At 49.6% G+C, this 69415-nt stretch overlaps 4 protein-coding genes across 4 annotated transcripts in view; 1 reads left to right on the forward strand and 3 right to left on the reverse strand.

Moving 5' to 3' along the window:
- Nucleotides 1–5311: 5311 nt before the first annotated feature.
- Ddrgk1 (DDRGK domain containing 1) lies at nt 5312–17030 on the reverse strand. The gene is made up of 9 exons (XM_051144638.1): nt 16875–17030; nt 15759–15968; nt 14479–14595; nt 14127–14224; nt 11183–11305; nt 10689–10727; nt 6618–6674; nt 6056–6104; nt 5312–5704 (listed from the first exon to the last, which is right to left on the reverse strand). Exons 1-9 carry the CDS (start codon nt 16963–16965, stop codon nt 5538–5540), a joined length of 951 nt encoding a protein of 316 aa, XP_051000595.1. The 5' UTR covers nt 16966–17030; the 3' UTR covers nt 5312–5537.
- A 3684-nt stretch (nt 17031–20714) lies between these two features.
- Itpa (inosine triphosphatase) lies at nt 20715–36717 on the forward strand. Its single transcript, XM_051144639.1, has 8 exons — nt 20715–20877; nt 25767–25824; nt 25922–25986; nt 26417–26490; nt 28897–28928; nt 30321–30436; nt 34198–34274; nt 36439–36717. Exons 1-8 carry the CDS (start codon nt 20812–20814, stop codon nt 36542–36544), a joined length of 594 nt encoding a protein of 197 aa, XP_051000596.1. The 5' UTR covers nt 20715–20811; the 3' UTR covers nt 36545–36717.
- Nucleotides 36718–39519: 2802 nt separating this feature from the next.
- Nucleotides 39520–52670, reverse strand: Slc4a11 (solute carrier family 4 member 11). Its single transcript, XM_051144641.1, has 20 exons — nt 52340–52670; nt 51195–51255; nt 47562–47726; nt 47427–47476; nt 46985–47216; nt 46807–46888; nt 46264–46387; nt 43592–43795; nt 43421–43514; nt 43200–43325; nt 42994–43107; nt 42774–42906; nt 42483–42556; nt 41546–41813; nt 41098–41204; nt 40653–40821; nt 40393–40566; nt 39998–40193; nt 39755–39924; nt 39520–39621 (listed from the first exon to the last, which is right to left on the reverse strand). Exons 2-20 carry the CDS (start codon nt 51238–51240, stop codon nt 39552–39554), a joined length of 2598 nt encoding a protein of 865 aa, XP_051000598.1. The 5' UTR covers nt 51241–51255; nt 52340–52670; the 3' UTR covers nt 39520–39551.
- A 7119-nt stretch (nt 52671–59789) lies between these two features.
- The window catches only part of Dnaaf9 (dynein axonemal assembly factor 9), a 116440-nt gene continuing 106814 nt past the window's right edge, over nt 59790–69415 (reverse strand). The window contains exons 31-37 of the mRNA XM_051144642.1: nt 68713–68799; nt 67330–67436; nt 65823–65897; nt 64477–64679; nt 62642–62707; nt 61633–61726; nt 59790–60879 (exon numbers count right to left, since the gene is read on the reverse strand). Coding sequence (XP_051000599.1) covers nt 60767–60879; nt 61633–61726; nt 62642–62707; nt 64477–64679; nt 65823–65897; nt 67330–67436; nt 68713–68799 — 745 coding nt within the window. The 3' untranslated portion in view covers nt 59790–60766. The remainder of the gene's footprint in view (nt 60880–61632; nt 61727–62641; nt 62708–64476; nt 64680–65822; nt 65898–67329; nt 67437–68712; nt 68800–69415) is intronic.

Consider the following 69415-nt stretch of genomic DNA (forward strand, 5'->3'; position numbering starts at 1 on the left):
CTCAAGCAGCTCTCATTTTCGTAATAGCAAGAATAAATTAACCCAGCTCAGAGTTTTCTCTGTAAACTTATTTTACATAATTACTGTAGACAGGCTTGGTGCTGACCTAATGAAACGTTTATTCTCTGCCTTTGTGTGTTTCACTTTGATATGCCAGTGTCTCTTTTCCTGAGCTGTTGTCACTCAGTAGGGACAGTAACTGAGATGTGGAAACAATTTCCTGAGGCTTATGGGAATATGCTCAATAATATCTTATTTATGGATTTGTATTTGTACTCCAGACTACTTGACATGAGACAATATGCACAAAATAACAAGACATTAAGGCAGCCAGGCATTTGAGAGGCACAAGCAGAAACATCAAATGTTCATGGCTGGTGTGGTGTTTTAAGGGAAAGTGAGCCCCACAGGCTCAGATACTTGCATGCTTAGTCCCCAGCTGATCATGATGAGAGAAGGATTAGATGTGGCCTTGTTGGAGGAGTGTCACTATGGTTGTTAGAGTAGACGTGACTATGCTGAAGAAGGCCCAGTGTCTATCTGTCTCTCGCTGCTGAGCGCCCATAAGGACGTAGAGCTCTCACCCACTGCTCCAGTGCCTTCTGCCTACTGCCATGCTCCCACCATGTTAATGGAACCCAATTAAATGCTTTCTCTTATACAACTTGTTTTAGTCATGGTGTCTTTTCAGACAGCAACATAAAAGTGACTAAGACAGCCAGTATGGTCTTTTTTTTTTTTTTTTTTTAATGTATATGAGTACTCTATTTGAATGTACACCTGCAGGCCAGAAGAGGGCATCAGATCATATTACAGATGGTCGTGAGCTACCATGTGGTTGCTGGGAATTGAACTCAGGACCTCTGGAAGAGAAGTCAGTATTCTTAACCACTGAGCCATTTCTCCAGCCCCCTGCCAGTATGGTCTTTATAGTGAGTTTCAGGAAAGCCTAAAGTAGATAGACAAAATGAAAACAAACACAAAGGGCTGAGGCTGTAACTCAGTACAGTGCTTGCCTGCATGCATGCAGCTTTGGGTTCGATCCCCAGCACCACAAAAATAGCCGTGGTAGGACACGCCTAGAATCCCAACACTTTTCACGGAAGCAGCAGATCAAGGCTGTCGTTAGTTATATAGCAAGTTCAGAGCCAGCCTAGGCCATAAGAGGCCTGTCTCAAAACACAAACAGGGCTGAAGAAATGGCTCAGTGGTTAACAGCATTTCCTGCTCTTCTGGAGGACCTAGGCTTAGTTCCCAGCACTCACAGTGGGTGGCACGAAATCACTTATAATGCTAGCTCTACGATCTGATACCCTTCGTAGAGACCTGCAACCACAACTCTCTCTCTCTCTCAACCTTTAACCAAACAAATAAAGGGCTGGAGGGATGATGGCTCAGTAGTTAGGAGCACTGATATTATCAAAGATGTCATGAGTTTAGTTCCTAGCACCTTTATCTGGCAGTTCACAACTGTCTGAAACTCCAGCTCCAGAGAATATGGTTGGCCTCCTTAAGTACCCCAGGCACACACACACACACACACATGCACCAGTTATGTACAATACATGACACTGACCTCGACAGTCATTCTTAGCCCTGTACTTAATGCAAAAGGAGCAAGGCTCTTTAGGACACCCTTTTCTTTCTCTCTCTCTTAGTGTTAGGTGTTGAGGATAAACTGCAGGGCCTCACATTCATGTTCTGTAACACTGAACTACAATTCCACATCTGTGGGTCACTGTTCATAAAGCCAGGTATAATAGTATAAAACAAAATTCCAGCGTTTGGAAAGCAGGCAGGAACATTGAGAGTTCAAGGGCAGCTTAGTCTGGATCTTAGACCCTGTTTAAAACAGACAACAATCTGATTTGTTGATGGATTGTAAGATCGAATCACCATCAGGGTGCTGAAAATGTAGCCACTGTTGGCAATGAACTACAACAGGTGAAAAGCACCGTGCACCAGGAGACAGTGCACAACAGCCTTGAAGCATTTACTTCAGCTGCTTACAACACTGGCTTGATTTACGTGAGACCCTATCTAGAAACAGAAACAAGTATTTAAAGTATTTATACATTAACTTCTTGTGTGCGTGGTGCTAGAGATCAAACACACTCTATATGAGCTGTATCAACAGCCCTGAGAATTTTTAATTAAATACTTAGAAATCTTAAACACTTGATGTTTAAAATTAGTTAAGTTGCTTATCCTGGCTGTTATGGAACTCACTATATAGACAAAGCTGACCTCGAACTCAGAGATCCACTTGTCCCCAGGGTGTGGGACTCTAGGTATGTGCCACCAGCCCAGCTTATCCTTCAAGGTTTTTTTCTTTTCAAGATTTATTTATATAGTATTCTGTCTGCATATGAGCCTGCACACCAGAAGAGGGCACCATATCTTATTATGGATGGTTGTGAGCCACCATGTGGTTGCTGGGAATTGAACTCAGGACCTTTGGAAAATCAGGCTGTGATCTTAACCTCTGAGCCATCTCTGCAGCCCTCAAGTTTTAACTGACTAGTTGTGAAAGCAATTTGTACATATTTAGCAAAACATTAGCTACTTACTATTTAGTGAACTGTTGATTTTTCTTAAAAGATGTATTTATTATCTATACAATATTCTGTTTGTTTGTGTGGCTGCTGGCCAGAAGAGGGCACCAAATCTCATTATAGATGGTTGTGAGCTACCATGTGGTTGCTGGGAACTGAACTGAGGACCTCTGGAAGAACAGACAGTGCTCTTAACCTCTGAGCCATCTCTCTAGCCCCGGGAACTGTTCATTTAATAACAGACTAAATATTAAATAATGAACAAATAATGCACAAAAGATTATATGCCTTTAGAGGGGCTGGAGAGATGGCTCAGTGGTTAAGAGCACTGGCTGCTCTTCCAGACATCTTGGTTTTTTGTTTTTGTTTTTTCGAGACAGGGTTTCTCTGTGTGTATCCATGCCTGTCCTGGACTCACTTTGTAGACCAGGCTGAACTCACACTCACCGTAATCCACCTGCCTCTGCCTCCCAAGTGCTGGGATTAAAGGTGTGCACCACCACACCTGGCTGACAGCCTGGGTTTTATTCCTAACATCCAAATGGCAGCTCTTAACTGTTTGTAACTCCAGTTCCAGGGGGATTTAATGCTCTTTTCCGGTTTCCATGGGCACTCCATGTATGTGGTACACAGGAAAACATGCAGATACATACACACACACACACACACACACACAGAGAGAGAGAGAGAGAGAGAGAGAGAGAGAGAGAGAGAGAGAGAGAGAGAGAGAGAGAGAGAGAGAGAGAGAGAGAGAGAGAGAGGAGCAGGTTATAAGCCTTTTCTTTTACATCAAGCCCTTGTGGCATCACAAATCATTAAAGGTTCGGGGCAGGAGTATGGCAGTACACGCCTATAATCTCAGCACTTGGAAGGCGTAGTCCAAAGTACCTTGAATTTGAGGGCAGCCTGGGCTACATGAGTCTGTCCCCACTCCCCAGTGTGCCTTCATCCTACTTCAGGCCTTGGGGTGTGGTCCTGAGGATGGCTCAGAGAGCCACAGCTACCTAGAGATAGATGCTGAGGGACATGAGTTGGGTGGAGGCAGGGTTCTGGCGCTACTGTCTTGGTCTGAGAAGCCTCTTGCAGGAGATTCGATTTTGTTATTTGTATGTGTGTAAGTAAATGTGGTCATGAACCCGTGTGGTGGTCGGAGGACAACTTTCTGGAGCAGCTTTCCATTTCTGAGGCAGGGTCTCTCTTGTTTCTGCTGCTAGGCTGCATGTTCCAGACTTGCTAGCCCACAAGTTTCTGGGCTTTGCTACCACCTCACTGCAGGAGTCCTGGGATTACATAGTATAGTAACATGTCTAACTCTGTATGTGGTGTCAGGGATTGAACCTAGGTCAACAGCCTGGCAGGGACAGTGCTGCCTCCACTGTGTAAATGTACTCTGATGGTATCTGCCGCAACTGGCCTTGGGTGTAGTCTATCTCGGAAGTACTAAGAGCCCCACAGGCTGATCTAACGTATAACTGTGAACAGTAACCACTGAGAAGCTGACTCTACTGTCAACTATGCCTCTCCTACCATCCCCTACTTTGGTCATCTTAGCTCTTCCTCTCTTACAAAGACTAGGCTATAGATGACCTTACCAACAATGGACAGCCGTTTACTCACTGACTAAAGTGCATACCGTCCCCAAAACAAGCAAAGGAGATGGTACACAGTGGAGCATGACTTTAATTCTAGCACTTGGGAAACAGAATCAGATCTCTGAGTTCAAGGCCAGCTTGGTCCATACAGCGAACTTCAAGCCAGCTAGTGAGATCTTGTCTCAAAACACACACACACACACACACACACACACACACACACACACACACACACACAGTACAAACATGGGCTAGAGAGGCAGCTCAGGTTAAGAGCACTGGCTGCTCCTCCAGAGGACTCAGCACCCACATGGCGGCTCACAACCCTCTGTAACTCCAGGACCAGGTCACCTGATGCCTTCTTCTGGACTCTACAGGCATGCGCGTGGTGTACACAAATCCACACAGGCAAAACCCCATACATGTAAAATAACGTAAAAATATATCTCATCCTCAGCAAAGTATGATGCCTACCTCATGCACTGCCCACAGGAACCAGAGCAAGTGACCCTCCAGAAGACACATCTTCCGTCCCACACCCACTTCTGAGCATATGTTCCTCATATCCTCCAGTGGGTGGAATCACCCACACCACTTAGAACGCTTTTTGTCAAGGACTCAGGGCTGAGTTCACGTGATGTGCTGTCAAACAATTAAATGCAGCGCAAATCGTTCTCTCTCCGCTCCCTGCTTCACAAGCAGCCAGGCAGTCTTTCTCCCAGAGACCTGCCTTCCTGAGACACACAGAGAGACCTGTGTCCCAGGTCTCTATGCTCGGCAGTTCTCATTAACTCTTCTCCCCAGGGCTCTTGGCTCTACTCAGACCTCCTGGATCTGTAAATAAGATCTCCTTCACCAATTGGAGGAGATACGGCCTGAGACTCCCCTCTACGTACTTTTCTCTGCCCAAGAGGAGGGACTCAGCTAAGGAGCTGGGCTGCAGGGCACAGACGAATACAATAAATGTGTAATAGATGAAAATGTGGCTAAAACTCCTGCCACCTCTAACATATAGCCTGAGGTCTAGATTTTTTTTTTTTTTTTTTTTTTTGGTTTTTCGAGATAGGGTTTCTCTGTGTAGCCTTGGCTATCCTAGAGTTGCTTTGTAGACCAGGCTGGCCTGGAACTCACAGTGATCCGCTTGCCTCTGCCTCCCAAGTACTGGGATTAAAGGCGTGTGCCACCACCACCTGGCATCTGAGGTCTAGATTTTATCTGCTTACCTGAAACCCCAGACCAGGCCTTCTATACCAAGCCACAGGAAGCCCAGCAGCGCTCATAGGCCTTTAATCCACAACATTCTGGTCATGTCCCATGCCTGCCCCAACATGGCAGGAAGGACAAAGATGCATGTTGGCCACATGATACATTCAGGAGGGAAGGGCTGGAGTCAGGCTGAAGCCTGGGCAGGAAGGTCCTGGCCCCAGGAGATGAGGGAGTTGCTGGCTTGGGCAAGCTCAGTGATGGACACCCGGCCCCGCTGTCGGATGAAATTGGCCACGGCAGCCAGCTCCTCTGGGGTTATGTAAATGAACTTGCCCCGGTCGTCAATCACACCTGTGGGGACATGCACATTGTAGGACTGAGTCCTCCCTGGCTTTCCCTGTGTAGATGAAAAAATGCCCTTCTATTCCTTTACTGATTTAGAGTCTTTTGGTCCTCCTGTCAGCTTGGCCCTTCCTGGGTATATTAAATGCCATGTAGGCGAGTCTTACCAATCCTTTCCTCACATTCCTCACTCCTTAGCTAGGGCGAGGCTTCTATGTCTTCCTCATGACCAAGTCTAACTCCTCAGTGTCCCTTACTGGAAAGGCCAAGCTGCCTTCAGAACAAGTCCCTGCAGCCTTTTGTGGTCCCTCACTCCCACTGGCCAGGACCTGTTTACAGGATTGATTGTCACTCTCTCACCTGTTAGAGTCCCCTCCGTCAGCAAGTCCTGGATGCGGTTTATGGCGTCCTGCGAAGAAAACAAGTCTCAGCACTTGTTTTATGGTTCCCATGACCACAGACCCATCCCATCACCTCTCTACTAGAGTCAAGCTTCCTATCCCCCTAGCATGCCTGTCCCTGCTGTGACTGTGCTTCTCCTAGGAGGGACTCTTGAGTGAAGGGGCTCTGATTTGAGATCAGCCAAACGCTTGATGGAAGCTCTACTCCAGCTGGAAAGGAATAGTGGCAAAATCTGGGTGCAAAACAGCCTGTCTGCAAGAAGTGGCTGGATTTGGGCTGCTTTGGTCACAGGGCAGGCTAAGTAAGGCATTGGAATTTTCCTTTTCTTTCCCATTTTTTTCATCTCTGTAGAAATGCAGGGTTCCTGGAGTGCCAAGAATTTCCTACACTCTGTTCACTCTTGTTGGGGACAGCCTGGAAGGGAGTCACAACTTGCCATCCTCACGCCAGCCTCTACTCTCGCTGGGCATACAGTCCCTGTAACTAGATTCCACATTCTAACCCACTTTCCAGGGCTTACCTGGGTCCTCAGGCCCATGTGGAAAGCCAGATCCTCCAAAAGGACAACCTTGGACTGCTACAGATAAAAGGAAGAAGAGGGAGAGAGGCTGAGACCACTTGGTCAGCTTGATGTCACTGACACGTCGAGCCTTTAAAAACAAGGTGGGAGGCACCTCAGAAATGACACCCAAAGCTGTCTTCTACCTCCTATATATTCATGCATATACACACCATTTCTTCAAACTAACATTTTCTTTCTTTTTGTTTGTTTGTTTATTGTGTGCATTGACAACTTTCAGAAGGCTGTGAAATCACCCTATGAATCCCAGGGATTGAATTCAGATCTTAAGGTTTGACGGCCAGCACCTGTACCTGCTGAATCATCTTGCCAGCCCAAAATAAGTAAAAAAAATGGTTACATAAGCCAGATGTTGTGGTACATACCTGTAATCCCAGTATCTGGCATGAGAGCAGGAAGGTAATGAGTTCAAGACCATCTTTGGCCTTGTACTGAGTTTAAGGCCTGTCTATGTTATAAGACTCCATCTCAGAACACCAGCAAAACAAGCCCGGCGTGGTGGCACACGCTTTTAATCCCAGCACACAGGGAGGCAGAGGCAGGCAGATCTCTGTGAGTTCAAGGCCAGCCTGGTCTACAAAGAGAGTTCCAGGACAGCCAGGGCTATTACAGAGAGAAACCCTGTCTCGAAGAAACAAACAAACAAACAAACAAACAAAACAAAACAAAAGAAAAAGAAAGAAAACCGGCAAAACAGAACTTCTTGTCTAGACTTTGCTGAGGACCGGCCAGGTGCAGACATGGGGGAGAGACGGCTCAGAGGTTTAGCGCACTTGCCTCTTGCAGAGGAGCCAGGCTTGATTCCTGGCACCCACACGAACCACCCATTAACTCTAGTTCCAGGGAATGTGACACCTTCAGACTTCCTGGAGCACAGGCATGGATGTGGTGCACCTATTTTCATGCAGGTAAATACATTCTCACACATGTAAGGGGGCGGGGGGCAGGGGAAAGGGTTTAAGGAATAGTAAATAAGAGACAGTTCCTAACCCTGAGCTAAAAAGCCTATCTGATGAAACAGAAGTCCATAGGAAAGGAAGAAAAGGTAGCAGGCCTGGGTCTTCCATAAGGCTCACAGAGACTCATCCCTCTTTTGTGTTTGCTTCCCACCTTTCAGCCCAGATCTCCACAGCCCTGCCTTGTGTGTTCCTTTTCACTCAACCTCTTCACACTGGGGCATACCCATCTCCCACCTGAAATGGCCAAATAACTATCACTAGGAATAGCAAGATGGCTGTCAGTCAAGTGCTTGTATACTTCCAAGGACTTGAGTCCAAACCCCAGAACTCACATCAACTGGCTGAGTGTGAGCTGGGTGGCAGTTGTGCACACCTATAATGCCAGAACTGGAGGGGCAGAGGCAAGCTAATCTTGGTGAGTTCGAGGCCTGGTCTGCAGAGTTCCAGGACAGACAAGGCTACACAGAGAAATCTTGTCTAGAAAAAAGAAAGAAAGAAAGAAAGGAAGGAAGGAAGGAAGGAAGGAGGGAGGAGAAGCAGTAGCAGGAGGAGGTGTGGCTGGAAGTGGTAGTGCACGTGCTCAGGAGGTAGAAGCAGATGGCTGTGAGAGCTCACAACTAGCCTGTTCTATATAGTAAGATGCTGTCTCAAAACCAGGCAAGCAAACAGCCGGGGGTGGTATCATAGTCCACATGAAACCTCATGACTGGAAAGGCAGTAATAATTTAGCCAGCTAGATTATTGGGGTTCACTGGCCAGACAGGGTACCCTACTTGGTGAGTTCCAGGCCAGTGAAAGAAAGTACATCACCTTATGTAGGCCTTGATTTGTTTTATTTTATTTTTTCAAGACAGGGTTTCTCTGTGTAGCCTCAGCTGCCCAGGAACTCACTTTGTAGACTAGGCTGGCCCCAAACTCAGAGACCCACCTGCCTCTGCCCCCCAAGTGCTGGAATTAAAGGCATGTACCTCTGCCCAGCTTAAGCCTTGATATTTTTAAAACCTACTTTATTTAGGGTTTCTTAATGCCTCTACCTCCCTTCCAACCCATAACCCTACTCCTTGTAAAAAAAAAAAAAAAAAAAAAAAAAAAAAAAAAAAAAAAAAACCAACAAAAATAAATAAATAAATAACAAAACAACAACAAAGGTACACAGTACCTGAGGAACAAACAATACCCCCACATATATAAACACAACACAAAGTGACCATATTAATAGTAAAGTGTTCTCTCTACGCAGTCCTGGGCCATGTGTCACATGCTGCTCTCACACCCTCAGTAGAAACTAATTCCCAGCAGCTCGATGGAGCACTCACAGCTGGGTCCACGCAAGCATCTGCCCCCACCTTTGCCACATATAGCATATGACTTGAGAGAAGGCGGTCCTTTGCATTTCCATGAATCTTCCACAGCAAATGAGCTGGGGGAGTAATGACATGGTGACACCTCCTTAGCTACATATGGCATGTGACTTGTTGGAATGCCAAACCGTTTGTGTAAGCAGGGTGGGGGTGGGAGGGCTGGGGAGGATATAATCAAGAGGCAGTTGGCAGGGGATGGGTAAGCACTGGATGATCGGCCAGCAGCTTCTCCCTATAAAACAGACAAGGCACTTGGCTCTCAGTGGTCCCCCTTAGAGCAGGACCAGAGTCACTTCCTGTGTTGCTGGTTCCTGAGAGTCTAGCCTGAGGTACTGCTAGGGTCAAAAGTGTATTTGAGCAAACATGGACCTAACCATAGTAGAACAGACATCCTTACCGTTCACATGAAGTACACTGTTGTGCAGAAACCTTCCTCCAGTTGTGAAATTCTATCTAAAGGGTCAGATCTCTTGGAGTGAGAAAGGTGGATGGAGTGAATTTCAGAAGTCCGCTCTCTTCCTCCAAGACAGCAGCTCCAAGAGATTAAGCCAGTAAAGGCTGGACAAATTCTTCCGCTCCAGGGGTTTGGAGAACATCAAGAATGAAACTTTCAGGGAGTCACCAAAAGCTAGAGCCAGATCTACCTGGGAACTTCCTTCTGGTCTCTGCAGAATAGGGGGCAACACTGAAGCTGACCTCTAAATCCACTGGGAGGCCTGGTGAAGGAAGCGCTGAAGGCCCACGCTGCTTCCCACCGTGTAGGGAGGGACAGAGAGTTCTCAGCAACAGCAGGGCACTGAAAAACGCTGCCCAGGGCAGCACTCCAGAGTGGAGTGCAGACTCCGTCAAAGAGGAACACTTACACTCTAAGGGAAAGGCACCCTCTGGAAGGTGCTATGGCTTCTCCCTCTTAGGGATTCTGGGCCCCACACATGAGCCCAGCCCCTCACTGCTGCTGGGAGCTGTCTAAGCCCTGCTCTCTTTTAGGAGAGGTGGGGGAGGATTATGCAAGCCCCAGCTTCTTGGCAGCCCCTGATGCCACCCCCACCGTCGCCCCCGCTCCCTCTGCACTCCTTCCCTCAGCTGCCTCTACACCTCTGAGCTGCACTTGAAAACCTCTCCCCTTCTCGCATCCTTTGTGGGAGAGAAGTTGCTTAGCAGCAAAGCGTTCAGGACATGCTTATGCAACCTGGAGCAGCATCAGGGCAGCCTGAGAAGTGGCTATGGATGGAGGGACACTGCAGACTGCTCAGGATCACAGTGCTAACACCATCCTATTTCTTCTCGGATTTCCAAGCTCCCCGTCAGGGGCACAGAGCATAGGACATTTGTTCCAATTCAGTGGAACCTCAGTGTGACAACTGACAGAAAACACATGTGAATTGACTTCAAAACATGATGACTCATTGAGCGTGGGGTCTGAAGAGCAGAGGTACTGTCAAACCAAGTATTAGGAAGCCACTGAGTCTCCCACACAGACCTCTGTCCTTCTCCACCTTCTGGGTCTGAAGGGAAGGGACTTTCCTGACCAAGTACCAGCAAGTAGACACCCCTTCTGAACCCCATGCCCATTCCAGTCCAAGACTGAATGAGACTCCCCTGCTTGGTCGTGAGAACATACACAGAATACACAGACACATATGTACGCTCACTTAGCAGGAGAAGATAATAGCGCTCTCTGAGCCTCTTACCTTAACGTAATTGATGAATTCTGTCAGGAAGCTGTGAGACTAAAGAGCAGAGAAATCAGTGAGCACCACCCCTAGCTGGAGGCAGAGAGCTCTAACTACCTATACTCCCTGCTTACTTGCATGCTGTCTGCCTGCAGCCTGCCTTACCTGCATGCTGTCTGCCTTATCTGCATGCTGCTTGCCTGCAGCCTGCCTTACCTGCATGCTGCCTGTCTTACCTGCATGCCGCCTGCAGCCTGCCTTACCCGCCTGCAGCCTGTCTTGTGTTCCCACCCCATCACCTGCTCTCCTGATGGGTAGAGTCTCCCAGACTAAGGGGTAACAGGACAAGGTTCTCTACTGAGACCAAGGCTATAGTCACAAGGGCCTGCATGTACTGGCACTCAACATGCTCCTCGGTACACAGACAGAAGTGCCTGAGGTCACATGGGTAGCCGTGGACCTAACACACACACTGCCCTTGTGGTATAGGCTCCCCAGCGGGATAGGCCCACCTGCTCCTCAGTCATGGTTTCGCCAACACCTTCCTCTTCTACCACGAATGCCTCCTTCAGTTTCAGGTACTCCTCATGCTCTCGCCGGGCCTGCTCCTCCCGAGCCTTTCTCTCTTCCTCCTCCTGTGGACACAGAGACAGAAAGGGCAGGTATTTGAAGCAGCTGCCCACTCACATCTATTCTCAGCTCTGCAGGACACAATAACAGACAATCCAGAAGCAGTGTTTCTTCAAGACTTCCGCCCTTTGGTCTCAAGATAAACAACAGATGGAGGCTCTCCTCACTGCCCAGACCCTTGCCCTGTCCCCTTGCTCAGGAGATTAACTTAGGAAAAAAATTCTTGGAAACCTTGCCACTTCTCCCTGGTCATGTCCAGATACGAACAAACAGCAGCTGCTGCTTCCTGCCACCTATGCGCACAGCCAGCCCACTGCAGTCTGGCTTACCAACCAGCTGACCACCTCTGCACTTCCTAACTGTGGCAGGACAGTGACTTTATTTCTAAACAAGTATGAGAAGATGGGGAAAAAAAGAATGAAAGCATACAGTAATAGCTCAATAGTGGAGCACTTCCCTAGAATGCACTGGGGAAAAACAAAACAAAAGCAACCTACTGCAGTCTAACCCTGAGTCACTCCAGGATTTCAAATGAGGAGGAAAGCAGAGTACAAGGCTGCGGCCAGCCTGTGCCACAGGGAGTTTTAGGCATATTTTTACAGAGTAAGACCCTGTCTCAAAAAAAAAACAAGTTCATTAATTAATTAAAAATAAAAACCAGAGCCAAGTATGGTAGCACACACCTTTAGTCCCAACACTTGGGAGACAGAAGCAAGCAGGTTTCTTGAGTTTGAGGCCAGCGTGGTCTCGAGTTCTAGGACAACCAGGGCTACACAGAGAAACTCTTTCTCATCGAAACAAAAACAAAATAAAAATAAAAATCAGAGCTGGAGAGATGGCTCAGCAGTTAAGAGCACTGGCTGCTCTTTCAGAGGACCTAATTTGGTTGTCAGCACCCACATGGTAGCCCTTATTTTTTTTAATCTAAAAGACAACTAAAAATAAAAACCTGCCAATCCAAATCAAGTTACCATCTACAAACTACTTTTCCAATACCCTTCAAAGCTAGTAAGACGATAAACAAGGAAAACTGACAATGAAACCCTATAGAGGCCCAAGAAGACATCGCAAGTAAATAAAACACAGTACGTTAGATACGACCCTGCAAAAGAAAAGTACTTGGGTAGAGAGAGATGGCTCAGTGGTTAAGAGTACTTGCTGCTATTCCAGAGGGCCTGGGTTCAATTCCCAGCACCACGCGGTGGCTCATTAACAGTTAGTAACTACAGTTCCAGGACATCTGATGCCTTCCTTTGGCCTCTGGGCATATATGGGGCTGGTGGGGATCTATGTGGCTCAGTTAGTAGGGTGTTTGCCCTGCAAGCATGAAGCCCTGGATTCAACTCCCATCTCTACCAGGTATAGTGACGCATGCCTCTACTGTCAGGGCTCGGGAAGCAGAACTGGGAGGGAAGGACATCACTGGCTACACAGCAAGTTCAAGGCCAACCTGCTGCTTCAAAAAACGATAAGGAAGGTGGGAAGGGAGGGAGGGAGGGAGGAAGGAAGGGAGAGAAGAAGAGAGGGAGACAGGGAAAGAAGGAGGTAAGAATCTGAATAGAGTGTGACACTTACTTTAAGGATGTGCTATTATTGTTGTGAAAAATGTACCAGTATCTTACAATGAGGGGAGCTGCTGAGAAACTTAAAACAGGGAGAAAAAGCAGAAGACGAAGGCATAGGAATGCTCACTACTCACAGTAAAGACCTTCCCTTGGTTCATGCCTCCCACCGCCACTCCTACAGTGCCCCTGGCCAGGCTTCCTCTCGACATACAGAGTACTGGACAAGGCCAACCAGAGGCCCTCTTGTTTTATCCACCCTACATGTTTACACTTTTCCTTTTCTTGGAAACCTGGTTCTAGGATAATCTGGCAAGCGGGGATTCGTTAACCTCCTCTCTGTCGTGACGCCAGTTCTCCAAGCGCTGGTCCTATGTCAGGCCCTAAATGGACTCACCATATCTTACGACTGTTGATAACCTCAAGGTCCCTGGAACAACCCTAACTGCCTTACTTCCCTGCCTCCTTCCTCCTCAGTACTTTCTCGGCTCCAGATGCTCTGACCATGTTCAACAGCCCTCAAATGTCTGTGTCTCCTTCATGGCTCACACTCACAAGAATCCCCAGCTATGGGCTGGAGGGAGACCAGCAGTTAAGAGCATCGGCTGCTCTTCCAGGGGACCTGGGTTCCAATCCCAGAACCTATAAGGTGGCTCACAGCCATCTGTAACTGCAGTTCTAGTTCCCTCTTCTTGCCTCCATGGGCACCAAGGCACACACATAGTGACAGGGTGTACAGATGTACGTGCAGGCAAAACACCCATACACATAAAGTTTTGTTTTGTCTGGTTTTTTGGAAACAGGGTCTCTTTACACAACCCTGGCTGTTTTGGAACTCAGAGATCTGCCTGTCTCTGACTCCCAAAGTGCTAGGGTTAAAGGCACGTGCCGCTGCACCCAGCTTCTTTTTCTTTTCTTTTCTTTTTTTTTAAACCCCAATACACATAAAATTTTTAAAAAGAAAAAAAGAAATCCTCATTTCAAAGCCATGCTGCTTCTGAAGGTGATGCTTTAAGGCCAGGGAAAGGAATAAACCAGGGGCACGCCCTTGTGTTGGGCCCATGCCCATCCTCTGTTTTGGATACAGGAGTTAGCTAATTAGTCCAGGCTGTCCTCCTGCCTCAGCCTCTCAGGTGCTGGGATTACAGCTATGAGCCTCTAGCACAGCTAGTACCATGGCCTACCTTGTAGGACGGAGCCATTCAAGTATCTGGGAGCAAGGCTAGGTAATGGGCTAGGCATCAGAGTGTAGAGCCAATCTCACCTTCTGCTCTTCCTTCAGGCGAAGCCGCTCCTCTTCTTTCTTCCATTCGGCCTCACGTTGGGACTCTAGGCGTTTCCGTTCCTCACGTTCAGCCTCCTCTGCCTGAAGAGAGGGTTCTAAGGCACATCACCCCCACCTCTGGCTAGTCTGTCCACCCCCTATAGAGGCCAAAGAAGGCAATGCCTGGGCCAGGACATAGGCTGAGACTACAGGAGACAAAGCCATGTAGACAGCAAATTCCAGCCCTGCATATGAGGAACCCAAGGGCCAGTCTGGTCTGTCAAGGGAACTAAAGATTGGGTCCACCCCACCCCCCTCCGCCCCCGCCCGGAGCTATGCCCCGTCCTCTCACTTGCCTCTCGCTGGGCTTTCCGAGCCTGTTTTTCCTCTAGTTTCCGTAGTTTCTTGGCTCCAATCTTCCCTGTTGGGTGAGCTTCTGCTGGCTTCTCAACAGCTTCTTCCTCTTGGGCTGGGTATGGTCAGAGAAAGACAATTTAAGTCCTAGACAGAGAAGACTCACCCTAGCCCCTGTGACCTTCCTCAAGGGGTAGGGATGGTTTCTACCTACCTCTGCCTTCTAGCAGCATCTACCATAAACGTGCATGCACATACAAATGTAAGTAGGAGAATACACACATATGTACTTGGGGGGTTGGGAGGTCACCAAGACAAATGAGACTTTAGACACTGCACAGCTGTAAGAAGATGTCAACACCTGAATGCTGGGGATCATAGGTGTCAACACCTGCAGCAGTCCCTGACTTCCACCTCTGTGCCAAACCTCCAGGGAACGGTGGCCTTGTGAGTAAATTTATTCCTACCATAAATCCAACCTCCTGTATGTTCTAGTCAGGAACTGATGAGTGTCCTGGGCTCCTTCAACCAGGAGTCTGCCTTTATCTTAACAGACCCAGACTGAAAAAAAATAACTCTAACCTTAGGGCTACCCAGGGCCAGCTGAAATTAATGATATGCTAATGCCTAAGCCCCCCCCCCCAAGTATATGACCCAAATCTGAGCCAGGATGGATAGCGAAGAGAGGGCCTCTTTGTTGTTTCTGTGTGCTACTTTTTGAAACCACTATATAAGCCAAGCTGGCCTGAAACTGGCCATGCTCCTGCCTCCGTCTTCTGAGTACAGGAGTTATCAGCACACACACACACACACACACATTCACTAAAGGTCTCTTTTGAAGGCGAAGGAGCTAATAATGCCAAGGGCTCAAGGCAGAAGCCCCAACTCCCCCTAAATTCTGAGTAAGGGTTAGCTATCTCTTCACACTGAAGCCTTCCAGAACTAGCGAAGAGCCATTCTTTCCCACAATCCTAAGGACTTTACAAGACTCCCCAGAACCCTGCGTGTGGAGGTACATGTCACCACACATGTCTCTATTTCTAAGCCCTTATTCTTAATCCCAGTAACCGAAGATGAAGGAAGAGAGGGCTTGCCCAACAGCGAAGGGCTTGAGCTAAGAAATGCTGGCTTTGAGGACCAAAGTCCAGGCCTAAAACTCCAGCCTCACCACCTAATGTCCCTCCTAAGCTTTGGCCTCATGCTCATTACATCTGTCCACTCTTGGGGACTCATTAACCCCTTCAGTGCAGCCCCTCCCAGCAGGCTGGGCCCTCTCACCTGGGATAACAGCTTCCTCTTCCTCCTCCTCACCCACTTCGGCCCATGCCACTCGCTGGGCTCGACGCTGGGCCTGCAGACGGCTGCCCAAGTCCCTCCGACGGCGGGGCCTGCTTCCAGTTCTCTGCTCCTCAGACTCCTGGGGTGAGGACCGAATTACCTGGCCTGCTCCTGCCCGCTCTTCCTCATTGGGCACTGGTTCTCCGCCAGCTTCGGGGAAGGAGGAACCATAATGCTGTCAAGCAGTCCATCCTCCTGAGAGTGGAGGATCAGCATCTCGGGAGTCATCCTCCCCTGCCCAGCCTTCTCCAGACTGACTACTGCTGCCCACACCACAAAGTTCCAACCTCAGTCTGTCAAGGCCTCGATTACTCACACCTTGGTCTGATGCTAAGACCTCATTTTGTACTTGCTTGAATGCCTTTATCTCCTTTCCAGTCAGCCCCTTTGCAGGGGGCCTATTTAGGATACTCTTACCCTGAGGCTTACAGATCTCACTGGATGCCCAGCGCGAGATCACATTGCTTAACACTATGCTATGATTTTGTAGGGTACTCCAACCAGAGAGTACATTTCACAGTCAGGGGCTGAATCTCCCTTCCCTGGAAGATTTGTTGGCTATGCTTCACCTCAGCGTCTCTTCTTTCTGCGCATACATGAAGTGTTAGTAAGGGGGGGGGGGGCTGACAGGTTATATGTTTGTGCCAGACCAATGGCATGGCCTTCTAATGCTGGTGGAAGGGAGGCAAAGCAGCATGGGTGCCCTCTTTGGCAGGAAGATGTCTTCAGAGTTTCCTGAGGCTACCTGGCCCTCCAACTCCTGGTAAGCCGAATACACTGGGCAGGATTAGTAAACCTGCAGCCTCTCCTATTGGTGCAGAGCAGGAAGGCAGGCTTGGTTCCCAAGTTGCCTTCCCCAGCCCTGGGTTCCGCACTAGTTCCGAAAAATCGTCCACATGCGCATGCGCAAAGCTGTCGCCGGCTATCGCACTAGCTCCTCGTCAGCAGAGCGAGGCGAGTCCGTGCATGCGCACGAGTTCCGACGCGACGGCCTACCAAAGCCCAGGAACCCCGAGAAACGGACTCCTCTGGCCCTGGGACGGCGGCACCTCCTACCTGCTGCCGCCCGACCCCGGCTGCGAGTCAGGAAGAGGATAAGACCGATGAGCAAAACCGCCGCCGCCAGATACACCCAGGGCCCCACCATGATGATAGCCAGCCTCGCAGCCAGCGAGCCCGCGGGACCCGAATCGCCAGGCTCCGCCCACTACCGTAAGCCCTGCCCAGCCGCACGTTGAGCTCCGCCCCCGCCCAGGGGTTTTAGTTAACCCGGAAGCCCCGGGCTGCCACACAAGCCTGTCACCTCAGCGTCGGGGAACTGGAGAGCTGGAGACCAGCATTTCAAGGTCGCCTTTGGCTATATAGCGACACGGAGGGTCTGCAGTTAAGGATGCTGGCAGCTCTTCCAGAGGGTCTGGGTTTGGTTCGCAGCATCCACAACCTTCTCCGACTTCACAGGGGACCCAACGCCCTCATCTGACCTCCTGGAGCACCAGGTGTGCACGTTATACACACAAAACATCCATACACATAAAATAAATCTTAAAAAAAAAAAGAAAGAAAGAAAGAAAAGAAAAGAGTGAATGTGTACGTGAGGATCAATTAATCTGGGGTTGTACTTTGATGGTAGAGCACTCCCAAATGGCAACATGTGGGTTCGTATTTTACTAATCCTGCAGCCTAGGCATCTATTGCGTTATTTTCTGTAAAATTTAAATATTCTGTAACTTAATTTTCAATACTGATAAACCCGACGCCTTCCACGTGTCAAGCAAGTGCTGATATAGTAAGCTATAGTAAGCTGTATCTCTCTCTTTCTCTCTCTCTCTCCTTCTCTCTCTCTCTCTCTTTTTTTTTTTTTTTTTTTTTTTTTTTTTTTGAGACAGGGTTTCTCTTTGTAGCCCAGGCTGGCCTCTGCCTCCCTGAGTGCTGTAATTACGCAATTACAGGCCTGCGCCATTGTGGCAGCTTCGGTAAACTGCATCTCTAGCACCTATCCTCTTTGTATTTGGAGATTTAACCCATGTTCTCATGCAGGCTAAGGCTCGTCTCAGCCTTTACCTCAGCTCATGCCCCTACTTTAGTTGTTTTGTTATGAGACAGGGTCTCTGGTAGCCTAGGTTGGCCTCAAACTTGCTGTGTATCAGAGGAGAGTTTTAATCTCATCTCTCGACTTCTACCTCCCAAGTGCAAAGAGTAGCTGGGAGTACAGGTCTGCACCCTGATGCCCAGATGTGTCTTGGGTTTTGTTTGTTTAAGGGTGGATTGTTTTGTTTTTGTTTCTTTGAGATGGTCTCATTACACAGCTCTGTATATAGACAAGGCTGGCCACAAACATAGAGGAATCTGCCTTGGTTATAATTAAAGGTGTGAGCCACCACAGACCTGCCTGGCTCCTGCATTTTTAAACAAATAACATTTTATGTTGTATGTATGTGATTGTAGTATATGTGTGAACCAGGTACTAGAAGAGGTCAGAAGAGGAACCAATTTGGGTCCTCTGCAAGAGCAGTAAGCACTTCTAAGCACTCAACCATCTCTCCACTCAAAATTTAAATTTAAATAAAAAAAAAAAAAGCAAAAATGGAAGGATGAATATAATAAAAATAGATGTTGATAATTATTGAAGTTGGTTTGTGGGTACTAAGGGTTCATAATATTTCCTAGGTTTTTGTTTTGTTTTGTTTTGGTTTCTTGTAAGTTTGAAAAAAAAAAAAAAAGCTGGGTAGTGATGGCACACTCCTTTACAGGCAGATCTTTGAGCTGGGGGCCCACTTTGTCTACAGATGGAGTTCCAGGACTACACAGAGAAATCCTGTCTCAAAAAACCAAAAAAAGAAAACAAGAATTTTGGCACATATTTTTATATTTCTGTCTATGACCACTGGGGAAACAAACCGGTATTTTCTGAATACTGATTCAAACCTGGCATGGTGGTACACACCTTTAATCTCAGTACTTGGGAGGCAGAGGCAGGAGGATCGCTGTGAGTTCGAGGCCAGCCTGGTCTACAAAGTGAGTCTAGGACAGCCAAGGCTACACAGAGAAACCCCGTCTCAAAAAACAAAAAACAAAAAAAAAGGGTATAGAATACTGATTCAAAGTAATAACATGACCTGGTATGCCCGGCCAAGGATCTGCTCCTTACTGATACAAAGTTACTATTTGCAGATCAGACAATGCAGATCAAAAAACCCCACCTATGTGTCTGTGGTTTCTTCAGTCCTGCTACACCCTAGCCTGGGTTCTAGGACCCAAACCGCTTGGAATGTTGTATGTGGGGATCACTGAACTAATTGACCATACCACATGGTATCTGTCAGGGCATATATCCAAATCGACAAGCTCCTCCTAGCCAGAGGCTGGAGCTGAGCCACTTAACATCCAAGAAGTCACCTTTGCTTTAAAAACCTCCTTTACTTCTCTACCTTCCTAAGGATTCCCTTTAAATTCATAGAGGAGGAAGACAAGTGCCACGCAGGAAGGGCCTTTCCCAGTCAACTCTAAGGACCCACAACTCCTCAAAAAAATAACACTACTGGTAGGTGCAGTGAAAGGGGTACTTTATGGCCCGTCTCCAAAGACATACTATACAGCAAAGCCTCTGAACTGTGCAAGACACAATATTGAGGCTTCTGAGCAAAGATTTGTAGTGAACATAGCTTTGGCTACTCTGTGAGGACAGTTCTAGAGTTTAAAAAAAAAAATCACTAGAGGGCTGGGCATGTGGCTCAGTGGTCCAGTGCTTGCCTAAATTCCATAAGCCCCTAAATTGCATCTATAGCATACACCACTACCCAAGCCTATTAGAGGTCAATAATATTAAGTTAAACAGGCCCAATTAGGATTCCACTGTGTGTGAGTGTGTGTGTTGAGTGTGTGTGTGTGTGTGTGTGTGTGTGTGTGTTCTACCTTCGAGATACATCCCCAACACAGTATATAGGCCAGGCTAGCTTTAAACTCAGGATCTTCCTGCTTCAGTCCCAGAGTGCTGGGATTGCAAGTGTGAACCACTCTGACTAGCTAGTACTTCATTTTGTAAAAGATTTATTTTTGTGAGTGTTCCCCTGCACGTGTATGCACAATACGTGTGCCGTGTGCCTGGTGCCTTGCGAGAGGACAAGAGGGCAATGTCTCCCCAGGAACTGGCGTCACAGACAGCTGTGATCCATCTTGTGGGTGCTGGGAACAGAACTCTGCAAGGGCAATTAGTGCTCTTGACTGCTGAGCCATCTCTCCAGCCTGAGCTTACAGCTTTCAGAGAAACCTAGGGTTGGTTCTCCACATCCACACGATGGGCAGCTCAAAAGCAACTGTTAACTCCAGTGGCCGGGCATGTGACGCCCTCTTCTGGCTTCATGCGCGTGGTAGGGCGGCTAATAGGAGCGTTCTAATCTTTCTTGCTGTGTTCCAAGTGCAGAGACAGGGCTGAAGGAAGGTCCATGGAGAAGGGATGGGGTTGGATAAGCCGGACAAGAGAAAAGGAGCCAAAAGATCAGCTTCCAAGCCTATCGGGTAAAAGATGGCTTGGCTTCGCTGTTTTAAATTCGCAGTTAAGTAGATGGAGCTGGCCCTCGAGTTTTGGGGCTGAAGGCGAGGTTAGAACAGATCCCCTGGCTTACAGCTCTTGTCTAGAGACAGTCTTTCATGAGAGAGTTGGCGGTGTGTGGGGTCCGCACGCCGCCCTGGAGACAGGGCTGCAGTTGGTCTTGGAGCGGCTTCTTGGCTCTTCCTCCTCACCCAATCCCTGAGGGATGCTTATCCGAGGATCCCTGCGCTGAGCGACCTCTCCTTTCCTCAGCACGTCCCTAGCAACGCAGGCAGCAGTCGGCCGGGTGCTCATCGGCCGCGGCTGCCACCTCCCGGCTGCTGGCAGCTTTAGGTTTTAGGTAGGACCGGAAGCCGAGCTACCTACTTCCGTTTCCTGCCGGAAGTGTCTTACGGTTCCCGGCAAAAGGCTTTCGGGCATTCTGGGCTGAACTCAGCGCTTGCAATGGCTGCGTCTTTGGCGGGGAAGAAGATCGTGTTTGTGACCGGAAACGCAAAGAAGCTGGAGGAGGTATTGTGGGGTGTTGGGACCCTCTAGGAGCGTGTGGTATGGGGCTTACAGGGCTTTTTACCAGGGGAGCAAACGAGAGGAGGCGGGAAACACCGGGAGTTGGACCCTCGGGGGAAGGTGGATTAGCCTCTGCAAGTGTGGAAGGGCTGAGCTTGGGGAAAGACCACCGTGGAGTGTGGCACCTTGAGAGTCGAGAGGATTTAACGGTTTTTTCCCCTTCTCATTTTGGAGACAAGGGCTCGTGAAGTGCTAGGTAGCCTGAACCTGCTGTGTAGGCAGAATTGACCTTACTCTCTTGACCCCTCCTGGCTCTCAAATCTTGGTTCTACGTGCATGCCCCACTACATAACGTTTTGGGATGAATTGATAAAGTCAGCAGACTATGGGAGCTGGAGTGGTGGCATCTGTGACAAAGATCACCCCTTAAGCCCTAGACTTCATACCTGAGTTCCGACCTTCCCTCCTCAAAAGTGATGGCAGACACGAAGTGTGTGGGGTTGATCCAGACTGACTAGTTCACACCCGATATGGTCCATCTGCCCTCGGGCACTTTCCATATCCGAACTGTGTAATCCTTCACAGGGATCGTGGCCTACCGCAGTATAACAAAAGGCAGGTTAACAAAAGGCAAACCGTAACAAATTTGTCAAAGCTTTACCGCTACAGCTTTTAGAATGAAGACCCAAAGATTTTAGTTTCCTTTTGACTGTAGGTGCTTTGGATCTAAACCAGGCCTTACAGAATTGCCATCACTGCCCTACCTCTGAACTACCTCCCTGCCGGAGAAAGCTGTTTTTCAACCTAGATTTAACAGCACATGTATTATAGAATGTGATCAGACTCGGGAAACTCAGTTCAGTTGTACATTTCCCTATTCAGTGTTTCTTCCTTCCTTGTATGTGGTAGGACCATTTTGGAAGTGAGGGCACCTCAGATAATTTTTTTCTTCTTTCTTTCGAGAGATGGTCTTGATATGAACATATGTAGCTCTGGCTGTCCTGGAACTCACTATGTAGACAAGGCTGGTCTTGAACTCTCATACATCCACTTGCCTCTGCCTCCAACATTCTGGGATTAAAAGCATGTGCCACCACACCTGGCTTGGCATTGCTTTTTTTTTTTTGTAGACAGTATTTCATTGGATAGTTAAGGCTTGTCTGCAACTTAGAATGTTCTGTCTTTCCCGGGCCAGGGGACCCTACATCAACTGAAAACAGAGACTAATAGCATTTCTGTCTAGGACAAGGGTGGATCTTTTAAAGGGTCAGATACACCCCGATTAAAAGTTTGGGCTCTTAAGGCCACATCAGTTAGAGAGGCAGTATCACATGAATGGTGCCCCTGCAGAGTGGTGGATGCTAGACCCCAGACTAGGCTGGCCTGGAACTCACAAAGATCCCCCTGCCTCTGCCTCCCAAGTGTGGGATTAAAGGTATGCGTTGTCACCATCCCCAGCCCCTGGCTCTTAATTGCTGAGCCATCTCTGCAACCCTATCCACCTTGTTTTTTGAGGCATTTTCTCTTATTGAGCCTGGAACTCACTATTTTGAGTAGATTGGCTGGAAGCTCCTGGGATTTGCCTATTGCTGCCTCTGAGAGCGGGCACTACACTAGCACAGCTGGCTTGTTACCTGGGTGCTGTGGCTGCCTCTGAGAGCGGACACTACACTAGCACAGCTGGCTTGTTACCTGGGTGCTGTGGCTGCCTCTGAGAGCGGGCACTACATTAGCACAGCTGGCTTGTTACCTGGGTGCTGTGGCTGCCTCTGAGAGCGGACACTACACTAGCACAGCTGGCTTGTTACCTGGGTGCTGTGGCTGCCTCTGAGAGCGGACACTACACTAGCACAGCTGGCTTGTTACCTGGGTGCTGTGGCTGCTTCTGAGAGCGGGCACTACACTAGCACAGCTGGCTTGTTACCTGGGTGCTGTGGCTCTGAACTCGGGTCCTTATACTTCTGCAGGAACCATCTTATTTACTGAACCATTTCCCCAACCCCTCTCTCCATCTTTTTAGTCGTCTGTTGGCTTGATTATGAAGCCTGTGTACTCTTGGTGTGTGTGTGTGTGTGTGTGTGTGTGTGTGTGTGTGTGTGTGTGTGTGTACACACTCACGGTGTGCAGATGAAGACCAGAGGAAGCCAATGATTGTCTTCCTCCTTACTCCCTTGAGATAGAGGAGGGTGGGTGCTATTTGTTTGGTGGGGTAGCAAGCTCAAGCAATCTTTCTGTCTGCCTCCTCCAGCACTGAGGTTACAAGTAGCATGGCTGTCCCAGAGTTTTGTGTGGTGTAGGGACCGGAACTCCGGTCATCTGGCTTAGGCTGCAGTGTTCTTACCACAGCACACCATTCCCACTTGTGTTTATGCTTCTGAGTTTGTATGTATGTATGCCTGTGCACACCACATGCATGCACTGCCTATGGAGACCGGAGAGGTCATTGGATCCCCTGAGACTGGAGTTACAGATGGTAGTGAGCCACCCTATGGGGTGGCATCCTCTGCAAGAATTAAGGTGATCTTATCCACTGAGCCATCTCTCTAGCCCCAGGTCTTCCCCGGCCCCCCCCTTTTTTTTTTGTAATAGGGACTCTTTAAGCAGTACTACAAGCAAAACACTGTCTCAAAAAACTTTTTTAAAAAAACATTGTCTTAATATTTATTTATTTATATGTATGAGTGCTCTATCTGCATGTACACCTGCAGGCTAGAAGAGGGCATCAGACCACATTATAGAAGGGTGTGAGCCACCATGTGGTTGCTGGGAGTTGAACTCAGGACCTCAGAAGAGCAGACAGTGCTCTTAACCTCTGAGCCATCTCTCCAGCCCCCTCAAAACTCTTTAAAAAGGGGTGGGGCCAGAGACTCTGTAGTTTGCCTTGAACTTGTGATCTTCCTCCTTTAACCTTTTCAGGGACAGGATTGGGAATTAAAATTGTGACCTGCCATCTCCTTGACTTGATCCTCAGAAAAAGTGTCATTGCCCCTTCCTGCCCTTAATTTTTTTTAAAAAAATTATGTGTATGTGTTGGGGGAGGGGGACATGAGGTCAGAGAATAACTTTCAGTAGTTTGTTCTCTCTTTGTACCATGGGCTTGGCTGACAAGCTCAGGCTCTCGGCCTTGTGGAAGTAATAAATACTTTCCCTCCCTCCTTCCTTTCTTCTCAGTGTAAGTTTTTGCTGTACAGCCTTGGCTGGCCTTGAACACACAATCTTTCTATGGCAATATAAATAGTAGTCTAATGGACAAAGAGTGGGACACGGTGGTCCATGCTTCTAATCTCCGCAGTCTGGAAGCTGAGCTGGGAGGACCATGAGTTATATAGTGAAAGCCTGTCTCATAAAAATGTGTGTGTCTTAAGCCAGGCATGGTGGTGTATGCCTTTAATCCCAGCACTCGGGAGGCAGAGGCAGGCGGATCGCTGTGAGTTTGAGGCCAGCCTGGTCTACAAAGTGAGTCTAGGACAGCCAAGGCTAACATAGAGAGACTCTGTCTCGAAAAACAAAACAACAACAATAATAATAATAATAATGATAATGATAATAATAATAATAATTATTATTATTATTATTTTAAAAAATGTGTGTGTTGGGATGAGGATAGCTCAGTTATAAAGTGTATGCCTAGTACCACACAAGCACAAAGAAAATAAACTATATTGAGGCATAATTTTCAAAGCAATAGCTCACCCCACTCTACCCCTTGATTTTAATAGGATTAAAAGTCACTGGGAAGTCAGGCATGGTGGCTCACGCCTTTAATCTCAGCACTCTGGAGGCAGAGGCAGGTGGATTGCTGTGAGTTCAAGGCCAGCCTGGTCCACAAAAGGAGTCCAGGACAGTCAAGACTACACAGAGAAACCCTGTCTCAGGGAGAAAGAAGAAAAAAGTCACTGGGAAGCTAGGCAGGATGGCACATGTCTGTAATACTAGTACTGAGTTGGGGGGCGAATAGTAAAGGCAGGAAATTGCCCAGGCCAGCCAGGGCTACCCAGTAAAAGGAAGACGAAAAGTTGGACTCAGAAACCGTTGGTACATCTTTGTTTGCTGTTCTAATTTCTGAAGGTGGTGAATGTCAATTAGGGGTTAGTGAAAGTACGTAGCAGTTTTCTTCACTCGGCCCTTGACAGAGAATCCCTGGATTAGAAGGACCAGTGCCTTTTTAGAGCACTGAAGGGACAAGAGAGTGTTCTAGAGTCAAGAGTGGGCAAGGTAAAATAACAACAGAAGTTGTAAGGGATGGAGATGTAAAGGAGGGGTGCTAATTTAGTGGGTCTCTGAAATTTGGGCTGAGGCTCATGGGCGTACTTTGATAAGCTTTAGTGAACTAATGGGAATGTTGCCTAATGAGAAATGTGGGTGACACCTCACACAGTAATGGCATGAACAGGGATTGTTAGCTAATGGTGTTGTTGGAGGATGGTCTGATGCGTTTTGATGCTAATTAATAAAAAGCCGTCACACCTGGGCAGGGCAAATGAGATAGGTGTGGCTGAGGTTCCCAGGCTTAGAGAGATAGAGAGACTCTTAGGAAGAAGAAGAGAAACAGGAAGAGAGAGGAAGAAGGCCATGTGGATGGAGATTTGGCCCAGATGAAGAAAATTAGCAAGTATTTGGGATTATGGATGGGAGGTAGCTTGATAAAAAATATTAGAAGCAAATGGCATGGGATTGGGGCAGGTATCACTATGGGAAATAGTTAGGGGATTAATGTCTGCCCTGCCCCAGGTTAATTAAGGCTATTTTAACAGGTATCTCTGTCTTGATTGATTGCTAGCGGGTTATACTGACATAATAATAAGTATAGGCTGGATAATAAACAATTATTAGGCCATACTGGTAAATCAACAACAACACGGTGTGACAAATGTTCTTTCATTTTGGAACAGGTCATTCAGATTCTAGGAGATAAGTTACCATGCACTTTGGTGGCACAGAAAATTGACCGTATGTTTCTCTTTTGTTTCATATTTAAAAGTGGTTTGATTTATCTGACTTCCTGTGTTCTGACTCTGTACATTTGTCTGTCTGTTTTTCTGAGAAGTGCCTGAGTACCAGGGAGAGCCAGATGAAATTTCCATACAGAAGTGTCAAGAGGCAGCTCGACAGGTACTTAACCTTTGTAACCCCCATTCAGCCTTTTTGTGGGGTCTGTGCCTCCTGGGGACAGGTGACTCAATGGTTGTTGTCCAGGCGGACTGCTATCAGTGGTAGCATGGAACGCCGCCTCTTCTCTTCCAGCTCTCACCTCCGGATCTTACAGCCATACATCTCCCTTACACAGATGCACCCCACACCCCTGCACGGGCACAGTTTACAGAACTAGGAAGGAGCACGTTATATCCTTAGCTGATCTCCAGCACTTCATTGCTCTGTGTTGAGTAAGACTTGTCTTGCCAGTGCTCTGATGATGTAAATTGAAGACGAAGAGAGCTGAGTTCTGTGGCTCTTGCTGGACCTCTAACTGCAGAGCTCACCCTTACCCAGCTGAGGGCTGCGCCCCAGCCTGCACAGGCTCAGGATTGTCCTTGTGTTACAGGTGCAGGGTCCTGTACTCGTGGAGGACACCTGCCTATGCTTCAATGCCCTCGGGGGACTCCCTGGCCCCTACATGTGAGTACGCCTGTGACCACTCTGCCCCTGCAGGGCCCCATCCACAAAAAACTACCAAAAGAGTAAGATGATTAGTTACCTGGTATTGTGGGCCATTCACTAGCCTGCCATCAACACAAGGAAGGATTAAGGCTACCAGAGATGGAGCTAGAAGAGAACTGCTCAGCACTTAAGAGCTCTTGCTGCTCTTCCACTGGACCCAGGTTTGATTCTCATCCCTAAATCAGGCAGCTTACAATTGCCTGTAACTTCAGCTTCATGGAGTCTGATGCCTCTGGCCTTCTGGGGCACCTGCGCGCGCGCACACACACACACACACACACACACACACACACACACACACACACACCCCTTAAAAACAGAAAAAGAAAAGAAAAGAGCAGGGTATAATGGCACACACCTTTAATTCCAGCATCTAGGAGGCAGGGACAGCCTAGTCTACATAGTGAGTTCCATACCAGCTAGAGCTACACAGTGAGACCTCAAAGAATATCAGAGAAAGGGTTGGAGAGACGACTCAGCCCTTAGGAGTGCTCGTGCTCAGTCAGGAGGAGTGGAGTTCACAGTTCAGGGTTCACATCCAGCTTGCACACTCTGTGACTCCAGCTCCAAGCGATCCAAGACACTCTCTTGGCCTCCACAGTTACCTGTACATATGTGTGCACATACATCCACATAGGCGCATGCACACACACATAATTTTAAAAAAGAGGGCCTGGAGAGATGGCTCAGCTGTTAAGAGCACTGGCAGCTCTTGCTCAGGACCTGGTTTAATTCCCATCACCCACATGGCAGCTCACAACCATCTGTAGCTCCCTTTCCAAGTAGTCTAACATCCTCTTCTGCCCTCTGCGTGCACTAGGCACACATGTGGTGCATACACATATATGTAGGCAAAACACTGATAATACAGAAAGTGGTGATAATAAAAGAAGACCAGAGGTGGGTGAGGCTGTAGCTCAGTTGGCAGAGTGCTGGCCTTTATTGTGTAACACGTAGACTTGTATTACATGCCTGGTGAGAGGCATGCTAGTGCATGCCCAAAGTTCTAGCACTTGCAAGATGAGGGACAAGTGGATCAAAAGCTCTGGGTCATCCTTGGCTACATAGGGAGTTCTAGGCCAGCCTAGGCTACATGAGATCCTGTTATAAACAAACCAAGTAGTCAGAAAGACATAATTATGAGAATGTGGTTATGTAAGTGACACTGAAATGTGTCTGTTCATTTCAGAGATGATATGACACCTCTCAAAAAAAAAAAAAAAAAAGTAAAACATAAGATAAAATTGATGACTGCATGCTTTGCCAAAGCAGCAGCACACACTTAACTCACAGCCTCACCGGCACCATTGTGACTTTAATGTTTCGCAGTTTAGGGAATGTGAAATGTTACCACATGCTGGTTTGGTTTGGTTTTGGTTTGTTTTCTTGAGAGTATGCCTCAGCAGGTTGACCTTTAACTTGCCATGTGGCCCAGGCTTACCCAGAATTTGTGGTAGTCTTCCTGCGTGGCCTAGGTGCTTCCCTAGTCTCCATGAGGGTCTTGCCTTTGGTCTGTATATTGAGCCTCCATTTTTTTGGGGGGGGGGTGGTTTCAAGACAGGGTTTTTCTGTGTAGCCCTGGCTGTCCTAGACTCACTTTGTAGACCATGCTGGCCTCAAACTCACAGAGATTGCCATGTAGGTTCTGGGAATTGAACCTGGGTCCTTTGGAAGAACAGCCAGAGCTCTTAACCGCAGAGCCATCTCTCTAGCCCCCTGGCTCCATTTTTTCTTATCTTTTGTTTTCTTTGTTTATTTTTGGTTTTTCTTTTCCTTTTTTCAAAGATTTATTTATTATCATGTATATGGTGCTCTGCCTGAATGTCCACCTGCCGGCCAGAGGAGGGCGTCAGATCACATTATAGAGCTTGTGAGCCACCATGTGGTTGTTGGGAATTAAACTCAGGACCTCTGGAACAGCAGCCAGTGCTCTTAACCACTGAGCCACCTCTCCAGCCCCCTATTTTTGGTTTTATGAGATAGGGTTTCTCTGTATTAGCCTTGGCTGTTCTGGACTCACTTTGTAGACCAGGCTGGCCTTGAACTCACAGCCATCCACCTGCCTCCCTCAGTACTGGGATTACAAGTGTGCGCCACCGCACCCAGCAATTCCAGCTTTTCTTATTAGATTTCATGTTTCTCTCTTCCATTTCCTTCTGCCTCCCTCACTCCCTTTAGTCCCCTGCTCTTTCCTCTTTCCTCTACTGCTGAGTTCTGCTCCCAGCCTTTGGATTAGTTTCCTAGTTTTGACTTGAGACACACTTTTTCATCGGGAGCCTTGATCCCTGTCAGGTGAGGGGCGGAGCAGGCAGTGTGAAGAGCCGTCTGCCCTTGGTACCTGACGCTCCACTTTTGCTTTTGCAGAAAATGGTTCCTAGAGAAGCTGAAGCCAGAAGGTACGTGCCCCTTGTCCCTTCCCACAGGGCTTTCGGGATTGAGTCTGCGTGTAGTCCACACTCAGGCAGCTGCTCCTGGCCCTGCCGTCAGCCTCCATATTCATATGTGCTTACACACTGGTAGCCCTTATCTCATTCTTTTTTTTTTTTTCCTTGAGACAGGGTTTCTCTGTGTAGCCGTGGCTGTCCTGGACTCACTTTGTAGACCAGGCTGGCCTCAAACTCAACAGTGATCTGCCTGCCTCTAGCTCCCGAGTGCTGGGGTTAAAGGCGTGAAAAAAACAATTCTTTAAGCCTGGCACAATGATGCATTCCTATAACCCCAGCACTCAGGAGGCAGAGGTAGGAAGATCCAGAGTTCAAGACCAGCCTGGGCTACACGTAAGACACTGTCTCAAAAAATAAAACAGGCTGCAAAGATGGCTCAGTGGCTAACTGCACTTACTGCTCTTGCAGAGGACCCAAGTTCATTTCCTAGCGCCCACAAGGCTGTTTACAGCTGTCCATAACTTTACTAACAGAGGGTTTGGCATCTTCTTCTGGCCTCTGTGGGCACCAGTGCAATGTATGTGGCCAAAACACTTACATACGTAAAAATTAATTCTCAGCTGGTCATACTGGCACATACGTTTAATCCCAGCACTCAAGGATACAGAGGCAGGCAGATCTCTGTGAGTTCCAGGCCAGCCTGGCCTACAAAGCAAGTCCAGGACAGCCAAAGCTACACAAAGAAGCCCCTGAAACCCCCCTTGCCCCAAAAAAGATTCTTAAAAACAAAACTTGGAGCAATCTTAATGTCAGCAAAGTATGGAGGCCTGGGCTACAAAGCGTAAAACCTTTTAAAATAAAAAATAGCAGGTGTGGTAGTCTGAGCCTGTATCCCAAGAGCTGTAAGCAGGAGGATCAGAAGGCAGCTCGGCACTATCCTCCGCTGTATAGTACGTCAAAGAGCAGCCTGGGCTACCTGAGGCCTTGCTCTCAAGAGCAGAGGCTGGCGATGTAGCTCAGTTGGCAGAGTGCTTGCCTGGCATACATAAAGTTCTGGAGTCATTCCCTAGTGCCACGGAATCCAAGTGTGATGATGCATGCCTGCAATCCCAGCATTCACAGGGCAGAGGCAAAGGATCTCACATTGTAGTACAGCCTGGGTTACGAGGCAGGTTCAGGTTCAAGGCCAGGCTGGGCTACATGAGCCAAACAGAGCCTCCTTTTAGTCTGTGTCAGGGCTTGAAGAGAGGCATCGGCTCCCACCTGAGGACTAGACTGCAGCCCTTACCACCTCCCACCTCAACACGGTCCACTTTGGAGAACTCTTCCACCGCCTTGGGTTTCTGGGGTGAGGGTGGGGCTGGACAGCATGGATTCACTGAACCTCGTTCTATGTACCTGCAGGTCTCCACCAGCTCCTGGCCGGCTTTGAGGACAAGTCAGCCTATGCACTGTGTACATTTGCTCTCAGCACGGGGGACCCAGGCCAGCCAGTAGTCCTGTTCAGGGGCCAGACCTCGGTGCGTACCCACCTCAGCACTTCTGCAGTCACCAGAGGGTGCTGTGGCTTAAGCAAATGGCCTGTGATCTTCTACAGGAACAAAGCAAGAAGACCCTAGAGTTAGGGGGCTTTTGATTTACTATGCTTGCTGTGAGACAAAGCTGGACACCACAGTTAGAAAAATGGCAGTCCCCAAACCTGTTTGACCCCCCAGCATTATACCCTCAGATTGAGTAAGGTGCAGACGCATAAGCAGAATGTCGCCGCTCTCAATGCCACAGCTAGGGCCAGCTTGCTGGGGTGGCCTTAGTCCTCTGCCGGGACCTTTCCTCCTCACTCAGGCTTTTTGGTTTTTTCAAGACAGGCTTTCCTGTGCAGCCTTGGCTGTCCTAGAACTCACTTTGTAGACCAGGCTGGCCTTGAACTCACAGAGATCTGCCTGCCTCTGCCTCCTGAGTGCTGGGATTAAAGACGTGCCATCACCGCCCTACCCACCTTTTGTTTTTATTTATTTTTTGAGACAGGGTCTCAATATGTAGCCCTGGCTTGAGTGCGTCAGTCTGCTAAGTATCAGGATTTGCAGGTGTGCACCACCATGTCCCTGCTTCGGTATGTGCTTTTTTTTGACTAGTTTAGTTCATGTAGCATGATGTTCTCAAGGTTGCTCATGGTGCAGCACACAGGTTTAAGGCTGAACGTGTGTGTGTGTGTGTGTGTGTGTGTGTGTGTGTGTGTGTGTGTGTGTGTGTGTGTGTTTGTCTTGTCTGTCTGTCTGTATACATATGTATATTTAAAAATTTTTTTTATTGATTTATTCAGATTACAACTCAGTTGTTCTCCCATCACTCATATCCTTCCGTTCTTCCTATCCTCCCACCCCCACCCTATTCCCCTCCCTTAGGTCTATGTCCGAAAGGGATTTCCTCTCCCAGTTTATGGTCGCAGGCTACCTTTCTCTTTCTTGTTTCTTCCTTTAGTTTTGAGTTGGCTGGCCTCGAAGTTACTGTGTAGCTGAGGCTCTCCTTGAACTTCTGATCGCCATGCCTCTGCTTCCCAAGAGGAGCTGGGAGCACATGTGCCCCTCACCTGTTGGACATTTCTTCATTAGTTTATCTGTTGACAACCTTCAGGTAGTTCCTCTTGCATCTTGTAAATAATACTACAACGACCCAATAGTGCAGATGAGTCAAGGCCCTTCCTTAGGCTAAACATGTTGTAAGTGGTAGGTGGCTGGTTTCACAGCCCAGTGAGATTGTTAACAATTTGTTGTGCTGCCTGTTGCTGTCCTAGCAATCTCTAGTTAGCCACTTCCTGCAGTGACTAAGTAGCACCTGCCTTGGACTGGCCAGTTCTCCAGTCCCTTCCCATCTCTGTCCCAGCTTCCACTCTCCTTGTTGTGTCCTCACCTGTGTGCTCGTTGTCTCTGGTGCGCATGGTGCGCACTGTCCACAGTGGCATGTGAGCAGCATTGTCCCTGTAGTAGCTGTTTGCCTTATAACATCTGCATTAGGAGTGGAGGTCTGGCTGTGCTGTGACCTCAGGCTAAGAAAGTTGACAACTGTAGGTGAGGCTCACGAGTGCTTCAGTCATGGGCTTTGGTCACACAGCTTCTCACTAGCAAAAGCACAATTTCCCATTGGCAGCTGTGTAACTTGTCACTTATCTATGGGCTTAATCTCTGTTATTTATTTATTTTTAAAGGTTTATTTATTTATTATGTATACATTGCTGTGCCTGCTTGTACCCCTGAAGGCCAGAAGAGGGCATCAGATCACATTATAGATGACTGTGAGCCACCACGTGGTTGCTGGGAATTGAACTCAGGACCTCTGGAAGAGCAGTCAGTGCTCTTAACCTCTGAGCCACCTCTCCAGCCCCAATCTCCATTATTTAATTACCGCCCTTGTCACTGCCCTGGGCCCTCTGCTCTCCCCCACCTACCAGATGCTGAGGTGTGAAGCCAGTCCTCTACCATCGAACTATAGTTCCAGCCTCTTTGGTTGTTTTTTGTTTTAAAACAGGGTCTTGCTGTTTCCCATGGTGGTTACAAAGTCACCATGTAGCCCAGGCTGGCTTTGAACTTGGAATACTTCTGCCTCAGCCTGGGAGCTGGGATTTCAGGAGCATGCCACTGCTCTTTAGATCAATTTGTCTTTTCTGTCTGTGGTGGTGGTGGCTCTGCTGCTGGGGTCTAATGCCTACCTAGTGCTCTACCCCTGAACTTCATCCCTAATCCAGCTCAGACTTTTCACTTGATAACATGGCATATCGTTAACATTGGTTTGCCATCTTTGTGGGATTTTCATGTTTGAATTTCCATGTTTTTCCCCACTTCATTCAACAGTCTCTGTGTAGCCCTGGCAGGCCTGGAATTCACGGAGATCTGCCTGCACCTGCCTCCTGAGGGCTAGGATTAAAGATTTGTGTCAGCATGCCCTGCTGGCCTTGAAGTTTTGCTTTGTTTTGGTTTTGGTTTGTCCAGACAGGGTTTCTCTATGTAGCCTTGGCTGTCCTGGACTCTCTTTGTAGACCAGGCTGCCCTTGAACTACAGAGATCTGCCTGCCTCTGCCTCCCTAGTGCTGGGATTAAAGGTGTGCGCCACCTCGCCTGGCTTGGCCTTGAAGTCTTCCTCTTTCTCTTTCGTGGCCACCTCTCAAGGGCTCTGTTACAGGTGTGAATACTTTTGTCTTTTATAGTTACTTATAGCTCAGGCTGTTCTCATCCGTCTAGCTGAGAATGGCCTAGAGTTTGTAGTGTCTACTTCCTAAGTGCTGAGAGTACAGGACTCTATGCATGCTAAGCAGGCACTGCACCACCCAGCCACATGCTCAGCTCCTCCCTTCTGTTTTCAGAAATGCCATAAACAGCTCAAACCCCTGCCTTTCTAAAAGTTTTATTTATTACTATTGCGTGTATGTAGCAAGTGTGTGTTGCATGCATGCCATGTTGCATGTGGAGGTCAGAGGTTGACTTCTGGGAGTTGGTTGGATCTAGGAAGTGAAATCAGGTGGTTTGTGCAGCAAGCACTACCTACCGAGCCATCTTGCCAGAGTGCATATTTTCTGTAAAGTTTTCAAAATTGACTCAACTTTTCTTCAGTGAAGTTAAGGTTATCAAAACTATAGAAAGAGGTTTATCCCAGTGATATTGGTGGTCCAGTCAAATGCAGAGTTCTTCCTCCTAAGCCTGTTCTGCATCCTTTGTTGTATGTTTGTGTGTATATGCATGAACATGTGAAGAGGCCAGGGTACAAGTCCAGGCTGTTGTTCATCTTGTATTGATTTTTGTTTCCAGAATTACACTGTGTAAACCAGGGTTACCGTGAACTCATAGAGACCCCCACTTCTGCCTCCTATGTCCATCTTGGTTTTTTTGTTTGTTTTGGGACAGGGTTTCTTTGTGTAGCCCTGTCTGCTCTGGACTTACTCTTGGACCAAGCTGGTCTCGAACTCGCAAAGATCTGCCTGTCCCTGCCTCCTGAGTGCTGGGATTAAAGGCATGTGCCTTCATGCCTGGCTTCATCCAATTTTAAAGACAATCTTGTTGTGTAACCCTGACTGGCCTGCTAACTCAGCAATCTTCCTGAGTGCTCCGATTACAAGCTTGCCCCATCACTCCCAGCTACACCTCACTGAGGGGCCTAACATGAATTTACAGGTGCTGTGGATCCTTTGAACTAGAGGACACTTTGAGTAATTCAGGGTTAGTCAGATTCGCAAACTAAAGAAACTCACTGTGGTCTAGACCTCTCTAGTTACACACCTGTCCTCGTATTACAGGGACAGATCGTGATGCCTCGAGGCTCCCGGGACTTTGGCTGGGATCCTTGCTTTCAGCCTGATGGATATGAGCAAACGTAAGGAGCCCAAACTTCCTCCCTGGTGCACAGGCTTGGGTGGGTCCTTTGCCCGTGTGCAGTCATGTGGGTATGACTGAGGCAGACTCTCTTGCAGCTTAAGTCATTTCTGCTGGGGTGGGCACAAGGAGCCCTGGTAGCCCAGTCCATGGCAGGGCAACACAGATATCCTAGGTTCTGCTCTCAGCTCACTTGGCCAGTCTGTGGCCAGTAGGGCCTGTCCTCTGGCCCTGCCTATCAAAATGTATATAAGCCTTGCAGGTTTGTGGGATGGCACTAGCACCATCTGTGCTGGGACACATGAACCCCGCACAGTGGAACATGTTCTTAGCACGCCACATTGACTGCCCCCTCTCACACGTATCTGTACATTGCGGTCATGCTTTCCAGACTGTCTCCCATGCCACACCTCATAGGGACAAGAGCACTGCAGCAGCCATGGTCTGCCTGTCCTTGGGTGTCCTGTGTGCTTGGATGGTCACAGAGCACTTGGAATCTAGTTAGATGAGGATCTGAGTTTATTTTTACTGTGCTTATTTATTTATGTTAGTGGGTGTTCTGCCTCTGTGTGTATTTGTACACCTGATGAGTGTCCTGGCCAGAGGTCAGAAGAGGATGTTGGATCCCATGGACGGGAGTTACAATCAGTTGGGAACCCTTTGGAGCCATCTTAATCACTGAGCCATCTCTCCAGCCCCATTTTTATTCCAGTGTAATTAGCTTCACCACATGGAGCCAGTTCTGAAGCTTAAAGGTAGGGTGTGGCTCTTCACTTCTCTGGTAGTTTCCTCACAGAGACCAAATGGCCAGCTGCTGGTCTCTACAACCCACCGTGCTTTGTGGCTGCTGATCTGTCAAGCTCCATTGCTTCCTCTGAAACACCTCATTCTCGTCCCCAGCTTCCCTTAAGAACTCGTGGACACAGTTGAGCAGTTTCAGCTTCTCCAAGCCTGTCACCGTGGGTTGCTATCGTATAGAGGAATTTAAAACTGATTTAACAAGTTGCGAAGTTGGTGGCCCACTGCCTGCTTTCCTAGCTCTCTCAGGGCGGAAGGCCATTTCTTGACATGGAGTGCTGGGGGCCTGTCTGCCCCTTGCCTGTGCACAGGTTCCGGATATAATTTTTACCTGCAGGGAACACCCCACCCTAGCCCCTCGCAAATAGAATCATTAAGATTTGGGCTCCATCTAATAGAACCCTGAAAAAGAGGGGGAGGAAGGGTTGTAGCAGGCAGAGGGGACACCACTAGGGAACCCCAGAATCAACTTGCCAGGCCTCATCGGGGTTCCCAGAGACTGAAACGACAGGCACAGACAGACTATGGGTCTGAGCTAGGCCTTCTGCATATGTGTTGTGGTTGTATAGCTTGCTGTTCTTATGGGACCCCTAACAGTGGGAGCAGGCGACCCCTTTTTCCGCCTACTGGGCTGTGGCTTCCAGCCTCAGTATGAGGGGAGGTGCCTAGTCTCTTTTTTTTTTTTTTTTTTTTTTGTATGGTTTGGTTTTGGTTTTTCATGACAAGGTTTCTCTGTGTAGCCTTGGCTGTCCTGGGCTCCCTTCCTTTGTAGACCAGGCTGGCCTTGAACACACAGAGATCCGCCTGCCTCTGCCTCCCAAGTGCTGGGATTAAAGGCGTGCGCCACCACACCCGGCAGGAGGTGCCTAGTCTTACTGCAGCTTGATATGCCATGTTTAGTTGGTATCCCTGGGAGGCCTGATTTATTTATTTTTTTCTGAAGGAGGAGTGGATTTGAGGTGGGGGGCAGGCAGTATGAGGACTGGGAGGAAAGGAGGAGGGGAAGCTGGTTGGGATGTAATATATGAGAGAATATTAAATTAAAAAATGTTTGGATTAAGGGGCTGGAGAGATGGCTTAGAGGTTAAGAACACTGTCTGCTCTTCCAGAGGTCCTGAGTTCAATTTCTGGCAACCACATGGTGGCTCACAAGCATCTATAATGTGATCTGATGCCCTCTTCTGGCATGCAGGTGTACATGCAGGCAGAGCACTGTATAAATAATAAATAAATCTATTTTTAAAAAATATATAATAAAAAAATATTTTTTGATTAAAAAAAAACTCAGGCTCTAGCATGGCAGTGATATACCCATCTTCCCAGTATCTGTTTCCCCCGTTTTCTGAGCTGCTTTTCTTGCCTGTTAGGTATGCAGAGATGCCGAAGGCTGAGAAGAACAGCATTTCTCATCGGTTCCGGGCCCTGCTCAAGCTACAGGAGTACTTTAGTGTGATCGCTGCTGGTGGCCACTAGTGCCTTTGGCCAGGCATGGTAGTGTACAACTTTAATCCCAGAATTTGGGAGGCAGAGGCAAACAGATCTTTGTGAATTCCAGGCCAGCCTGGTTTACATGGCGAGGTCCAAGACAGCCAGAACTACATAGAGAGACTCTGTCTCAAAAACAAAACAAAGAGTTGTTCTTGCAGCCTCTGAGATCCTGGGGAAACTTTGGATGTTCACACTTCTTAGCTGGATTGAGGATTTGGCAAAGAAACACAACTTTTGATTTTAGAATGCAGCAAATAGGAATTTTGGAAGTCATTTGTTTCCCGAAATAAATGGTATTTCTGCTTTGAGCCCTGTCTCTTGCGTTTCCGTTGACTGGTGGGAAGCTATCTTGATGGGCGATGGGAGGGGCAGTGCTGTGTAGGGTGCTCACTGCCTGGGTAGCAGGCCTACCACTTGAGTTCTCCGAGATGTGAGCCATGAGCTGGCCTCTTCTCCTTCTCAGATTGATGGTGGGGGTGAGGGTTGGGGGTGGCACAGTGTAGAATGTTTCACCCTATGTTCTTATATAGTGTGGGCTGGCAGCAGACCTGAGTTCAATCGCCAGAGCCCCATCAGAAGGGAGAGAACTGACTGTATGCCACAGAATGTGCCCTGCCCCATATGCAGAAGGAAACACAGAGGCCTTCCTCAGCAGAAGCCTTGAGGAGTCCTGCTTAAGCTGCCTCGTACCATCACTTGCAGTTCCTGCAGGTTGTTTCTTGATGAAGGGTATGTGGGAGAAACATGAGGGAACAAAGATCCGTGTCGCGGGCAGTTCTGTAGATACTCCCTCTAGTTTTTGGCTCCCAAACTTGGCAAGGTGGCATGGGGTTCAGCTGTTAAAATAAAGGTGTTTCTTCTGCCAGGCTTCAGGCAGGGCATGTGGCTGAGTACAGGACACCGTTCTTCCCCTCCTGTCCCCTACTGCTTGCCTGTCCAACACTCTGCCTGGTTCTAACATGGAGTACTGGGGGCTTCTCTGCCCCTTGTCTGCAATTCTGGGTTTGGCTGTCCCTTCAGGGAATGCCCAAGCTCCCGAGGACGTCCACTCCTTCCTCCTAACTTGAGCTGCCGGTTGTGTAGGTAGGAGGGGTGGCTATATAGGCAACTTGGTGTTTACTGCTCAGCTTCTTCCTGAATCTCCACAGTTTCACTTGACCCATCCTATAAACAAAGCCGTGGAGAACATGCCACACTTGATCCTCCAACACAGGATCACATGTAGGTCTACACCTTGCATCTGCGCACAGGGGCACCACTCTCATCCTAGCATGTTCAACCCGTTGATTTGCCAGCTCAAGTCTAAGATGGCATTCCTTTCCGGTTTGCAGTTGTTTGTTTCTTTCCAGTACAGTGAGCAGACCCAGGGCCTCTCGCATGCCAGGCATTCTGTAGACCCCCTCCCCCAGCTCTCCCAAGAGGCTTGAGCATCTCTTGCCATTCCTCTTGTCTTTTCCTCTTCTTCCTAGTGTGCAAGACTGGGGTCCTAGTGTGGAGGCATCTTGTTTTCTCTGTGGTATCATCTGGTGTTTGCTTTTGCATTTATTTTGTGGTGCTGGGAACTGAACCCAGGGTTCTGCTTAAGTCAGATAACAAAAACTGAGCTGCCTCTGCAGCCCTGATTTGTCTGCTGTTCACAGTTGGGCTCGTGTCCTCTCTTGGAGGGGACAACAAGATGGGTCCTTGTGGGGACAGAATGACAGCTATGGAATTTGTGGGTGGGAACCGTATGGCTGGGTAAGATAGTTGTAAGGTAGTTGATCCCACCAATGTGACTGGGAAAGGTTTACAATCATCTGTGCCTAAAATGTTACAGAGCCCAAAGGCAAGGCTAGATGCTCCCAGAAACCATAGGTGGTTAATTAGGAATCCCAGTGCTAGGTAACCCACTGGGACCCTGGAGGCCCCCAAAACAATAAAAGCTTTACCACAGTTGTGGTTGCCTTCCAGAACTTTTAAGGGCAAGACCCTATTGCAGAAGAGGTTGCTGCTTTGGCTGCCCAATTGGAGAAAATAAAGCTAGGGCTGGGTTGGGAGTGTCTCTTCCCTGAGAGCTAGCTCCTGTAGTGCCAGAAGTTGCTGGTAAGGATGCTGAGGAGAATGGAGCCTGAGTCTCATTCAGCTGTGGATCCCGCAAGCTTCATGATAGAAGCGCCAGGCAAGGTGCGTTGGCTGGTCTACTGCACAAGTGGTTGTGGGCAGCAGAGAAGCAATTACTGTTGAGTTCACATGAGTTCACCATCATAGGTTACTGCAGTCGGTAGCCATTTGGATACTCTTCTGCTTTTTTTTTTTTTTTTTTGGTCAAGACTTGCCAACAGCAACAGTGTGCCAGAGATAGAGGAATGACCAAAGGGCGTGAGGGTTCAGTGATTCACTGGGCTGCGCAGGGGATGCCTGTCCTCACCTCTAGCCATATCCTGCAGCTACTTTCTTCCTTCACCACACAGCACTTTGCTGTACCCAAACCCTGTCTCCTCTGGGTCTTTGTTCCCAGAATACTTCCCTTGCACTGGCCTCTCAACAGGGAGGGCCACACAGAAGTCTGGCTTGTCTTTCACAGCTGGCCACTGCTGGAGATGGCAGCATATTGACTCAATATTGGTCCCTTTTATTCTCCCGGTGGGTGTGTTTCCTCCTCCCAGAGTCTGGGAGAGGAGCAAGGAGTGCGCGTTAAAGCATAGAAACAAGCTTTTATTCACTCACGTGCACATCGTGAATTCCTTACACAATCAAGGAAATGGGTTCTCTCCTGGGCATCAACTCTTTTATCAAAAGAATAACCACTCTTCTTAGCCCTCACCCTGGCAACCTTCCTGACTCCAAACTGTTCATGGAGTAACGAGTGAGCACACATCACTGAAAACCCTCAATGCCAGGGGGTTTTAGGCCACAAGACAGCAATGAAAAGATGGGCCCGAGCCATGGCCAGCTCACCCCTCCCCATGCGTTGCCACAGAGCAAGCCTGGAGGATGGGGAGGGTGGTGCCGGTCAGGGCCTGTGCTCAGCATCCATGACATCCAAGTACTTGGCTTCAATGATTCGGGGTAGCAGATTGTAGCTGCGGAGTGGAGAGAGGTGAGACGCAAACTGAGCGGTAGGTGGTCATCGCAGCACCCACTGAGCCTGAGCCTGGCACACACCCCCCCCCCCTCGGGCTGAGCCCTCCTGACAGCTGCCCAGCCTGGTCATACCGAATCGGGATCATGGCGATCATGATGAGGGGGAAGACCATCTTCATGTAAGGCAGGGAGCTCACGCCGAAGGCGCAGAGCAGCAGCAGCTGCAGAATCTGCAGGCCCGTGAAGTAGTGGATCTTCCGCTGGGGTACCCTCCGGACGTAGTGTGTGGGCGGGTATGACGTCTGTGGGGGAGCAGCAAGCAGGTAGTCAGGGATGGCTGTGTCCCCACAGCCCGCCCCTGGCCCAGACACCCACCTGCTCCTTGAGCAGCAGGGCCACGCGCGAGAAGAGCTGGTTGCCGTCCAGAGAGGTGAGCGCGATGTAGAGGAAGAGCCCGTAAAGCACAGGCTTGGGGATCCACTGCAGTGGGAAGGGCAGCAGCAGCAGGGAGAGGCCCACCAGGATGCTGGCGCCCAGCGCCGTCAGCCTTGTCTCCTTAACATCCACAATCCTGTGGGGGGTGGGGGGAGGGGGAGGAGGGCGGCGGGAGCACAGGGCTGCATGTGGGTCTAGCTAGGGCTGCACTGCCTCCGAGCCCTTGTCTCTAAGTCACCGGCTTCCCTAGGTCACATGCACCCTAAGGTTGTGTCCTCTGTCCTTGAGCGCCATCTGGCTCTTGCTCCAGGACTCTAGGGCTCACTCCTACTCACGTCTCATAAATGTGTCCATTCTCCACACGTTCCTCCACTAAGGCCAGGGCCCGTACATGCAGAGGGGAGTGGGGGTACGCGGCGTGGATCCAGGGTAGCCCAAACAGAGACAGCCCCGTGTTGATGATGGCAAGGAGCAGGAGGTCCCAGTGATAGGCAGTGCCCTTCACTAGCCTGAGGGAGGTGAGCACACATGGGCTGAGTCCCATTGGCTGTCAGAAGTCAGACCCCGCCCCACCCGCTCCCACAGCCCTCAGCACCTGTTCTCAGGCGCATTGACTAGTGCAGCCACCAGGTTCTGCTCAATGAAGAAAAGCAAGGAGAGCAGGAAACCAAGACCCATGGCACTGACGACGGCCTTGAAGGACAGAGAGCGCATCTGGGCCACCTCAAAAAGGCTCTCGCTGGGATTGTAGCGGAACTTGCTCACTGCAATATGGGACAAGGCTTGGCCCAGCTCCCAGGGAGCAAAGCCATCCATCCCATCCCCAGCTCATCCTCCTGCCCTCTCCACTCCCCTCCCTCCTATTCCCCCTCACCCCCACGCCCGCTTTTGTTTTTTGTTTTTTTTTTAGACAGCCCTGTGCTGTCCTGGACTCTATAGACCAGGCCAGTCTCGAACTAACAGAGATCCGCCTACCTCTGCCTCCCAAGGGCTTGCTGGGATTAAAGGCGTGCGCCACACCATGCCTGGCCCCAACTCACTTTCAATTTCCCGGAAGCCATAGGAGCTGATGAGGGAGAAGGAGAGCACGGCGATGGGCAGGGCACAGTCAGACAGGGTCTCACGCACACATGGGTGCAAGTAGGGGCTGGAAATGATGCGCATGTCAGCATGGCCTGGGAGCTGGCTGGCCTGTACCCCCAGCCCATGGGCAGCCTTCTTTTGAGGAGGTCTGGAGCTAAAGTCTATACAGCTTAGACTGGCATCAAACTTGACATCCTCCTGCTTCTGGCGCCTATGGGTTCAAAGGTACTCCTTCATCTTTGTTTGTTGAGACAGGGTTTCTCTGTGTAGCCCTGGCTGTCCTAGACTCGCTTTGTAGACCAGGCTGGCCTGGAACTCACAGAGATCCTCCTGCCTCTGCCTCCTGAGTGCTGGGATTAAAGGCTTGTGCCACCACCGGCCCCCACCCCCCACCCCGGCCCTTACCTTTTCTTGAATTGGTAGAGGGTATAGCCCAGCCAGAGAGTGCCCAGCATAATGAGGAGGCTGAGCACCGCTGTCGCCTGGCCTGAGTGTGTGCTGCCGCCGCTGCCACCACTGCTGGCTGTGGCCATCTCTATAGGGCTGGCCAAGAGGCTGGTGTTGAGTGCAGTGTGGAGGCTGGCGTTGGGGCTTCTGCCAACGCCCATCAAGCTCGCCAAGGATGAAGCCCTTTTTGTGTGGTAGTGGTGACCATAGTAATACTTCCAGAAGACTGTGGGACAGGTCAACAGGCCTAAGCCATCGGGGATCTGGGAGGTTGGAGCCTAGCTTCCGTACATATATAGGGTGAAGGGGTGTCCTAAGGGAGGTGGGGATGCCGAAAGAAGTGTTGGCATACACAAAGAGAGGCGGGGGGCTTCTAGGGGGAGACAGAAGGGATAGGGGAGAATTCTGGCCTTCTCAGTGACCAGGAACTACCACCTGCCCGCCTATCTTTTTTGTCTCCCAAGTCTGCCTCTCTGCTATATCTGATACCCATCATGCCTGGCCTAGTGCCTGGTCCCCTCTTTGGTTTTGCTTGGAGAAGCTACTTCCCTTCAGCAGTCCATGGTGCTGCTGCTCTGTGCCAGCCACAGCTCCTACAGTATCTCTGGCCATGGGAAGAGCAACCTTAGCTCGATGCCTTCTCGGCCCCATCAGGTCACAGCTGAGAGCACCCCTCCCCGCCTCAAGCAGATCCCGCTCATGGTCTGTACACAGTTTTTTGTTTCTTTGGTTGGTTGGTTTTGGTTTTTCAAGACAGGGTTTCTCTGGGTAGCCTTGACTGTCCTGGACTCGCTTTGTAGACCAGGCTGGCCTCCAACTCACAGTGATCCACCTGCCTCTGCCTCCCGAGTGACAGGATCAAAGTCATGCACTGCCATACCCAACTTGTACTCACTTTTGACCATGCCCTTGACAGCGTCCAGCACAAATGTGATGGAGATGAAGAGGGCGATGATTTCCTCTGTTGACCTGCAGAGGGCGATAAGCCTCAAGGTGTGTACGGGTCATTATTGAAGGCTTTCCTGAGTTCCTACATGGGCTGACCCCATGGACCCAGTGCTTCCCCATGGGGCCATTCCTACTAAGCTCACCGCAGTCTCGCAGGGCACACTATCCTGGGGTTACCAGAGCCTTGGCATCAAGCCGACCCCCACATCCCCAGACCCAGCAGCCCAGGACCTGTCACCTCTTAAAGAGATTCATAAGGAGGCTGAGGTTGAGGAAGGCGTAAAGCGTGAGGAAGAAACTGTTCCACAGGCCCGTCCACGCATAGAAGGAGTTGAAGTCCAGGCTGTAGTCATCACAGATGACTCGAATCACTGTAGACAACAGGGCAGGATGTGCTGTTAGAGCCCCAGCTGGGCTCCGGGACCTTGCTACCATCTCCCATCTCCACCCCACCGCACCCTGGATGTAGATGGCCAAGGGTGCCGTAGTCAGCAGGATCACCAGCGGCTGCCCAGAGAACAGTGCATACAAGAGGCCTCCGATGCTCTGCCCAGCTATGGTCTTCTGCACATCTGTGGAGGTGGTAAGGTCAGGGGTCACCACAACCCAAGGTCTTGCCTGGCACATCCCTACCGCTCCCCCGCCTGCACCCCCGGCCCCTCACCGATGGCGCCATTTGTGTTCTCATCATTGAGGGATCCAAAAGCAATCGTCGGTAGAAGGCAGGCAAAGTAGAGGAAGAGCGTGGTGGTGACGTACTTGCCCACTGTCTTGCCTTTCCCAATGATGCCTAAGGGATGCAGGACAGATAGCATTTGCTGGAGATGCAGGATGGGCACACATGACCTCACGGCCTGAAAGGCTGAGCTCTGGGTGGGCACATACCGTCGGTGAAGTCCAGGGGGTACACAGGGAACCTGCGCATGATGTCCGTCCAGATGCCTTTTCCAAAAGGGAAAAAGTCCTTGCATTTTGGGGGCTGGGAGAAAAGAGAGAACTTGTTAGCCCTGGTTGGCCCGTGCCCCCCCCCCCACCATGGCACCTCTGATTCTGTACCTGAGGGTGTCTGTGAGTATGGAGGGAGCTCATGCTGTGGCCTGTTGCTTTTGGCATCATCATGGTGAGCTGCTGTCTCTGATGCACCAGAGCCTCCTTAAATTCTTCCTCAGTGTGGGTCTTCAGGAGCTTCTGGCGGAAGGTGATGTCTGAGAACATGGTGGCAAACGTGCGCGCCACCTCCATCGCAGTTTTGGTGCTTTTCTGGGGGCAGAAGATGGTGCGGTGGTTTTCCTCCGTGTTTGGTTGAGATAGGGCCGCACTCTGTAGACCAGGCTGGCCCAGAACCACCGCATCCTCCATACCTCAGCTTCCCAAGGGTTGAGATTACGGGCAATGAGCCACTATGCCTGGCTTAGTGCTTTTCTTATAACTTAGACGTTAGCATTGTTCTAAACAAGAAAAAGCTTTGAGCACTGACAAGAAGCCACAGTGGAGCTTGACACGCCTTTAGCCATCTCAGTAGGCCCAGGTGTCTTCCGGTTTGTCTGAAAGGGGTCCGGGCCCATCAGACCTCATTCTCTTACCTGATGGTCAAGGGTTAAAGTTTAGGTATAAAATGAAAGCTTGACCCCCAACCCCCACCCAGCTTCCTCATCTAACTGGGTTCTGAGTGCTCTACCTCACTGGTGGATTCACACACCGACAGTTACAATTTCCTGGCATTACTGAGAAGCAGTGGCAAGGAGACTGTAGCCCTGGCCTGAGGAAGTTGGATCTTGGAAGTACTCCTTGGAAGGGCATGTCTTATCCCAGGGCACTTCCTCCCCCCCCCCGCCCCCCCCCCCGTGCCTCCCCCACTAACTTTTATGAGGTGCTGGAATCAAACTCAGAGCCTCATGTATGCTGTGCCAGCCTGCAGCTACCCAGCCACAGCCATGGCCTCTCCTCATTCTCTCTGCTTCTTGGTTGCCATGAGGTCATTGGGGCTGCTCCCCTGCGATAGCTCTTCCCATCTCCATCTTCTGTTCCAAAGCCATGAAGGCAGCCAGCCAGCCATGGGCCGAAACCCTGAGCGGAAGCCGGCCTTCCCTCCTTCGAGCTGGTTCTCTGAGTTACCCATCACAGTGACAACTAACACATGGCTTGTTCACTCCCTAGCCCAAGAACCAGGAGGCTTCTGGGTTAGACTCGGAGCAACAGTCGGGTCTGCACCTACTATGTTCCTGAGCACCCTCCAGGCTGGGTGCCACATGACTTCATCAAGGAGATATAGGCACTAAGGCTAGGATGGCTGCTTCCAACTGTTCTGGCCACACTGCACAGAGCTATTATAGGCTGCGTATCTATAGGACTACTGGTAGGGCAGGCCCCCCCGCCACCCCCCCAGCCGCCCAATTCCTGGCACCTAAAGAATTTGGAAAAGGGAGCCGGATGTGGTGCATGCCTTTAATCCCAGCACTCGGGAGGCAGAAGCAGGTGGATCGCTGTGAGTTCGAGGGCAGCCTGGTCTACAGAGTCCAGGACAGCCAAGGCTACATAAAGAAACCCTGTCTTGGCCAGGCATGAGGGGCACGCTTTTAATCCCAGCACTTGAGAGGCAGAGGCAGGTGGATCTTTGTGAATTTGAGGCCAGCCTGGTCTACAAAGGGAATTCAGGACAGCCTGGGCTACACAGAGAAACCCTGTCTCAAAAAAACAAAAAAACAAAACCCACAAAAAAGAAACCTGTCTTGAAAAACTTAAATAAATAAATAAATAAATCAGAAAAGGCAGCTGGCAGAGTCATCAAAAAGCTAATGAAAAGTGCATGCAGTGGGGGCTGGAGAGATGGCTCAGTAGTTAAGGGCACTGACTGCTCTTCCAGAGGACCTGGGTTCAATTCCCAGCAACCACATGGTAGCGCACAGCTGTCTGTGTGTGACTCCAGTTCCAGGGGATCTGACACCTTCACATAGACATGAATGCAAATGGAACACCAATGCACATAAAATAAATTTTTAAAAATTTAAAAGAAATTAAAAAGAAAGGTAGGTAGGCAGATGTCATGGGAGAAGGCCTATAATCCCAGCCCTGGGATCCAGAGGTCAAAGCCAGCTTCCAATCTGTTTCAAGAGAGCTATCAGAGGGTAGAGGTGTGGGTCATGGTTAGAGCCCCAGGCCAGCTGTGTGTTCACAAGGGCTCTGAGGTTCATCCCCAGCGTGAGAAGAAACAAAGAGCTAAATAAATGAAAGCTTAAATATTAAGGCCCTCATGTGGCTTTGGGCAGGGGCCTTATAGTTCCCTATTCAGGATTTTAGACCTTTTCTTTACTGGGAGAACATCCAGACTGGACCAGTTTCAACCCCGACAAAAGTGGGGTTCCTTGCCCAGGTTGTACAGTATAGTATAGTATAGCATTGCATAGCATAGGAGTGCAGGTCCCAATGCATACAGTCATTATATTGGGATTTGAACCCAGGGCCTTGTAAATGCTGAGCAGAGCACATGCCTTGCCGCCAATCTACACTGCCATCCACCTGAATCAGTAACTGTAAAAAGCATTTCTTTTCAGTAGGAAAGCCACCCTTTCGGGCATTTCCAGGGAAATGCAGATGCAATGGGGACTTTCCAAGAGCATCTCTAATAAACAGACAGAGAGGAAGAGCAGGCACGAGGAGGCCTGCATCCAAGGAGAGGATAGAATACCCTGGGCATCTGCTTCACAAGGCACCCAAAGACTGAAACTCACCATCTTGGGTGGGGCTAGCACCAGGATGACAAAGCGAACCTCACACGAGTTCTCTCCCCAGTTCTGCGGTCGAACCAGGCGGCTGATACACACATGCCGTTTCTGTAGGGCCTTCATGGTACAGCTGGGTCAGGACAGAAGAGCAAAGGGACAGTTAACACCCTCAGACAAGATGCCACCCTGCAGAGCCTGTGACAGAGACTACCAGGGGAAAACAAAAAGACCACATGGGGGCTGAAAGAATGGCTTAGCAGTAAAGAGCACTGGCTGCTCTTGAAGAGGAGCAGAGTTCAATTCCCAGTGCCTATATGGCGGCTCACGACAACAAGGAACTCTGACATCTGTGGCAAATAAACAAACAAACAAACCAACCAATTAACCAGATGGGACAGAGTGCTAGCATTCTCTTTTTTCCAAATTGGAGGTGCTGCCACAGTTGTGTCTCTGTGTGAAGGCCAGCCTCTCCAGAGACATGAGATGCCTGGGTTAGCTCTGGGATGACAGTAGGGGAGCAAGTGCGGCAGTCACAGGGATGCAACTCACATGATGCAGAGCCATGACTGCTGGTACTGCACCCCTCTCACAGTGGCGGTGACTCCCTGGATGGTATCTGACAGCAGGTGGACTGAGGACAGAGGAAACAGGGGAGTCAGCTGCTCCAGCCACCCTGTCACATGCCAGGGCACGGGGGTGGGGGGTAGGGGGTGGGAAGCAGCCTAACCTTTGCTCTCCATGGGGGCCCCAGCATCTGTAAAAAGCTTAGCCATGAGCAGGTCCAGGTCACAGTCAGGTTCTGCATGGTTGGGGTCCTGGGCGAAGCGGTTTAGCATCGTCCGGAGCACATCATCCAGCGAGGTAGCGGTCTCATTCAAGATGATGCTGGCCTGTGCCAGGAAGCCATCCAGGTCCCGGTGTGCACGGACTTCTTCCTCGAAGTTCTTTAACTTCAGATACTGTAGGGATCCGCGGGCACAGAACCACACGGGCCTCTAAGTTCGACCCCTGTCTTTATTGTCCCGACCTGCCCTCTATGATGGTCTATGAATATCCCTGCCCACTAGGAACTGTATCTGTGAGAAAAGGCCCAGGAACATGGGGACAGCATAGCAGAAACGAGGGAAATCAGCTCTCTTGACCACCGCCCCCTGCAGGATGTGCCTCACCTTGCGGGAGGTGTGCAGCAGCACACAGCCACCAGTTGCAGCTTCCATGTCTGGAGAAGTGGGAAGAGAGCTCAGTATGCTTTCCCACCTCTTCAGAGCTCCTTAGCAGAGCAGGCCCATCTACAGCCCCCATACCAGATTTGGAGGGCTGCACTTCAAGGTTGACGTTGACAAAAAAACGGATGCTCTCGCCAGACACAATGGAGGAGTTGACGGTGTCAAAGACCTCATCCCCGAGGCAGTCTTCTTGAACTTCAGGGGTGTCATCCATGTCGTTTTTGAAGTATCCCAGAGTGCCAGCTGTCACCAGGAGAGACCATCCATCATTGCTACCATAAGGAGGGGCTCTAAGCTCAAGGCATGTGGACCCTGCTTCATCTCTTACGTGATGAGAAGAGGCCTCCCACCAGTCAGAGAGGCAGCTTTGGTTTAGGGAAGCAGAACTGCAGGTCCTGCCTGGCCCCACCCAGAGCATGGCAGTTGGCAGAGAGCGGAAGCCTCTGCCCAGGCTTTCTCTGTGTAGCCCTGGCTGTCCTAGACTGGCTTTGTAGACCAGGCTGGCCTTGAACTCACAGCGATCCACCTGCCTCTGCCTCGAGTGCTGAGATTAAAGCATGCACCACCAGCCCGGCTCTGCCCAGTGATCTTTTGTACCATTTTTCAGCTTTAAGAGCCAGGACTCTGTACTGTTCTTTTATTTTATTTTTATTTATTTATTTTTTAAGATTTATTTACTTATTATCCCTGCACGTACACCTGCCGGCCAGAAGAGGGCACCAGATTTCATTATAGATGGTTGTAAGCTACCATGTGGTTGCTGGGAATTGAACTCAGGAGTACAGGCAGTATAAAAAAATTAAAAAAAAAAAAAACCATTGAGATGTGACAAGAATAAATTAATAATTAAAAAATTAAAAAAAAAGAAGTACAGGCAGTGTTCTAAACCTCTGAGCCATCTCTCCAGCCCCCTCTGTACTATTTTTATCCTTCAGCTTAAAATACAGTATGTTAGACCAGGTGAGGCAGCACACTTAATCCTAGCATTTGGGAAGCAGGGGCAGATAGATCTGTAGGAGTTCAAGGCCAGCCTGGTCTATATAAGGAGTTATATAATGTAGAACTCAGGACTCTGAGGCAGGAGGATTATGAGTTCCAGGCCAACCTCCATTTCAAAATATAAAAAGAGATGGCTCAGTGGTTAAGATAAGCACGTAAAACCAAAAAAAGAAAAGAAAACAAACAAAAAAAGGACTGCTCTCTTCCAGATTTCTCAGACTGGGGACCCCAAGGGAAGGTGAAGTGCTGCAGATCCAAATGATCCCCCCCCTCCTTTGCCTCATTGGTACAGGGCTTCTAGCCCCTCCTCCCAGGGAGGTCAGGTGAAGCTAAGGGCAGAACATCAAGGCTGAGACTCAGTTCAGCAGCTGAATAAGACCCAGGAGGAAAGAAAGCCTGTGAGACAGCCTTAGTCCACCTCCCATCATGCCCCAGGATGCAGCAGGAAAGCTTCCATATAAAATGCAAATGTCCCCTTTCCCTGTAGCCCTGGAAAAAGGGAAAAAAGAAAATGACAGCCTGAGCCAGCAGCCTCTAATCCTTCCCCTAGGCCTTGGTGCCTCAGGCCAGTCACACTCTATCTCTCCTTGGGCCAGTCAGCTAGGGCCACAGGCATGCCCACTCTTGTCCTGTAAGCCAGCAGAGAGTGTCTCTCCCTCCAGAGTCATCTTTAGGCTCATCTGGCACTCTCTTCCTAGTGTTCTACCTCTCTCCTAGCTCAGTCAGAACTTTTTGTCAGACTGTCCTATAGTTTCTCACCCGTGGGCACTTGTAGGTATGAGGCCGTTGTAATCCAGACCCCACTGATGACTGATAAACACCTGCACAGGGACAAGGACAGGTCAGTGGCATGCCTACACCTGCCAGTGACTCACCCTGACTCATTTCCACTCCTGCCCCTTCAGCTTCCTCTGAACATCCCAGGCCTTGCACCTTGATATCCTGAGCTCAGGACCTGGTGTTCGCCCCACCCTATCCCATCCCCAGGCCTGGAGAACTTGAGTTCCCCTGCTTTTACTGTGGAAGACATGGCAACTACCCTCCTTGATGCAGCTCACCCTTATTTAAAAGTACCTGGGCTCAGCACTTGAGAGGCAGAGGCAGGCGGATCATTGTGAGTTCGAGGCCAGCCTGGTCTACAAAGCAAGTCCAGGACAGCTAAGGCTATGCAGAGAAACCCTGTTTCAACAAAACAAAGCAAGCAAACAAACAAAAAGTATTGGGATGGGAGGGGAGCCTGGTAGCACAGGCTTGTTGAAGAGGCAAGAGGATCAAAGTTATCCTCAGCTACATAGTGAGCTAGAGACTAGCCTGGGCTACATGAGACCCTGTCTAAATAATTAAAAGTCCACTTGGCTCCTTCAGCAGCCAATCTCAGCCTTGCTTCTGCTGACACTCCCACACTATCCATCTCTACGTGGGTCCCGCCTTTTCTTAGCCTTGGCTCTCAGACCCTTAGGTCTCCACGGACCATTCTACACAGCACAACCACAAAGCTAAGCTGCCAGCTAGCAGCCTGACACAGAGCCCTCAAGCCCTGCAGGCCTGGGTAAAAACATATTACCAGGATGCCTAAATGTCATGCCATTAAACATGGGAAAGCTGAAGATGCAGCTCCATGTGCAGAATATGTGCCTAACATTGTATGAAACCCCAAGTTCAAGCTCCAGTACCCCATAAATTTGGCTTGGTAGCACAAACGTGTAATGTTTTTGCTTTGTTTGTTTGTTTGTTTTTTGAGACAGGGTTTCTCTGTGCAGCAAACCCTGGCTGTCCTGGACCAGGCTGACCTTGAACTCACAAGAGATCCACCTGCCTCTATCTCCTGAGTGTTGGGATTAAAGGCATGTGTACCACCACCGTAATATTTAGGCGTAATTGGAAATTCAAGTTCATGTTTGGCTACATGGAGAGTTTCAGGCCAGCCTAGGCTACATGAAACTTTTTCCTCAAACAAAAACATATGAAACAAACCAAAGAAACAAACCGGGCTGGGCGGCGGCGGCGCACACCTTTAATTCCAGCCCTTGGGAGGCAGAGACAGGTGGACATCTGAGTCCGAGGCCAGCCTCGTCTACAGAGTGAGTTCCAGGACAGCCAAGGTTACACAGAGAGACCAACCAATGCAAAAAAACAAACAAACAAACAAAACCAAAAAACAAACAAACAAACAAACAAAAAACCAACAAAGAGTAGACACGGATAGGTAGCAAGGAGCCAAATGCAGAGGAGAAGCTAGAACAGTTGAAGCAGGGATGACTACAGCTCTCTCTCCAGGACCGAATGGAGATTGAGCAATCAAGTCATACATGGCTTTGGTTTTCCGAGACAGGGTTTCTCTGTGTAACCACCCTGGACTCACTTTGTAGATCTGCCTGCCTCTGTCTCCCAAGTGCTGGGTTTAAAGGTGTCGCCCACCGCACTCGGCTCAAGTTATGCATGGCATGTAGCCTAAATCTGGCCAGATGCGAAGGCCCTGGAACAGTGAACCACAGGAGAAAACAGCAAGCGGTGTTGGTAGCCATCTGGCCTCCCAAGCATCCCTGGTTGCTTGCCTCTGGCCAGTCCCATCAGCTGCTGACTGGGTAAGCCACATAACTTCCAGACAGGTGGGAGCTACTCACGCCAGCACTGGGCTACAGACAAGCAGGCCTGCCCTGCATTCATTGGCAGGTGCACCGGCAGAATTCCCCAGAGATTTCTGATACACACCGGAGAAGTATTCACCAGAGTCCTCAAGGTGTTCATTCTGTGACATGGCCAAAGGACCGTTCTACAAGAGAAGGCAAAGAATTGTCACCAGCCCAGTGGACCAGCCTGGACAGTCTCCTGTGCACTCTTCAATTCTGCCCATCTTTGCTGACTCCTTAACCTTCCTAAAAACACATGCCAGGCCAAGAGGCAGGGGTCAGAGTAGTATGGAGGGGACCCTGCAGTGCCTAGAGAGGGTCAGTCTTACTCTGCGTAGTAAGTCCCTTAGTCCATCTACTAGGGGCTGCCTATGTATGCAAAGGGCTACTTGCTCGGGTGATTTCACCACCAAATTATCATCAGTACTCAGCTCATTAACCCAAGCGTCTATGAGTTAACCTAATCCAGCTCTGGAGGAAGGCAGCTGGAAATAGCCTCCTTCTTGGATCCCGCCCAACCACGCCCAGCACTTTGGGCTGGGGGAGTGTACACGAGCCCCTCCCTGAGGCTGGTGCCTAGGGGCCATACGTGTGCCCATCTCAAGCGTAGTTCTCTGAACCTTATCAATCACCTAGTGGTCACTCAGGGACCGACTCAGCAACTGCCTCTATCCCAAGGTGTCACGGTGGGTCCTGGGATGCCGGAAAGAAGCCATTGGATCAGAAAATAAAGGAGGCAGAATGGGTAGACAGGATACACTGAGGTTGGAGGCACTATGCGGAATGTTTGTGCGAGGAAGGGCTTACAGGCGGGGTCCCATGCACGAGAAAGGGATGTGGTCCACACTCACAAGCCCTGAGAATGAGTGGATGGGCAGGATTTAGAGGCACTCGGGGCGGTAGCAAAGGGAAACAGACCACACCCACGTGCAGGTGAGCTGCAGGATACTCCCTGCTCTGCTGGGTCGTAACTCTACTCCGGACGCATTCGGGTACACAGAACCACCCTGTCCACTTCCGAGCTCTCCACCCTCCGCCCCGCCGGGTACGTTACATCTTTCGTTCAATTGCTGAAGGCGTGTCACGACAGCGAACACAGAACAAACAACGACGGGATGCCCACAGCGTCCCGACCGCCCCCTGGCGCGCGCGCGCTCGTTCTGGGACTCTGATTTCTTTTGGTCGAACCCCGTCGCAGGCGCGAAGCCCGCGCAGCCTCTCACCCACCTGTGCCTGCTCCGCCGGCGCTGGTACACACGTCTGGTATGGCCGCTGCCCGGGCTTCTCACCCACGACTCCGCCGTTCTGCGCGGGCAAGCAGCCGAAGCCGGTGACACTTCTACGAGGCGCGCCGCGGTGCAACCCGTGCGGCGAGGCAGCTTCCAGCCGAAGTCACGCCCTCACCCGCGAGGTCTGCTCCGAATCCGCGGCGGCTCGCGTGCTCAGGCCTGAGAGTCGTGGAGTGCCAGCCAGGGAAGGGACTACAGAGTTTTCAGAACAGCCCCACGGTGCAGGGCGACCCACGAGCGCCCCGAGGGTTGGGGCGCGCCTGCTTTAAATGCGTGGCGGAACTCTGCCTCTACCTTAGCTGAGCACCACTGCCAGCCACGCCCGCGGGCTGCTGAGCCGCCCCACGACCCGCCCTCGCCGCGCCCCCTTGCCTTCGCCACGCCCCCGACCGCCAGGGCGGTCCCCAGCCCCGCCCACGCGCCTTCTGCGCTTGCCCTTGGGCTAGCGCCCTAAGCCGCCTCCGCTCGCGCGTGTTCACCCGCTGGCGCCCGCCCTCGGTTCCGCATCCCTCTCCCAGGTTAGGAGGTGGCTGGTTCTCTGGAGAGCGGCTTGTGGTGAGTTGTGACAAATGCGACAAGCACCTCTTTCCCCGACCCCAACCTCACCCGTGCCCCCCTGCTCCCTGCTCCCCTCCGCCCCCGCCCCCGATCCTTGGTGGCTATCCCAGTAAGTGATTCTACGGATCTTGGGCCTGGTTCCGACCCTGGAACGCACCTAAGCAAAGTACCAATCCTCTAGCCATCCCTTCCACCCCGGGATAGACATGTTCCTCACTGTTCTCTCCACTGTCGCTCAACAGTGAAAGGGGCCCCCGGGCAGGAGAGGCATCTGGAGTGTTGTGGGAATTTGTATATAAATAGGCATGATAGCCTGGCTTGGTAGTGCGTGCCTTTAATTCCAGCACTCGGGAGGCAGAGGCAGATGGAACTCGGTGAGTTCAAGGCCAGCCCGGTCTACAAACAAGTCAAGGACAGCAAGGGCTGTTACACAGAGAAACCCTATCTCGAAAAAAAACTTCCCTCTTTTCACACACGTGTTATTCCAGAATCCTCCCCTCCCTTCCAAGAACCCTGATGACTAAGGGGTAGCCATACGCTGCTTTTGTTGGGGTAAGCAGGCCCTGGGAGGAGAGACTACATGTCGGGGTGCTCCACCTAGGTTTTAAGACCTCCTCTCAGTACCTTCTAGCTGGAGTCCCAGCCCTATACAGGCTTGTGGAGTTGCAGGGTGGAGGTTCAGAAAAGCTGGAGCCACGCAGGATGGCAGAGCCTTCTTTCACCCTAGTCTCTCTCATCACTTCTGAGCAGCACCCCCAATACCTGGTTGGTACAGCCCCTCCAGTTCCAGAATATCTCTGGCGACTGAAGGAACAATTTAACTTCCCCAACTCCCTGAGGAGAAAGGAGCCCAGAGTACCCTCCATCCCACCGCAGTGCTCCTCAGTGGCCTCTTCCGCACCGCACCATTCTGTCTGGGAGGAACCTAGACAATGACTTTTCTTGCTTCAGCCTCCTCGGCAGTGTATGAGGACCGGTTTCCTTAACGCTTTCCCACCTGCCTCTGTGCTGTGCAAACAGACGCTGAAGTCTTGCCTTTGCATGAGGTGATGACATGAGCAGGCAGGCTGAGGGACCACTGTCTATGCACCCCCCATTCCCTCTATAGAGCCTCCAGAACCCACTCACCGGATTCCAGGCAGTGTCTAATGGGTTTCCTAGGACTTTTTTTTTTAAGATTTATTATTATGTATACAGTGTTCTGTCTGTATGTACACCTGCAGGCCAGAAGAGGGCATCAGATCACATTGGTTGCTGGGAATTGAACTCAGGACCTTTGGAAGAGCAGGTGGCACTCTTAACCACTGAACCATCTCTCCAGCCCCGCACCTTTAAGCTCTGCCTACCCGTTGTTACTTCTTTTACAGTGCTGGGTGAGAAGCAGCCGTTTAGTATCCCATTAAAAAATAAGGCTGGGTGTGGTGGCCCATGCCTTTAATCCTAGCACTTGGGAGGCAGAGGCAGGTGGATCACTGTGAGTTTGAGGCCAGCCTGGTCTACAAAGTGAGTCCAGGATAGGCAAGGCTACACAGAGAGATCCTGTCTCCAAAAACCAAAAGAACAACAACAAAAAACAAAAAAACAAGGCAGATGTAGCAGCACACGCCTTTAATACTAGCATTCTGCAGGCAGAGGTAGGCAGATCTAAGTTCCAGGCCAGCCAGAGCTACAGTGAGACCTTTTCTCAAAAAACAAACAACAAAAACAAAACAAAACAAAAAGAAACCCCGACAAAACATAAGGGCAGTTAAACTGGTCAATGGTTGAGAGCACTTACTGCTCTTGTAGAGGCCCTGGATTTGGTTCTAAGCACCTAATGATGGCTCAGAACCACTTGTAACCCCTCTCCTGACGTCCGCTTCTGACCTCTACAGGCATACACGGTGTACATATGTAATATGCAGGCCAAACACCCATATACATAATATGAAAATCAATTGATCTAAAATACCCAAAACAGTAAGAGCTTTCAAAATGGGGGATGGGGCTGACAAGATGATTCAGAAGGTAGAGACTTGCCACCAAGCCTAACGATCCTATGGGACATGATCTCCCCTCCAAATAAAAGAGCTTTAATAAAAAAGTGGCCCTCAAGATGGCTCACCGGGTAAAGGTGCTTGCCGTGCAAGCCTGCGTGACCTGCGCTCAATCCCTGGAATCCACGTAAAGGTGAAGGGAGAAGATCAACTCCACAGAGATGTCCTCTGAGCCAGGCATCAGCTCCTTCAGACCAGAGCATCCTGGGACTCATCCAAACCAAATCCAGGATTAAGTGTTGCCTCTTCAAAACAGCACTCGAGTTGGCCCATCTCCAGCCATGTCTGCCGTGTGGCTGTCTAACCAGCACTGCCTCCATCACCCCACAAATCACTTTTCCTTTCTGGTGGCTTCCTGCCCACTTAGCAGAGAACCACATCTGTGGCCTGTGGAAAGCGGGGCTGCTATCGTCTCAGAAACAATGTGGACCAGGCATGGTGGCACAGGCCTTTAATCTCAGTTCCAGGGAGGCAGATGTAGGCAAATCTCTGTGAGTTCGAGGCCAGCCTAGTCTATTCATGAGTTCTAGGACAGCCAGTTATATAGAGAGACCCTGCCTCAGAAAACCAACCGTCCCCTCCAAAACAAACAGACAACAAACAAAAAAACCCCAAAACCAAAACAATGATGCAACAAAAAATTAGAAAAAAGAAAACTTTAAAGTGTGTGTGTGTGTGTGTGTGTGTGTACAAGCAGAGGCCAGAGGGCAATCATACCTGGCGAAATCGGGTGCTATCTACCTTGTCTTTTTGAGAAAGGTCTCTCTGTGGTACCTGAGGTTGCAGTTAAATTGGGCAGGCTGGTCAGGACCCTACTGGATTACCTTTTTGTTTTCTACGTGGGGGCTCCAGGTGGAACCCAGGTCCTCAGCAAACTCCTCACAGACTGACCTGTCTGTCTCCCCAGACCCCAGAAATGAGTCTTTTTAGCTAGAAAATTCCATGAGTCTCAGACTGAAAGAGTTTTCCTTGTCAATTCTTTCCTTTTTCCTGTTATTTTTCTATTATTTGTACATTCACTCATGCATGAAATTTCAGAGATGTAATTTCTCAAAATGAAAAACAATGAGAGGGAGAGACTTCAGCGTCTTCACTGGTCCAGGAAACGCAGCCATCTCTGTGGGGTAAAGCAGATGCACACTCAGACAGTCGCGTTCTTTTCTCCCTTGCGGATTTATACTAATATGAAATAGAATCCTTGAGCCTCATGCAGTTTTTGCTTCAAGCTGATCAATTTAGCGATGCAGAGGCCTTGGAGGAGGGTGGAAAGGAGAATACTTTGTTGATAAACACATTTATTTTCCTTCAGATTTTTGGAGAATGAAACATTTTTGGCATTGCTTCAGAACATTAGGTTTTTTTCCATTTTGGCTTTTTCCACATTCACCTCCAAGTCATCCCATTGGCTCTGTCTGGCCAGCCATTGTCTTGTCATCAACTGCTTCTTCAAAATGGCTCTTTGGTTGGTCCACTTCAGAAGCAGCAACCCTGCCTCTCCCAGAGAAGTATATTTTAGAGGGAAAAAGATTATTGTCAAATAGGCTTCCCTGGGACACCAGGTGCCTACAGGAATTATTCAGCCAAATGCTGGTAGCCTTTTCTCAGTTTGTGGGGTGGTGAATTATTTTGCCTGACATAGGGTCTATGTGGTCCTGGCAGGCTAGAACTTGCTATCTAGCGGAGACTGGCCTCAAACTCTTACGCGTGCTTCCCAAGTGCTGGGATTAAAGGCATGTGCCACCACGCCCATCAACATTTTAAAAAATTTCTAATATATTTTATTAATTTATTCAGATTACAATTGTCATCCCATCACTTGTATCCTCCCGTTCCTCCCTCCCTCCCTCCCACTTTCACCCTATTCCCCTCCCCTAGGTCTACGACTGAGGGGGCCCTCCTCCCCCACTATATAGTCTCATCTTGGTAGCCTGCTTATTCTTTCTTTGGGTGCCACCAGGCCTCCCTTCCAGTTATGTGGAGAGCGGGTACTGACTCTGACATGAACCCTTTTTTTTTTTTTTTTTAACTTGTGTTCTGGGGATTGAACTGAGGTCCTGGGACTAACCCTTATCTCCAGACGATATAACTTTCTGAGAATTTCAAATAATATATTTTGATTATATTACTTCCCACTCCCCAACTCTTCCCTGATCCCCTACCTTCCTAGCCACTCAACTGCTGCAAATACTTGGGCCAACTCTGGAGGCTCTTAAAAGTCTGGGCTTCTACAGCCAGCCCCACGCAGAGGCTCATCCAGATTTAACCAGGCCTGTCAGTGTCCCTACTGCTGTGGCAGTGCCTCTGCCTGCTGGTGACTTAGTTTCCCCATTTATAAAGTGAGACTGAGGGACAAACTCAGAGCTTGTAAGAGGAGCTGAGCACCCTGTGAAGGCGCCGTCCCAACTGAAGCCTTGCCAGGTGGCCGGAGGCAGGCAACAAAGCACAGTGGCACATGCCTGGAAGCCTACTACTGATGAGAACAGAACATTCAGGAGTTCTTGGCCAGCCTCTGCTACATAGCAAGTTAGAGGACAGCCTGGGCTACAAGACATCCTATCTCAGAGAAACTAACAAGAAGAAAAAAAGGGAGGGTAGAGGGAGTGGGAACGTACATCAGTGTTGGAGCCAGGTGCCCAGCATGATTGTTACACACACACACACACACACACACACACACACACACACACACACACACACACACACACACACACACGGTACTTTTCTTTGGGACCATCAGTATCAGTTTCGTGTGGCTTGGCTCCAGCTCCTGGGGGCTCCTCGAGTGTTTAAGCCAGGGTGGGTGCCTGTGTGATGTGAGTTCTACCCTCTGTGGGCACTCTGTGGGTACTCTGGGGGCTCCAGTGTGAGCCTCAAGGGCTCCTGTTTCAGCAGTCCACTAGGAACATCCCAGCCAGACTGAGCAAGTCTCCAGTTCCCAGAGTTCCACCCTCCAAAGGCACACCAGGGACACTTGGGGACAGAGGCAGCTTGTTAAGTGGTAGTTTATTGGTCCTTTGCATTACATCTTAATCTCCAAGGGAAAGTCACAGACACAACTGCTGATAAAAACATGTAAAATAATATAAAAATAAATTGGAGGCTACTTTATGTATTGGCTGAATTAAGCAGTGTAATAAATACTGTAATAAGCAGAAAGCTTCAACCACACAATTCAGTTTCACTGAAGTTAGTAGTGTTTGTAATAAATTTTAAAATTTAAGTTACAAATATTAAAGCATTGAAAAACTAGTAGAAAAGTGAATTTTGGCACGTAAGTGAGCTCATCCGTTAGTATTTGACCGCGAGGGACAATCAAAGTCACTTCCCGCCTATTTTTTGAGGTACAGCTATCCACGAGTCAGCAGCAAGGCTGGGATACTTAACAGTTTACAGTCTTTGAATTGAACTTTTCCCTTTTGAGAAGCTAGAGCTTATTACTGTGCAAAAATTCTCCAAAATCCTAACAGGATTTAGGAGGGACATTTTTATTGATCACAGCCTGAAGGGCTAGAAAGCCCGAGGGCTTGATGGGCCAAGTCGCCTCCAGTATTTGCTTCCTCCCTCTAGTCAACAGTGGGAGGTGCCACATTAAAACAAAACAACCCATAACTTCAGTGACTTTACCACGCTCACACTCACACTGGTGATAAAAACTGAAGCTGCTAACGGGAAAGTTGGCAGAAAGCATGAAGCCCCTGGAGGACTTTTGCCTGTCCTGGTCCTGGTCCCTAAAGTCCTTGCGAGGTCCCTCACACCCACTTCTAAGATTAGAGCTAAGAGAGTGTCATGGCTCTCCAGAGGAAAGAGCCGCAGACCAGACACTCCGACCCAGAGGATCAAGTGGGTGTAACCCACAAAGTCAGGAGACCTGCAGGATGTAGGGAGCAGCACAGGTGCAAGCCGAGTCCTCTCCTAGTCCTCAGAACTCACAGTGTGTGGTTGTGTGCTCCCCAGACTTCTGCGTAGGCTAGGGAGCAACCATGGAGGCCTCAGCTACATGTGCCCTCTTGGCTTAGAAACGGCTGAATGTCCTGCCTTTTCTTCAACCACAGTTTCATATTCAATTGAGGTAATCAGTTTTCCCTCTAATGAGAGGAACAGGGGCAGTGGGGCAGGTGGGTGAAAACCCATTTCTATGAATGATGGTCAGAAATGAGGTTCACCATGTAGCACAGCCCCAACCCCTCTTTAAAAACTCTTTTGTGCAGCAGCCAGAGCTCTTAATCTACAGCGTCCACTGAAAACTTCACAGTAGCCCTGCAGGAAATGAAATGGCCTGTGGCTCTCCCCCCACCCCTGCCCCCAAAGGAAACAAGATAGCGTGTAGGTCCCACTTTCCCTTTTCTAAGGCTGCTAGCTCAATGTTGAGTTTTTAAAAAGAGCTTGATGAAGATAAAGGATCTAGAGTAACTCATTGCTCAGTAATCAATTGCACTTAAGATCTATGTTCTGGAACCCCAGCCTGAAGCCACGGAGCCCCAGGCTGGAGCTCAATGGTGGGCCTTGCACCAGTGCACTTTGGAGCTGGGATTGGAGCATATGGGCCTGGGTCTCAAAAGCTTCTCTTACTGCAAGATTTCTTATCCAATGGGACTTGTAATTTGGTTCATTTGGCTTCAAATGATTTTTCCTAACACAAGAATATTTGACTGACAAGTCCTTGATTATTACTTTGCTATTTGCCCAGATAGCTGTGTGTTACCAGGCACATGGACCCATGAGCTCCGCACTACCCCTCCTCTGTGCCAGGGCCCTTTCTCAGAAACCTCTCTACACTACAGAACACGATGCTGGTTTCACCTATGTGCTTTTTCCTAAGGCATGCAAAAAGTACATCAAACTCAGAAAACAAACGTTTACAGTTCAAGCAGCAGGAGGCACTCAAGTCCTAGTAGGCATCACCTTTAGTGACCTTGTTCCCCACACTAATTAGGGAGGTCAGTCTTGGGATGCAAATTAGTTTACTTTTGCTGTATGATCCAAACTACAACAAAACCACTGGGGGGAATTCTAATTTGGATATCAGAATGCTTCAAATTCCTGGTCCTCAGGAACCAAGCAAATTAATCCAGGACAGGGACAGTTTGGCGGGGTGGGGGGTAAGGGGGGTAGTTTCTGAAATGTATTGCCTTCCATGGCAGGGGGTGGGGAGGCTGGGTGCTAGAGACCAACAGTCCCCAATGATCAGACCCTGGGCCTAAGACAAGCGAGCCACAAGACATTCACCTTGACAGGGAGGGGTGGCACTGCCAGGTCTTGGGCAGCAGGCCTGCTCTTGTCCCTGAACCAGAGAACCCAGTAATGCCACAGGGGACCTCAAGGACCAGCCCCACGCAATGCTGCTATCCACTCAGGAGCTTCATACTTGCAGAAAGCACCATCTTCCATTCAGCCCACAAAAGTGCTCTCTTATCTAGAGGGCACTGTGGCTCTCTGCCTGGCCACCGCTTAAGCAGCCAGGGGCCCTTCTAAATTCCAGCAGCTCCACTGTGCACGCCAAAGGCTTCTCCTTAGCCTTACATGGTGTCCAGCAGACCAACGGAGTCTTCTACCAGACACCCAGAGCTGCTAGTGCACAGGGCAGTGGCAGCTGCTCTTCCTGTGCACTGCCCCCACTCAGTGGTGCACACAATGCCTTTCAGGGCACAGAGAAGAGAGACTAAAGAGAACAAGTACTACGCTGGCAGGCACAGGCCAGGGAGGACAGACACAGCCCCTCCAGGAGGGGCCACCCATTCATTCATTCAGGGTGGGCATAGGCCCAGCTGGCTCTAGGGCTTCTGCTCAAAGAGGTCCCGGTACTCCTGCTGCTCCAGCTCTCGGTTGTACCGCTCGATCTCCCGATTGGCCTCTTCCACGTAGTCATTCATGAACTGGTCCATGACTGGCACCTGGTTAAGGAGGTGAGCTACAAGCCTGGAGGACAAGAGGGGCAGCTCACCCCAGGGGATCTGTGGGCAGGTGAGGCATAGGAAACCAGGGTATCTGCCACCGTGCGTCAGAGCTACAGTGAGGGGACAGGTATCATGAAGTCCTACAACAAGCCTTGGGTTTTATAAGCACACTGAAGCTTGCTGGTCTTCCGTTTCTCTTCCTCTTTCTTCCTTTGTGTGTGTGTATGGTTTTTGAAACAGGGTCTCTCTCTCTCTCTCTCTCTCTCTCTCTCTCTCTCTCTCTCTCTCTCTCTCCCTCCGTGTGCATGTGCGTGTGTGTGGCTTCTCTGTGTAACAGCCCTGGCTGTCCTGGAACTCTCTTTGTAGACCAGGCTGGCCTCAGACTCACAGAGCCCGCCTGCCTCTGCCTGAGATTGACAGTGTGCCCCAGCACCTGCTAGTCCTACCATTCACCCTATGCCTTTCTGTGTCTGTGATCTGTTTGTCATAACCCTGCTATCACCAATGCTGCCTTCAAACCACACGTTGTGGAGTATTACATTACAACTGCTCAATAAAGGGCAAATCCAATACCAACAACTACCAAAGGACATCAGGGACTGGTTGCCTGAAGAGTTTGTCCCCGTGAGCCCCCTGGGACTGTAGAGCCTAGGGAGTGGCTGTGCTTGTCCTAGCAGACACCCACTTTACAGAAACTTGCATCTCCCAGATCTTCACACTAGGACCAGTATTTCTAAGGATACGTGGGTGAAAGTCGGTCTTGTCCCCGAAGAAGTTAACAAACTGGGTGCCATTGTAAAAGTAGCCTGCAGGTAGGGGGTCCAAGTGGCGTTTCACCTGTTGGGAAAGAATCCTGTTGAATTATCTGATAACTTTTTCTTTCTTTCTTTTTTGGAGACAGGGGTTCTCTGTGTAGCCTTGGCTGTCCTGGACTCACTTTGTAGACCAGGCTGGCCTTGAATTCATAGCCTCTGCCTCCCAAGTGCTGATCTGATAACTTTTTATCATTTCATTCATTCATTCATTCATTCATAACAAATCAGCTGTGCATGGAGGCAAATGCCTTTACTCCTAGCACCCTGCAGGCAGAGGGGTGTGGATCTCTAGGAGTTTGAGGCTAGCTTGGTCTACATAGTGAATTCCAGGCCAGCTAACTGGATAGGTTGACAACCATCTGTAACTCCAGTTCCAGAGGGTCAGACACCCTCTTCTGGCATCTATAGGCACCAAGCACGATGCACAGACACTGGGATTAGTGACAACCCATGATAGATGGGCCTTGGACTGTGACTCTTGGTCTTTTGTTCTAATCCAAGACCCTTGAGAACAAGAACCTTAGGGGTCAGCCTGCCACCCAGGAAAACTCATCTTGACTTTAGGATCCTATAACCGTCCCACCAACAGCTCTGTCTACACGGCTTTCTTCTGGGCCTCAGCTGACTTCTGTGTGGTTTATCTTAAGTGGACATCTTGACAAACTACTTGGGCAGGGTAAGAGGGCCAGGCCTCTGGGTGCCCAGTCCTCTTACAGGTTCCACATATCCTCCACTTCCTCTACGTCACAGCACAAGTGGCCACTCCACTTACAGAAGCTACAAGGTTTGGTTTGGTGACCAGCTTCCCTTTGTGTCCCAAGAGAAGCAAGGCTGCCAGGACAGCCTGTAAACAGACCCTTATTCTGGGACCCCAAGACAGCACTCTAAGTCTAGGACAAGCCATTGAGGAGGAGCTAGGGCAGGGCGGGGCACTTACATGGATGTTCTTGATTTCCTGCTGGGTCAGCATTCCCCTGGTTTTCAAAGCTTTCCTCTGAGGCTTCTATGCAGATGCAGAAACAAAACAAAACAAAACAAAAAACATACATTTCAACAAAGCTGATGGAACACAGGGGTGGCTGAAGGCTCAAAGGAGTACGAGAGCCAGTTACATGTCAAAGATCCCAGAAGAGGGAAGAGCATGTGGACTGGCTTTCATGGACATGCTGTCTTGTTTCCCTAATCCCCTGAAGAAACTATTTCCCTACCACAGAGCCCTGCAAGATAGCCAGGAACAAATGGTAGCTGCGCCCAGTGCTTGGCAAATGGGTACAGTCCTGCCTCCTGGCAGAGTCTTGTGCTTCAGCCACAACCGTGACAGGGAACCGCCAGCCTGAAGTTCCAGTTTAGTAACATTTATGACCTCCTCCAGAGCACGGAGTGGTGGCACACACTTGTGATACCTGTACTTGGGGGGTTGAAGCAGGAGGATTAAAAAATTGAAGCCAGCCAGGCATGGTGGCACATGCCAGTGATCCCAACACTCGGGAGGCAGAGGCAGGCAGGTCTATGTGAGTTCAAGGCCAGCCTGGACTACAAAATGAGTCCAAGACAGCCAAGGCTACACAGAGAAACCCTGTCTTGAAAAAAACAAACAAACAAAAAATTAGAAGCCAGCCTGGCCTACACAGTGAGATCCTGCCTAAACACATCAGCTGAAACAGCCAACCTCCTCAAAACACCTCTTTAAAACAAGCAAAGGAGCCACAGGTGGTGGCACATGCCTTTAATCCCAGAACTCAGGAGGCCGAGGCAGGAGGATTGCTGTGAGTTCAAGGCCAGCCTGGTCTACAAATCAAGTTCAGGACAGTCAAAATAATATAGAGAAACCCTGTCTCGAAAAACCAACCAACCAACCAACCAAAAAAAGCCAAACCAAAACAACAACAACAAAACCCAAAACCCAAAAAAACCCCCACAAAAAACAAGCAAAGGCAGAAGACCATAACCACAGGAGACAGCTCATAGCTCCTAGAAGACATGAAAGATCCAGGACCCAGGCAATTCCTCCTGGAGTTCCAGGACGAGCTACACCACTGATACTGTCTGTGCTAGAATCCTCACATAAGAACGCACAGTATTGGGACTGGAGAGATGGCTCGATGGTTAGGAACACTGGCTGCTTTTCCAGAAGACTTGGGTTTGATTTCCAGCACCCAAAATTATCTGTATCTCCAGTTCCAGGGGATCTGACCTCTTCTGGCCTCCATAGGCACCAGGCATGCATGGGGTGCAGGCAAAGCAACCATACACTAAAATAATAAAAATTATACAGGGCCAGGCCTTTAATCTCAGCAATCTCTGTGAGTTTGAGGCCAGCCTGGTCTACATAGCAAGTCCAAGGACTGACTAACTAACTAACTAACTAACACACACACACACACACACACACACACACACACACACACACACACACACACAGTCTTTGGGCGGGGGGAAGCAAAGCAAAACAAAACAACCAAGCTGGGTGTGGTAGCTCACATCTTTGATCGTAGTAATGAGGTAGAGGGTGGATCTCTGAGTTCAAGGCCACCTTGAACTCAGACCCTGTCCAGAAAACCCAAAGAACAAACCAAAAAACCAAACCCGAACCCAAAACACAGCACTGCCATGTCTGCCTAGAGTATGCTCCCTCTGGCTTCTTCCTAATCCCTCAATGTCCTTAAGCCCTGGTGGGGCTTTGAGGTATAGACTAATGGGTGTCAGAGGGAAGGGGGCCAGGGTTAGTGGGTGTGCTGGTCATATCCAGGCTTTGTGGGCTTTGCAAGTCACCTGCTTAGCTGACTGTCGAAGCCAGTCTTTGAGGCTGTCCTCTTTCAGGGAGCAGCCAATGAACACAAGGTAGCATTCTGGCTGCCCGCTATCTTGAGGCATGCTTCTTGAGTTGGAAGGTGGTGTGGGTCCTTCCAAAACCGGCACAATGCTCAGAGAGTTGGTCAAAGTGTTGTGGCAGACATCCATGATCTTTTCAGAATCTGCAGAGAGAACACATTTGTCCCTGAGACCAAAAGAACGCTACGCTGTAAGAATGTTGGCAGGTGGACAGATTCTTAAGAACTGACATGATGTGCAGTGGCAGGCTGGAAAGGATGGGACACACGCTTGTGGCTTGGTTGATGTGGATCGTCAACTACACAGTTACCTGGGATGAGGGACACAAGAGGAAGGAACGGCCTGCTTGTTAAGCAAGAGGAGAAGCTGACCATTCACCATGGCATCTGCACTGACAGTCATACCCACGGAAGCAGCAGCCTCTCCACAGGGGCTGAATGCAGTGTCTGCTGTGACCCGCAGCCTGAGGGGCAGCAACCCAAGGAAGGGGCTGGGGAGGGGCTCCGTGTTGAAGGTTACTTGCTGGTGCTCTTCCAGAGGACCTGGGTTTGATTCCTAGTGCCCACACATTGGCCCACACCATCTGTAACTCCAGGGACAGGGGATCAAATGGGCACCAGGCACATATGTGGCTCACACATACATGCTGGCAGAGCATCCACCAAAGTAAACCAGAACAGATTTATAAGAGCATGGAAGAAAGCATGCACACGTTAGCTGAGCTTCAGGGGCCAAGGCCTACGGCTTCACCTGCTGACACCGTGGAGGAGCCATACTGCTCACTGGAGGGCCCTGCGCCAGAATTTACAGGCACCCGCAGGTTCCCTTCATCCCTTCTGCTGTAATAAACTGCTGTGATTCCTGTCTTTTCTGCCTCTGCGCTGAGCAAGGGTACAATCTTCCCTTGGCATTTGCTCCTCTTCCCAACTCGGAGCTGACTGGTCTGAGCTCTCCTCTGACTCCTGTCCTCAAAGAACTGAGGGTTCTAAGGGTCTCAGGGTCTAAGGCCACTGAACCAAAGGGAGGGAGTTCTAAGATTTTGGCCAGACTGGGAGGAGGCTGTGGACGGCTCAAGGGGTAGGGTGCAGTTCTTTGGAATGAGGGAGTTGAGGAGATGTGAGGAGAGTAACCCAGGAGCAGAGGGCAGTCTCCATTGTGGGAAGAGAGCACTGGGCCAGTAGGTCCAGAGCAGAGCAATGCCAGAAGAGGCTGGCACACACCAGGGAGGCTCTGCACCCACACCATGCGCTGTGAGTGCCCACGCTACCAGGACTCACCCCATTTACCTGAAAACTTCACTTTGCCAAGGATGTGATAGATGTTTCCAGAGAAGGGACTTGGCTTGATGGAAGACTGAATTGCTGGTGGATAAAAAGGGCAGGGGTGTCAGCTACCTGGAAGCAGAGGCCAAGCTCAGCCGACATCGCTGGAAAGGTCAGGGCAGGAGGAAGGGCGTAGGGTTCAGAGCTGCCATCTCCATCCACCGAGTGATCAAAGTGTGGCCACACACACACAATCAGAAGCAGGACTCGGAACTCATGACCACCCCCACCCCAGAGACACACACACACATACAATCAGAAGCAGGACTCGGAACTCATGACCACCCCCACCCCAGACACACACACACACACACAATCAGAAGCAGGACTCGGAACTCATGACCACTCCCACCCCAGACACACACACACACACACACACACACAATCAGAAGCAGGACTCGGAACTCATGACCACCCCCACCCCAGACACAGACACACACACACACACACACACACACACACACACACACACACACACACAACCAGAAGCAGGACTCGGAACTCATGACCACCCCCACCCCAGACACACACACACACACACACACAATCAGAAGCAGGACTCAGAACTCATGACCACCCCCACCCCAGACACAGACACACACACACACACACACACACAATCAGAAGCAGAACTTGGAACTCATGACCACCCCCCTACAGACACATACACACACACACAATCAGAAGCAGGACTCGGAACTCATGACCACCCCCACCCCAGACACACACACACACACACACACACACACACAACCAGAAGCAGGACTCGGAACTCATGACCACCCCCACCCCAGACACACACACACACACACACACAATCAGAAGCAGGACTCAGAACTCATGACCACCCCCACCCCAGACACACACACACACACACACACACACACAACCAGAAGCAGGACTCGGAACTCATGACCACCCCCACCCCAGACACACACACACACACACACACAATCAGAAGCAGGACTCAGAACTCATGACCACCCCCACCCCAGACACACACACACACACACACACACACAATCAGAAGCAGAACTTGGAACTCATGACCACCCCCCTACAGACACACATACACACACACACACAATCAGAAGCAGGACTCAGAACTTATGACCACCCCCACCCCAGACACACACACACACACACACACACACACAATCAGAAGCAGGACTCAGAACTCATGACCACCCCCACCCCAGACACACACACACACACACACACACACAATCAGAAGCAGAACTTGGAACTCATGACCACCCCCCTACAGACACACACACACACACACAATCAGAAGCAGGACTCGGAACTCATGACTACCCCCACCCCAGACACACACACACACACACACACACCTGGTTTTGATGCTGAAGTAGGGGAAAGAGAAATCACCAAAGATACTGACTGAAATGGGGCCACAGGGAAGGGACAACTCATCCATCATGGGTAGAAACATGCCATAGTCAGGGCTCACCTTTACACTTGGTCACAAAGCGGGTTTTCTCCAGAGGACGGTCGAACCACACGCAGATCTGAACCATTAGTGGAAAGACGGATCCGGCATCAAATTTACCTTCATACCTTAAAATATTTTTTAAAATGTAAGAACAAGTATTCTTTTTAGTTCTTTGACAGAACCCTGTGTGTATACAATAAATTTTGGGCCCTTTTGCTCCTTCTCATCCACTCAGTGTCTGGGGGTTTTACTCTTATATAGACTATTGGGATGAACGGGTCATTTGTTCTGATCCTCTCTTACTGTTTTGTTTACAATATACTTTTCTTTCTTTCTTTCTTTTCTATACGAACTATGGTCTTATCTATTTCAGACTGGCCTCAAATCTGCTGTATAACTTAGCATGAACTGAAATTTCTGATCCTCTGGGTATCCATCTCCTAAATGCTAGGATTAAAACCATGGGCGCCATCCTAGTTTTTGTTTTTTTTGGTTGTTTTTCTTTTTTTTTTTTTTAAGATTTATTTATTATTTATTATGTATACGGTATTGTGCCTGCATGTACACCTGCAGGCCAGAAGAGGGCATCAGATCATATTATAGGTGCCACCATGTGGTTGTGGGATTTGAACTCATGACCTCTGGAAGAACAGACAGTGCTCTTAACCTCTGAGCCATCTCTCTAGCCCCCACCATACCTAGTTTATATGGGGACTTAACTGGGGGCTCTGTTTTTTTCTTTTGGTTTGTTTTAGTTTGTTTTTTCAAGACAGGGTTTCCATGTCTGATTGTGCTGGGATTGACGGCAGGCGGCTTTGAGAGTGTGCTCCTGGGCTTCTGCACTGCCTGCCAGAGGCAGCCACAATTAACCTAAATTTGAGTTTTATCAATTTACATTCACATGACACTCAGCAGCTGTGTGGCCAGACCAGAGCAGGCTTGGGACAGGCCCAGCCCCAGGATGGTTCAGGTGATGCTGGTCTTAGAGTGAGACATGGCAGCCTTTGTGTCTCTCCCGTCTCCTCTCCCTGGAGAGATTCTTGGGATGTCAGCAGCAGTACAGGCCTTTCCATGGATCTCATTAGCAAAAGCCCACCTACTAGATGAGTGGGCAAGGGGACTGACTGACTGACTACTGGGCAAGTACTTTTCCCCTGGGGAATCTAAGCTCTGGTGTCACACCACAAAGAACCACTGTACATGGGGCCTGTAAGATGACCCCCTGAGCTGAAACATCCAGAGAGGCTCTGAATTGGGGCACCGGCCCCCAGGCAAGGCTGCTGTGAGTGGCAGGTCTCCCCAGTTAACACACGTGAAGCGTGTCTGCTATTGTCATGTCTGCTCTCTTGGCTACTTGGCTCACAGTTCTTTTTAAACCTACAATTCAGTAGAGATACTTGCCAGCCGGGAAACATTAGGTATCGAGAACGCAGCATCTGGGGACTTGAGAAACTATTTTCTGAGAGAATCAGCTCGATGTCTTCATTCCTTTAAAAACACAGAGAAGAGCCAGGTTAATGAGCATTGTCAATGCTAATCCGTTTCCTTCCCACACATGCATGCTTTTTTTTTTCTGACAAAGAATATAAAAATCAGCTGTATGCATAACAGTTCACTTCTAAATACTTCAGTATGCTCCTTCTAATAGTTTCTCATAGGCAGAGGCATGCAGATTTCTGTGAGTTTGAGTCTACACAATGAGTTTCAGAGCAGCCAGGGCTCCTAAGAAACAAACAAACAAAAATCCAAAAACTGCCAAAAACCCAAAAAGTTTCTCTTACAGGACCACCACAATATCCTATTGCAGCTGAGGAATTTAGTCCTATGATCAGCAGTGGTAAAGGCAGAATTTCTTTTCAGGTCCTTTCCCAACTCACTGAATCAGGAAAAAAACTTTTCTTTTGTTTTTTTTGGTGTTTTTTTGGGGGGAGGGGGGACAGGGTTTTTCTGTGTAGCCTTGGCTGTCCTGGATTCACTTTGTAGACCAGGATGGCCCCTAACTCAAAAAGATCTGTGTGTAACTTGATCTAGGGTGTTGTTGCTCTTGCTAGCAAGCATGTACCACTGTGCCCAGCCTTTCATATGGGTGCTGAGGATTGGCCTG

Source organism: Acomys russatus, chromosome 4 (genome assembly GCF_903995435.1).
Source record: "Acomys russatus chromosome 4, mAcoRus1.1, whole genome shotgun sequence".
NCBI classification, from domain to species: Eukaryota; Metazoa; Chordata; class Mammalia; order Rodentia; family Muridae; genus Acomys; species Acomys russatus.

What these genes read in the sequence shown, in the direction of transcription:
- Ddrgk1 (XM_051144638.1), bottom strand. Translation starts at nt 16,965, where the DNA reads ATGGTGGGGCCCTGGGTGTATCTGGCGGCGGCGGTTTTGCTCATCGGT. An exon ending in GCCTGAAGGAAGAGCAGAAG is followed by an intron (nt 11,306 to 14,126) that starts GTGAGATTGGCT and finishes CTGTGTCCACAG; the next exon opens with GAGGAGGAAGAGAGAAAGGC. An exon ending in ACATGGGCCTGAGGACCCAG is followed by an intron (nt 6,105 to 6,617) that starts GTAAGCCCTGGA and finishes TTTTCTTCGCAG; the next exon opens with GACGCCATAAACCGCATCCA.
- Itpa (XM_051144639.1), top strand. Translation starts at nt 20,812, where the DNA reads ATGGCTGCGTCTTTGGCGGGGAAGAAGATCGTGTTTGTGACCGGAAAC. An exon ending in GGACTCCCTGGCCCCTACAT is followed by an intron (nt 26,491 to 28,896) that starts GTGAGTACGCCT and finishes TTGCTTTTGCAG; the next exon opens with AAAATGGTTCCTAGAGAAGC. An exon ending in CCTGATGGATATGAGCAAAC is followed by an intron (nt 34,275 to 36,438) that starts GTAAGGAGCCCA and finishes CTTGCCTGTTAG; the next exon opens with GTATGCAGAGATGCCGAAGG.
- Slc4a11 (XM_051144641.1), bottom strand. Translation starts at nt 51,240, where the DNA reads ATGTCACAGAATGAACACCTTGAGGACTCTGGTGAATACTTCTCCG. An exon ending in GAACACAAATGGCGCCATCG is followed by an intron (nt 43,108 to 43,199) that starts GTGAGGGGCCGG and finishes CCACCTCCACAG; the next exon opens with ATGTGCAGAAGACCATAGCT. An exon ending in AATGGACACATTTATGAGAC is followed by an intron (nt 40,194 to 40,392) that starts GTGAGTAGGAGT and finishes CACCCCCCACAG; the next exon opens with GATTGTGGATGTTAAGGAGA.